The sequence below is a fragment of the Coregonus clupeaformis genome, chromosome 34 (genome assembly GCF_020615455.1).
Source record: "Coregonus clupeaformis isolate EN_2021a chromosome 34, ASM2061545v1, whole genome shotgun sequence".
Lineage (NCBI taxonomy): Eukaryota > Metazoa > Chordata > Actinopteri > Salmoniformes > Salmonidae > Coregonus > Coregonus clupeaformis.
In genome coordinates, this window is record NC_059225.1 from 45,274,169 (window position 1) to 45,346,257 (window position 72,089).

The 72,089-nt window shown below is 42.9% G+C and overlaps 3 protein-coding genes across 4 annotated transcripts in view; 2 read left to right on the forward strand and 1 right to left on the reverse strand.

The window, feature by feature from the left end:
* Window positions 1-4,347: 4,347 nt before the first annotated feature.
* olfm3a (olfactomedin 3a) lies at window positions 4,348-30,209 on the forward strand. The gene is made up of 6 exons (XM_041862246.2): window positions 4,348-4,794; window positions 20,498-20,641; window positions 23,974-24,129; window positions 27,190-27,409; window positions 28,248-28,354; window positions 28,780-30,209. The coding sequence occupies exons 1-6, from the start codon at window positions 4,726-4,728 to the stop codon at window positions 29,455-29,457; spliced, it is 1,374 nt and encodes a 457-aa protein (XP_041718180.1). The 5' UTR covers window positions 4,348-4,725; the 3' UTR covers window positions 29,458-30,209.
* A 28,081-nt stretch (window positions 30,210-58,290) lies between these two features.
* Window positions 58,291-68,553, forward strand: LOC121550100 (very-long-chain enoyl-CoA reductase). Of its 2 annotated transcripts, none has more exons than XM_041862249.2 (12): window positions 58,291-58,614; window positions 63,648-63,698; window positions 63,885-63,936; window positions 64,677-64,721; window positions 65,277-65,380; window positions 65,533-65,648; window positions 66,076-66,181; window positions 66,536-66,608; window positions 66,774-66,817; window positions 66,925-67,074; window positions 67,225-67,270; window positions 67,441-68,553. In XM_041862249.2, the coding sequence occupies exons 1-12, from the start codon at window positions 58,591-58,593 to the stop codon at window positions 67,566-67,568; spliced, it is 939 nt and encodes a 312-aa protein (XP_041718183.1). In that variant the 5' UTR covers window positions 58,291-58,590; the 3' UTR covers window positions 67,569-68,553. The 2 variants fall into 2 exon arrangements, with proteins under 2 accessions (XP_041718183.1, XP_041718184.1); XM_041862250.2 differs by lacking the exon at window positions 58,291-58,614 and adding an exon at window positions 62,935-63,280.
* Window positions 68,120-72,089, reverse strand: part of LOC121550099 (retinal-specific phospholipid-transporting ATPase ABCA4) — a 62,562-nt gene continuing 58,592 nt past the window's right edge. Inside the window, exons 45-48 of the mRNA XM_041862248.1 lie at window positions 70,837-70,971; window positions 70,513-70,709; window positions 70,049-70,298; window positions 68,120-69,406 (exon numbers count right to left, since the gene is read on the reverse strand). Coding sequence (XP_041718182.1) covers window positions 69,284-69,406; window positions 70,049-70,298; window positions 70,513-70,709; window positions 70,837-70,971 — 705 coding nt within the window. The 3' untranslated portion in view covers window positions 68,120-69,283. The remainder of the gene's footprint in view (window positions 69,407-70,048; window positions 70,299-70,512; window positions 70,710-70,836; window positions 70,972-72,089) is intronic.

Here is a 72,089-nt window from a genome sequence, read left to right on the forward strand (position 1 = left end):
AGAATGCAAAAACCTAAGAAAGAAATTGAGAAACCTATTCAACCAAAAACATAGAGACCCAGAAAACCTGAGCCTTCACCATGGTGAATCACTAAAACAATACACAATACACTACGGAAAAAGAAGGAACAGCATGTCAGAAATCAGCTCAATGTAATTGAATCATCCATAGACTCTAACCACTTCTGGGAAAATTGGAAAACACTAAACAAACAACAACACGAAGAGCCATCTATGCAAAACGGAGATGTATGGGTAAACTACTTCTCCAATCTTTTTGGTCCTATAACAAAGAACAAACAGCAAAAAAATATACATGATCAAATGCAAATCTTAGAATCAACTATTAAAGACTACCAGAACCCACTGTATTCTTCAATAACATTGAATGAACTACACGACAAAATACAAACACTCCAACAAAAGAAAAGGCCTGTAGTGTTGATGGTATCCTCAATGAAATGAGAAAATGTACAGACCACAAATTCCAATTGGCTATACTTAAACTCTTTAACATCATCCTTAGCTCTGGCATCTTCCCCAATATTTGGAACCAAGGACTGATCACCCCAATCCACAAAAGTGGAGACAAATTTGACCCCAATAACTACCGTGGGATATGCGTCAACAGCAACCTTGGGAAAATCCTCTGCATTATCATTAACATCAGACTAGTTAATTTCCTCAGTGAAAACAATGTACTGAGCAAATGTCAAATTGGCTTTTTAACAAATGACCGTACAACAGACTACGTATTCACCCTGCACACCCTAATTGACAAACAAACAAAACAAAACAAAGGCAAAGTCTTCTCATGCTTTGTTGATTTCAAAAAAGCTTTTGACTTAATTTGGCATGAGGGTCTGCTATGAAAATTTATGGAAGGTGGGGTTGCGGGAAAAACATACGATATTATAAAATCCATGTACACAAACAACAAGTGTACGTTTAAAATTGGCAAATAACACATACATTTCTTTCCACAGGGCCGTGGGGTGAGACAGGGATGAGGTTTAAGCCCCACCCTCTTCAACATATATGTCAACGAATTGGCGAGGGCACTAGAACAGTCTGCAGCACTCGGCCTCACCCTACTAGAATCTGAAGTCAAATGTCTACTGTTTGCTGATGATCTGGTGCTTCTGTCACCAACCAAGGAGGGCCTACAGCAGCACCTAGATCTTCTGCACAGATTCTGTCAGACCTGGGCCCTGACAGTAAATGTCAGTAAGACAAAAATAATGGTGTTCCAAAAAAGGTCCAGTTGCCAGGACCACAAATACAAATCCAGAAAAGAGCCGTTAAATTCTATAACCACTTAAAATGAAGCGATTCCCAAACATTCCATAACAAAGCCATCACCTACAGAGAGATGAACTTGGAGAAGAGTCCCCTAAGCAAGCTGGTCCTGGGGCGCTGTTCACAAACACAAACAGACCCCACAGAGCCCCAGGACAACAACACAATTAGACCCAACTAAATCATGAGAAAACAAAAAGAGAATTACCTGACACATTGGAAAGGTTTTACAAAAAAACTGAGCAAACTAGAATGCTATTTGGTCCTAAACAGAGAGTACACAGTGGCAGAATACCTGACCACTGTGAATGACCCAAACTTAAGGAAAGCTTTGACTATGTACAGATTCAGTGAGCATAGCCTTGCTATTGAGAAAGGCCGCCATAGGAAGACCTGGCTCTCAAGAGAAGACAGGCTATGTGCACACTGCCCACAAAATGAGGTGGAAACTGAGCTGCACTTCCTAACCTCCTGCCAAATGTATGACAAAATTAGAGACACATATTTCCCTCCAATTACACAGATCCACAAAGAATTTGAAAACAAACCCAATTTTGATAAACTCCCTTATCTACTGGGTGAAATACCAGTGTGCCATCACAGCAGTAAGATTTGTGACCTGTTGCCACAAGAAAAGGGCAACCAGTGAAGAACAAACACCATTGTAAATACACCCACATTTATGTTGATTTATTTCCCATTTGTTCTTTAACTATTTTCACATTGTTACAACACTGTATATAGACATAATATGACATTTGAAATGTCTTTATTCTTTTGGAACTCCTGAGTGTAATGTTTACTGTTAATATTTATTGTTTATTTCACTTTTGTTTACTATCTACTTCACTTGCTTTGGCAATGTTAACATACGTTTCCCATGCCAATAAAGCCCTTAAATTGAAATTGAATTGAATTGAGAGAGAAAGAGAGAGAAAGAGAGAGAAAGAGAGCGAGAAATAGAGAAAGAGAGAGAGAGAGAGAAAGAGAGAAAGAGAGAGAAAGAGAGGAAGATATATATATATATATATATATATATATATAGAGAGAGAGAGAGAGAGAGAGAGAGAGAGAGAGAGAGAGAGAGAGAGAGAGAGAGAGAGAGAGAGAGAGCAGTTAGCAAAGGCAAATAATACTACTTTAGCAAAGCAAATACTGTCAGTTAAATAGGCAATAATGGACCTGTGAATTATTCAATAGATATGTGTGGGTAAATGGCATTACATCTACAACAACACGGAAGGAAAGGCTCATCTAACACACTTATCTCAGAATATGGAGATTGCCCACATGTCCTCAACGCCTCCTCAATATAATGATTTAGTTTGAATCAATTCTCATATTGCCTTCTGAACAAGGGTTCATAATTAATGGACTCATGTCAATGTATTCATTGTAAGTGAGTATGGAAAGGGCATCATTAAAACACTGGTAATAATCAGGAAAAACACAGTTACTATTAAAATTTCTGGTCGATCAATAACTTCTGTTACGGTTATGGTTATAATAGTTAGTATACAGGAAACAAGAAGATGGGCCGTTCGAACAAGATGTGCCTATTATTTAAAGGCTAGGTCATTGTAGTGAGCTGAGTGTCACCATGGTGGTTCATGGTTGTTCATATAGCATTTTCTTTGTAGCATCACCAAGGACATCAGCTACCAATTGTCAATACTATAACAATGCACAAAAATACTCAAGGAGGCCATTCACATTAGGACACATTCTCTATTATAATGTGTAAAAAGGATACATCTTGTTGGTGAACATGAGTCTCTCTCATGTGTGAGAGGGGGACAGAAGCAGAGCGACAGAGAGAGAGAAAAGGGGGAAAGAAGATGGACATTTAGAAAAGGGAAAGATGAAGAGAAAGAGAGGAGAGTGAGAGCAAGAGGTGGGGGATCAAGAGAAAAAGGGAGAGATGAAGAGAAAGAGAGGAGAGTGAGAGCAAGAGGTGGGGGATCAAGAGAAAAGGGGAGAGATGGAGAGAGAGAGAGCTGAGAAGAAAAAAATAATGATCTCCATATATCATACCATCTGCATATGCAACATAAAAAGATGATTGTGTCCTCCTCTCCTCCCATGTAGGCTACAATGCATTGTCTCTCAGTCTGCTACAGAGCGGCAGGAACCCTTTCATCAAGCCAGCTCAGTGCCACATCTCTCTCCTCCAACCACCACTTCTTCTCCAGCAGCAGCAGCTGTAACTGTGGTGGTCACCACTGGCAATCAAGCCCACTGGCATCTCCCAATCAGCCCTCCCTCCCTCTCTCCCGATGCGCGGCTCGCGCCGGCCACATCTCATCTCTCTACCACTGCTCTGACGAATAGATTGATAAATATCACAGGGAGATGGAAGAAGGTAACTGTCTGATGTGTGATATCTCTCCTGCTGCTGCTGTGGTAAACAAACCCCTTCGGCTTCCGCTTCAAACGTCAATGATAACAACACATAATAACACTTAATCTGTTTCAAATGCTACAGTTACACATTTCACCTGCCAAACTAAATATGACTGTTAAAGAAATAAACTGCTTATCCATTATAGCATGAGGTCTGACCATGGTAGGTGTCACCAAGAGGTCATTACACTATCTCTTCTCTCATTCTAGTGCCATCCCACTTCTGGCACCAATGCAGCGAATTTGGGAGGGGTAGCCTGACTGGAATTCAAACCAATATCAGCTTGCTTTCATAGTAGTAAATGGAGGTAAATGTAGTTTGGTATGTGCATGCCTGATTGCATAGTCAATTGATGCACTGCACATTTCCATCTGAAGGTGGCACATTCTGAGAATTGGAAAGCTAGGCTAATAAACTGTAATTGATCACTTTATGCTTCATAAGATCCATGCATTTCAATATCGTTTATACCATCCAATACAGTTTGTTATGCACCTTTATTCATTAACAATCAAAGCACATATGGTCTGTCTACAAGTGGCGTCATGTTTTGGTAATGAAAGCTCCAACACATACTAACCTATCACAGAGGGAGGTGTGTGTTTGTAACTGTTGCCTGTTCTGATATGTTGCCTATTCACCGAGCACTGCGTGGGGAGTGGCAGGTCTTGGCACTGATCAACATCAATACAAATGTCTCCCCAACACCCAGGACACACACCAAATGATGTCATATCTGTTGTGCGACTCCCCTGCAGTCTCGTAGATCTGTCTCGTCCCCTGGCATAAACTTTTCTCTGTGGGGTCACTGGTGTGTGTTGATCAGACCGGCGCGTTCGCTCTGCTTCACACAAGAGTCCTCGGAGCGGTGGGAATGAACGTGGATCTATCCGTCTTGTTCCAGTGGAGCGCTCTGAACCGCGGTGGGCACAGCCTATACAGGCAGCGACGCGGACACAGTCCTGCAACGAGGGCTGTGTTTGAATAAAGCGAGAAAAGTGTAACTGTTCCCGATAGACAGAATGCGTGCTCTGTTTAGTGTCCTGTACCCGGTGATTTCAATCACCGTCTTCGGATTATATCCGTCAATGGTGAGTTTCCCTCCTTATTTCTCGGCATGTCATGCAGTCTTTGCATGTTTCATTGTCTGTGTTTCAGGATCTGCTGTCTTGTGCATTATTTCAAATTTATTGACATAGCATTGTTTAATTGAAGTAAAGAAAATCAATCAAAACAGTTCCAAATGATTTTATGTCCTCAATTATGCATTCTGCGTTTTATGGCATTCGATTTGTTTTGGCTTTGCCTGCAATAACTGGAGAAACTGTGTCTGAAAATATTCAAAATATGTAAACCATTCACAATATGAGTATATCGAGAAAGTATTTGTTTTAGAGTGATTGCGAATTGTGGAATAACTCTCATTTGAGTCTCCTGAAAACAGTAGGCTCAAGCAGTGGATCCCTTTATGATGTTATGCCTCGGAGCACGCACCAGAGACAAACTTTACAGTGATTTAAAAAAAAAGCTTACTGCGGAACTTAAATAAATCTCAACAATTGATACATATATACATGATGTATTCTACTAACACAATCAACGGTCACAGTTTATGTATCTAGCTTTCCTTGAATTCCACAGTAGGCTGCTGTATTGTGTCATCCCTTTCCCAGAGCATTTTGTTAGTAAACGAATACTTGCTTTAATAGTGAATCTGTGTAGTCTATGGAAGCTATATTCTTGTTTTATGTCGCATCTAAACCTTCACACACCATTCCCTATGATGCGTATTCAAGTCTTGGATTTTAGGTAAAAGAGTGACAGGTTGTGTTATCCCCTTCATGGATCATCTCTGTTGAAACTTCGGGCGAATAAGAAACGCGCTTGGACTAGCGGGCACGTGTTTGCGTGGTGCTGTCTGTATGATGATGATAGGTGTGGAACGGTGTGGAGCTGTCCACTATTTCGTTGTTCTGAAACCATTCCCTCAACAATAGCGTGCTGTCTCTTGCTTATGAGTTTTATTTCATGTCGATTCCCGATCTCATTGAACAAATTAAAGACAATTGGTATTCTAATATCAATATTTTCTGCATCTCTAGAGGACCAATTTCATTTTCAACTGAGACACGTCTATATATTAGTCCATACATAAATGTATGTTCCCATTAAACTAGCATTTTATTGATAGCCTAATACAAGTGACAGTTAACTTATCGGTTGGTTAATTAGGCTACTGTATAAACGTTTTCTGAAATATGCACCATGGGCTACGTTTTAATACGCCACCAAATATGGGTCTATAAATTAGTAAAAAACAACATGTCACAATTTACAGTAGGCCTAGTTTAATCATTTGATCGCAATTTTGTGACAGTCAGACCATTCTTAAGCAAACCTCTAGCATTATTAAACAACCCGGTGTAATTTCATGATCTTCACCATCAGATGGCACCCTGCAGTGTACCTAAGTAGATCCCTACACCCACAGAGAATGAAATATAGGCCTAAATATATTCAGTCCCCTGTGATTGTGTGTCAGGCAACTAATTGTAATGTTGCTGAAAAGGGTTGACAGATTCATGATTAAAACGATGCTGGGGAATTTGTGTTTTGATTACAAATTATATTACCCACCTGGAGGACATATCGACAGCGGATGATGAGGCTTCATTGAAGATAGGAAGGGGGCTAAAAGCACGCACACGCAAGCACGTGCATAAACACACACGCACGCACACACACACACGCACTATGTCTGTGTTTCCAATGTTAATTGAGTTATTAGCTGCACAATTCGTTGAGACTAGAATACAGCTTATGTAGGTGTAAGACTGAATGAGATGAACATGTCTCTCTTGGTATATTAAAGCTGTAGATATGATCAAATGATTGTGTTTTGTCTCTTGAATGTATCTCTTAGATATGACATTGGGTTCCTCCATTATACCACATTGTGAGAAAACATTATTTGATGTGAAAATTGAATGTGCAACTAAGAGGGGACAGAGAATGCCAACAGATCATAATATTTTCCACTAAAAATTGATTATCTCCTGTTCCCTTGTAAATATGAAATATTAAGTGTTCAGTTCAGAAGGCTTGGCTTGGGAAATACTTTCATTCAAGCTGAATATGAGATGAGGAGACAGTCGAACAGAGAGGACAGGATACACACACCTTAGGGATGAAAATCCTTGACATGCATCTCTCTCTCTGTCTCTCTATTTCTGCCTCTCTGTCTCTCTATCTCTCTCGCTCTCTTTCTCATGTCTCTCTGTATATGTCTCTCTGTCTCTCTATTTCTGCCTCTCTGTCTCTCTATCTCTCTCGCTCTCTTTCTCATGTCTCTCTGTATATGTCTGTCTGTTTCTGCCTCTGTCTCTCTATCTCTCTCGCTCTCTTTCTCATGTCTCTCTGTATATGTCTCTCTGTCTGTCTGTTTCTGCCTCTCTGTCTCTCTATCTCTCTCGCTCCCCCACTCCCATCTCTCTGTGAGTCAGCACCACAGCTCTCCATTTTCTTCTGAATTAAAGATGACACGCCTAACGATGTGACAACAAAAACAAAACAAACCCACAGCAACACAGTGACAACAGTGTAAACACAACCATTAGTTATAATACATGTCAGTTTTCTCTGGGTCCTTGTCTTCTAAGCTCAGGGGTATTGGATCGGAAATAAATAAAATAGTGCATTATTGTGTTACACTGGGGATGGTATGCACTTAGTATTGTTTACTCTTTATCCATTTCTTAGCCCTCTCTATATTAGAGTTCTAACAGGATGAAAGAGTGACAAACTAGTTGGGAATTTACCCAACATCTTTCACTGTGATGCTTTTTGACGATCTGACAACTGGCCCTAGTCACTGCTGTCTTTGTAGTTTGTGATGATGTGTGGGGTTGTTATTGTTGGAAATAGAAATCAAGCAATGCAGGTGATCAAATAAATACATTTAGTATTCCCTCAGTGTCTCCCACTATAGCTATCCATATTAGTCACACAAGTAAATAGATAAAGACTCCAGTCCATTGACAAATATGTGAAAATGATCCAATTCAAGGAAGTGATATCACTCTCTAAATTAAAATGCCACTTCATTCGACATTAGACTTTCTTTAGATTGCAGCTTTACCTCCGTCTGACCGATTATAGCTCTACGAATAATTCCAGACACAGACACAAACAGTCATCACATTATTACGGACACATGCAGTATGTTCAGACCACTACCGACATAGCTATCTTATATCTCTCTTCTTCTCCACCCCCACTGTCAGACTATCACAGGCGGAGCTATCCCTCTCTTCTCTCCTCTGTCCCTCCTTCCCTTATTAATTACAGTAATTGTGGTCCTGAGGGGTGTTGCAGACAGTCCCCATATCAGACACATATCACTGCACACCACCGAAGGCCTATAATAACAGAGAAGAATGGAATAGAAGTTTGTCTCAGTAGACTTCCACCGTGCAGTATCAGCAAGCAAGCTAATTATGTGGAATGCCTGTCAATAACTATCATTCAATATCAGTTAGAGGTTCTCTTTTGTTTCTTGTTACCATCATCATTAAATGCCACTTAATGTTAGTTTAATGTTTTTGGAAGGTGTACGTAGGTTGAGCTTCTGTATGTGTGCTGTCTAAATGTACTGTACTGTACCTTGAAAATGTATGTATCAAGAAGTACTGCATGTATTATACAAAATCATAATCCATGCAGACAAGGTCAGTACATAGTTCAGCTAGGTAATCGGATAGAAAATGTCTCCACTTACCTGATGCTAATTTGAAGAGTCATAATGTATCACTCTAGAGTGCTAATAGCATTAGTCAATATCAGTCCTTTAATTGATTATTGTTCTTGTAACACATAGATGCAGCAAATCTTGATAATACTTGCTTTCATTTTACATGAACCAGTCCTTATAAACAGAACCACATACTGGATGAATGAATGAATTCATATTTTATTTTCATGTCAAATCACCTTTTTGGCGACCCATCCCTTACAGGATCAATTGACACATTAAACAAACATTACAATGGCGCGTACAATGAGTCCTCCGGTGTACTCTGCACCGCATTCAAATAATAAAAAATATCAACATGATAATAAGTAATGTTAACCAAGCAATAACAATAACCTCCAAGCCTTCAAACTAAGAGATAATGTTTGATCGCTCGCTCATGATCTTCCATTCATTGCGATTATGACAAACACTGTGGCTGGCTGTTTCGTCTAGGTGATCCATTGCAGTACATGCACAGCAGGAGGACAATAGAGAGCGTGAAAGATAATGATTTTGTGTAAAAAGATGATGTCTGTAGAAGAATGTGTGAGACAGTGTGCTGTGGTATTATCTATTCACAGGTAGGGTAAGAGGAGGCAGGGATCTGCCACGCCTATAGGAAATGAATATCTCTTGTACACTCTCTCTCCATATATTCTTATCTCTCTCTCTCTCTCTCTCTCTCTCTCTCTCTCTCGCTGACACACACACCTTCTTCCCCATCAGCACCAACACCAATCAGTCATGAACCAAAGCCTCCCTTCCATCTCTCTTCTCTGTATATCTCTCTTGTTTGCAGCGCTACACTATGTGTTGTTGTTCTGTTTGGAGGTCACCATTTGTCATTTTGAACCTTGGCTGACTTACATGTCTGTCTCTATCTAGTTATGGAGATCTGTGCAGGCACACACATACACACAAACACACACACACACACACACACACACACACACACACACACACACAGCAACTCCGACTTCATCTTATCCACCATTAGAGCAGAAATGTTAACTCGTTTAAGGAGTATGATCATCAATTCCAGGACAGACATGTGCATTCCACTTCAGTTGTTCACGATCTCTCATAGCTTTTATAGAGACAGTTTGATCGATTAAGGTAAATGAATAGTGATGTCCATGAAATTGGAAGTGTGGGCTGTTTTGTTGGCTTGTTTGTTCAACATCCTTTATACTGATAGGCCAGAGCTAGTTTAGACAAGGCTGACATCATTTGTCATACAGCATGTGTGTGTGTGTGTGTGTTTGTGTGTGTGTGTGTGTGTGTGTGTGTGTGTGTGTGTGTGTGTGTGTGTGTGATGCAGACAGTCCCAATATCAGACGTGTGTGTGTGCGTGCGTGTCTGTGTGGTTGTGGATGAATGTGTGTGTGTTTGTGTGTGTGTGTGTGTGTTCAATCATTTATCTCGGTTTCATCCCTGGGTTAGTTTCAGACCACTACAACTCGAACTGAATGGATCTCAACCCCACTATCAACTGTCTGTGTATTTGTTTGTACTGTGGGCGGTTAGGTGTTGAAGTTAGCTCTGCTAAAGGACGTGTCTTGCATGTTAAAGCACCATTCAAACTGTACATCAAAGCAACACGGTTATAGGACAGAGTTCACACAAGTTTTATGCACAGAGGATTACAAAATATGAATAGCAACATTTTGAGAACTGCAGGGCATTTTCTGTCTCACACACACTACAGTACAGTGTACCTCTCCAGCCAATACACAGTACACTCAAAATCGATTATACAATTTTATTTGTCACATGCTTCGTAAACAACAGGTGTGGACTAACAGTGAAATGCTTACTTACGGATCCTTCCCAACAATGTAGAGAGAAGAAAATAGAGAAATAATAATAAAGTAAAACACATAATAATAAAAGTAATAATAGATACACAATGAGTAGCGATAACTTGGCTATATACAAGGGGTACCAGTACTGAGTCCATGTGCAGGGGTACGAGGTAATTGAGGTAGATACACTATATATTCAAAAGTGTGTGGACACCTCTTCAAATGAGTGGATTCGGCTGTTTCAGCCACACCCGTTGCTGACAGGTGTATAAAATCGAGCACACAGCCGTGCAATCTCTATAGACAAACATTGGCAGTAGAATGGCCTTACTGAAGAGCTCATTGCCTTTTAACGTGGCACCGTCATAGGATGCCACCTTTCCAACAAGTCAGTTCGTCAAATTTCTGCCCTGCTAGATCTGAACCGGTCAACTGTAAGTGCTGTTATTGTGAAGTGGAAACGTCTAGGAGCAACAACGGCTCAGCCGCGAAGTGGTAGGCCACACAAGCTCAAAGAACGGGACCGCCGAGTGCTGAAGAGCTTAGCGCATAAATATTGTCTGTCCTCAGTTGCAACACTCACTACCGAGTTACAAACTGCCTCTGGAAGCAACAACTGTTCGTCAGGAGCTTCATGAATTGGGATTCCATGGCCAAGCAGCCGCACACAAGCCTAAGATCACCATGCTCAATGCCAAGCGTCAGCTGTAGTGGTGTAAAGCTCACCGCCATTGGACTCTGGAGCAGTGGAAACGCATTCTCTGGAGTGATGAATCACGCTTCACCATCTGGCAGTCCGACGGACAAATCTGGGTGCACGGCGGATGCCAGGAGAACACTACCTTTTCATGGTTCGGGCTAGGCCCCTTAGTTCCAGTGAAGGGAAATCTTAACACTACAGCATACAATGACATTCTAGACGATTCTGTGCTTCCAAATTTGTGGCAGCAGTTTGGGGAAGGCCCTTTCCTGTTTCAGCATGACAATGCCCCCGTGCACAAAGCGAGGTCCATACAGAAATGGTTTGTCGAGATCGGTGTGGAAGAACTTGACTGGCCTGCACATAGCCCTGACCTCAACCCCATCGAACACCTTTGTGATGAATTGGAACGCTGACTGCGAGCCAGGCCTAATCGTCCAACATCAGTGCCCGACCTCACTAATGCTCTTGTGGCTGAATGGAAGCAAGTCCCTGCAGCAATGTTCCAACATCTAGTGGAAACCCTCCCAAAAGAAGAGTGGAGGCTGTTATAGCAGCAAAGGGGGAACAGGATTTTGGAATGAGATATTCGACGAGCAGGTGTCGACATACTTTTGGTCATGTAATGCATGTACATATAACTAGGAATAAAGTGACAGATAATAAACAGTAACAGCAGCGTATATGATGAGTCAAAAAAGTGCAAAAAGGGTGAATACAGATATTCCGGGCAGCTATTTTGTTAACTATTTAATAGTATTATGGCTTGGGGATACAAGCTGTTCAGGGTCCTGTCCTATTGGTTCCAGACTTTGCATCGGTACCGCTTGCCATGCAGTAGCAGAGATAACAGTCTATGACTTGGGTGGCTGGAGTCTTTTACCATTTTTAGGGCTTTCCTTTGACACCGACTGGTATAGAGGTCCTGGATGGCAGGGAGCTAGGCCCAAGTGATGTACTGGGCCGTCCGTACTACCCTCTGTAGCGCCTTGCGGTTGGATGCCAAGCAGTTGCCATACCAAGAGGTGATTCAGCCAGTCAAGATGCTCTCAATGGTGCAGCTGTATAACTTTTTGAGGATCTGAGTTCTCGTGCCATATCTTTTCAGCCTCCCGAGGAGGAAGAGGCATTGTTGTGCCCTGTTCAACTCTGTGTTGGTGTGTTTGGACCATGATAGATCCTTAGTGATTTGGACACTGAAGAACTTGAAGCTCTCGACCCGCTAAACTACAGCCCCATCGATGTAATTTGAGGCATGCTCGGCCCTCCATTTAACGTTGGCCATGATCAGTTCCTTTGTCTTGCTGACATTGAGGGAAAGGTTGTTGTCCTGGCACCACACTGCCAGGTCTCTGACCTCCTCCCTATAGGCTGTCTCATCGTTGTCAGTGATCAGGCCTACCACTGTTGTGTTGTCGGCAGACTTAATGATGGTGGAGTTGTGCGCGGCCATGCAGTCGTGGGTGAACAGGAAGCACAGGAGTGGAATAAGCACGCACTCCTGAGAGGCCCCCATGTTGAGGGTCAGCATGGCGGATGTGTTGTTATCTACTCCCACCACCTGGGGGTGTCCCGTCAGAAAGTCCAGGATCCAGTTGCAGAGGGAGTTCAGTCCCAGGGTCCTTAGCTTAGTGATGAGCTTGGAGGGCGCTATGGTTTTGAACGCTGAGCTGTAGTCAATGAACAGCATTCTCACGTAGGTGTTCCTTTTGTCCAAGTGGGAAAGGGCAGTGTGGAGTGTGTCGTGATGTGACTAATATTAATATGGTGACTGTTATTTATCGAATCAACTAACTATGTTTAATTGTCACTCGATTAAATGAATCATGTAACAATTAACTCATTAGGAATTTGGGGCACCATGGAAGAAGTTGTTTAACGAGTTACCATCTCCCCGAATTAAACTCTTATAAGATATACATATTATATATCGCTAACAGTCACTTATTAAATAATTACCTCTTATCAGTCTCATTCTGAACATCTCATAATCCTTGAAACTGCAAGAACCCTAACCTTATTGATGAATCAGCAATACACAAACTGGCTTAATTATTTATTTACTAACTAACTAAATAATAACACAGAATAGAAACACACACACAGGTTATTGATTACTAACGTAATACAATGAAAACAGTGTCACGTCTCCTCCCATTACTCCCCTCTGGCGCTCTGATTCGCCGGTCTACTGAGCCACCGGTCTGAGCGCACCACCTCGGCAACACCGGAAATGGAAACCCAACGCACCCTAATCACCTCCAGCGCACCTGCACCTCATCATCTCATCACCACCCCTATATAGCACTGGACTGTTCAGTGTTGTGTTGTGTGTGATTGTTAGTGTCATGTTGAATCAAATTAAATCACATTTTATTTGCCACATGCGCCGAATACAACAGGTGTAGACATTATAGTGAAATGCTTACTTACAAGCCCTTAACCAACAATGCAGTAAAAAAAAAAAAGTGTTAAGTAAAAAATAGATAAGTAAAAGATAAAAGCAAATAACAAAAGATCAGCAGTAAAATAAAATAACAGTAGCGAGGCTATATACAGGGGGGTACCGGTACAGAGTCAATGGGCGGGGGCACCGGCTAGTCAAGGTAATTGAGGTAATATGTACATGTGAGTAGAGTTAAAGGTACTATGCATAAATAATAAACAGAGTAGCAGCAGCGTAAAAGAGGGGGAAGGGGTGGGGTGGGGTGGGGTGGGGTGGGGGGCAGTGCAAATAGTCCGGGTAGCCATGATTAGCTGTTCAGGAGTCTTATGGCTTGGGGGTAGAAGCTGTTAAGAAGCCTTTTGGACCTAGAATTGGCGATGCAGTACTGCTTGCCGTGCGGTAGCAGATAGAACAGTCTATGACTAGGGTGGCTGGAGTCTTTGACAATTTTTAGGGCCTTCCTCTGACACCGCCTTGTATAGAGGTCCTGGATGGCAGGAAGCTTGCCCCTAGTGATGTACTGGGCCGTACGCACTACCCTCTGTAGTGCCTTGCAGTCGGAGGCCGAGCAGTTGCCATACCAGGTGGTGATGCAACCAGTCAGGATGCGCTCGATGGTGTAGCTATATAACTTTTTGAGGATCTGAGGACCCATGCCAAATCTTCTGTCTCCTGAGGGGGAATAGGCTTTGTCGTACCCTCTTCACGACTGTCTCTGTATCTGGCGCATCGGCGTGGGGCATCTCCATTGGACCAAGCCAGGATAGCGCTGGTGATTTCACTACTGAAGGGAAAGGCACTGGATTGGGCCACAGCAGTCTGGGAAGGAGGTGAGGCCGCGACGCTTCCCTACTCCACCTTCCTCACTCGGTTCAGGGCGGTGTTCGATCATCCCATGGAGGGAAAGGACGGGGGTGAGCATCTCCTCCAGCTACAACAGGGAGAGGAGGCCGCGTTCGAGTACGCCCTGAGCTTTCGCACGGTGGCGGCGTTTTCCGACTGGAATGAGCGTGCTCTGCGCACGGCCTTCAGGAGAGGCTTACGGGAGGACATCACGATGGAACTCGCATGTTGGGACGACGAGATGGACCTTGATACCCTCATCCCCACGTCCATTCGTCTTGACGACATGTTGAGAGACCGACAACGTTCCCAACACCACCCGGAGCCTCGACACTCACCCCATCTGAGCTACGGAAGCCGCCCTGCCTCCGAGTCCTCACCCATGGAGGTGGGCAGCACCCCCTACACCACCACAGACCACAGATCTCCTGGTGGCTCCCTATCTAGGCGTTATGACTCCTGCTCCGTGAGTGTCATCACCTGTCACCAAACCATTGTTTTTAGTTCCCCTAACGGTGAATGGTTCTTCCTTCTCTTCGCTTTCCACGGCAATGATAGATTCTGGATCAGCGGGGAACCTTATTGATAGGGAGCTGGTCTCTGAATGGGGGTTGCCCACCGTGCCCCTGCCTTCTCTGCTACACGTCACCTCGCTGGACAATAAACCCCTTGGATCAGGCATCATTACGCACGTCACTCTCCCCATCACCATCACCATTCCCACACTACCGGAGCACCACGAGGAGCTGTCCTTCCACATCGTTACGTCACCCCTTCACCGGATCATCTTGGGTTGCCCTGGCTCAGACGACACAATCCCACCATCAATTGGATCACCAAGAGGATCACAGCCTGGTCCCCCTCATGCCGGAGGACCTGCCTACCGGTGGTTTGTTGTTCCACATCAGTGGAGAGTCCGGAGTCCGCCCTCCAGCCCAACATTCCACATGAGTACGCAGATCTCTCCAATGTCTTCTCTGCCTCCAAGGCTAAGTGTCTCCCTCCTCACAGGCCCTGGGACTGCACCATTGACATGCTGGAGGGTCAACACCCCCCGAAGAGTCGCATTTACTCCCTTTCCATAGTGGAGACTGAGGCCATGGAGAAGTATGTGGCGGAGACCCTGAAACAGGGGTTCATCAGATGCTCTACCTCTCCTGCCTCCGCCAGCTTCTTCTTCGTGGCCAAAAAAGACAGAGGACTGAGGCCATGCATTGACTACCGGGGGCTGAACGCAGTCACCACCAAGTACCGGTACCCCCTCCCTCTGGTTCCGTCGGCCATGGAGCAGCTGCGAGGGGCCTGGTACTTTACCAAGTTGGACCTGAGGAGTGCCTACAACCTGATCCGAATCCGGGAAGGAGACGAGTGGAAGACGGCATTCAGCACTACCTCAGGCCACTAAGAATACTGCGTCATGCCCTACGGCCTCGCCAACGCACCTTCCGTGTTCCAGTCCTTCGTTAATGACGTGTTCTGAGACATGCTGAGTAGAAAGGTGATGGTGTACATCGATGATATCCTGATCTACTTGGCTATGTTCGAGGAGCACGTCGGGGACGTCCAAGCGGTCCTACTCCGCCTCCAACACAGCCTGTTGGTGAAGGGGGAGAAATGCGAATTCCACCAACAGGCCATCTCCTTCCTGGGATACAGGATCAGTCCTCAGGGGGTGTTCATGGAAAGAGCGAAGACGGATGCCGTCAGGTCATGGCCAGTCCCCACCACCATCAAGGGCCTACAGAGCTTCCTGGGCTTCGCAAATTTCTACTGGCGTTTCATCAGGTCCTTCAGCTCCATAGCCGCCCCGCTCACCTCTCTCCTTAAGGGTGGGCCTCAGAAGCTGGCCTGGAACCCTGAGGCTGACGCTGCCTTCAAGAGGCTGAAGGAGAGGTTCACCACAGCGCCCTTCCTAAAACACCCAGATCCAGCTCGTCCTTTCATCCTGGAGGTGGACGCATCTGAGGAGGGCGTGGGTGGGGTCCTCTCCCAGCGGCAAGGTAAGCCAGAGAAAATGTATCCCTGTGCCTTTTTCTCAAAAAAGCTTACCCCCGCAGAGAGGAACTATGGAGTTGGAGACAGGGAGCTGTTGGCGGTGGTCCTTGCTCTGGAAGAATGGAGACACTGGCTGTAGGGCGCAGTCCATCCATTCCGGATTCTCACTGTCCACCGGAATTTGGAGCACATACGGGCAGCGAAATGGATGAACTCTCGTCAAGCCAGGTGGGCCCAATTTCTTACTCGCTTTCAGTTTATTCTGTCCTACCGCCCAGGATCCCAGAATGTGAAAGCCAACACACTCTCCAGGATGCACCATACCAGAGAAAGGAAGGATCTGGGGGGTCCTATCCTTCCTCCGTCTCTCATCGTGGCACCTGTCATTTGGGATGTGGATGAAGACATCCGCCTGGTGGCTCAGGAGGTCCCCGCCTCCGGGGCACGTGTATGTACCCACACGGGTCCATGACCGCCTGCTGATCTGGGCGCACACCACCCTTACGGCAGGGCACTCCGGTGAATGTTAACCTGTTTAAAGGTCTTACTCACATCAGTGATGGAGAGAGTGATCACACAGTCATCTGGAACAGCTGGTGCTCTCACGCGAGCATAAAAGGCATTTAGCTAGTCTGGTAGGCTCGCGTCACTGGGCAGCTCACGGCTGGGTTTCCCTTTTTAATCCGTGATAGTTTGCAAGCCCTGCCACATCCAACGAGCATCAGAGCCGGTGTAGCAGGATTTGATCTTAGTCCTGGATTGAACTTTGCCTGTTTGACGGTTCATCAGAGGAAGTGGCGGGATTTCTTATAGCAGCTCTAGCCTTTAGCTCATTGCGGATGTTGCCTGTAATCCATGGCTTCGATGCACTTATTAATGAAGCCAGTGACTGATGTGGTAAACTCCTCAATGCCATCGGATGAGTCCCAGAACATATTCCAGTCTGTGCTAGTGAAACAGTCCTGTAGCTTAGCATCCGCTTCATCGGACCACTTCTGTATAGAGCCCGTCACTGGTACTTCCTGTTTGAGTTTTTGCTTGTAAGCAGAAATCAGGAGGATAGAGTTACGGTCAGATTTGCCAAATGGAGAGGGAGGGAGAGCTTTGTTTGCGTCTCTCTGTGTGGAGTAAAGGTGATCTAGAGTTTTTTCGCAGGTGACAAGCAGGTAGAAATGAGATGACGGATTGCAGTTTTCCTGCCATAAAATCACCGGCCACTAGGAGCACCACCTCTGGATGAGCATTTTCTTGTTTGCTTATGGCCCTATACAGCTCGTTGTGTGCGATCTTAGTGCCAAAATCGGTTTGTTGTGGGAAAAAGACAGCTACGAAAAATAAATAGTATGGTCAACAGCTTATCATGAGGGATTCTAAGTCAGGTGAGCAGAACCTTGAGACTTCCTTAATATTAGAGATTGCGCACAAGCTGTTGTTAACAAAGAGACACTCACCATCCCCCCTTGAGTTTACTCGAAGCTGCCGTTCTGTCCTTCCGATGCATAGAAAAACCAACTAGAATATTATCCATGTCCTTGTTCAGCCAAGTTTCAGAGAAACATAGGATATAAGTTCTTCAGGTCCCGTTGATAGGATAGTCTCGAACGGCGCTCGTCCAGTTTGTTCTCCAGTGATTGTACATTCGCCAATAGAACAGATGGTAGAGGTGGATTATTTACTCCCCACCGTAGTTTCATCAGGGTACCCCCACATCGCCGTCTCTTTCTCTTCCAAGTGTTGGGGATTAGGGCCTATGGTTCCAGGTCTCTGTAAATTAGATAGAAAAGCATCTGCTACAAGGCTGCATTGGTTTCACACAGAGATACACTCCAAAGGCTGGTCATTAATCATTCTCACAAAATACCATTCAATGGAGCCATCGCCAGTGGACCAGCACTGTTTTACTCCCTGCACAAGCATCTGGAGTTGTGTATTTTTCTCTCCCTTTCTTTCTTTCTTTCTCTTTCTATCTCTCTCTCTCTCTCTCTCTCTCTCTCTCTCTCTCTCGCTCTCGCTCTCTCTCTCTCTCTCTCTCTCTCTCTCTCTCTCTCTCTCTCTCTCTCTCTCTCTTTCTCTTTCTCTTTCTCTTTCTCTTTCTCTTTCTTCTCTCTCTCTCTCTGAAGTGAAACAGCAACAGAAGGATGAGTTTATAGTTCAGCCTTGAATGGGATGGTTGTCTGAGAGTTGCTCTTTTGAAGGAATGGTGAAAAATAAAACACACGGGGCGATGTGATTGGCTATATTCAAGACTCTGGTTACACAGGCAGAATGACCTTGTTTTAATATAGTGGCCTTGTTCAATGCCCAGAGTACCCTTTAAGTACCTCCTTATGTGCATTTTACCAGTAATCCTATGGTCTCATGAGTCTTCTCAAGTACCACCTGGTTGTAAAGCAACAAAATAGGAAAAATGCCAAGGGGCATAAATACATTCGCAAGCCACTGTACCCCTGGTTGGGAACCACTGCTTTAGATCACTAGCTACAGTGAAAGAAAAAAGTATTTTATCCCCTGCTGATTTTGTACGTTTGCCCACTGAAAAAGAAATGATCAGTCTATAATTTGAATGGTAGGTTTATTTGAACAGTGAGAGACAGAATAACAACAACAAAAATCCAGAAAAACGCATGTCAAGAATGTTATAAATTGATTTGCATTTTAATGAGGGAAATAAGTATTTTTACCCCATCTCAATCAGAACGATTTCTGGCTCCCAGGTGTCTTTTATACAGGTAACGAGCTGAGATTAGGAGCACACTCTTAAAGGGAGTGCTCCTAATCTCAGCTTGTTACCTGTATAAAAGACACCTGTCCACAGAAGCAATCAATCAATCAGATTCCAAACTCTCCACCATGGCCAAGACCAAAGAGCTCTCCAAGAATGTCAGGGACAAGATTGTAGACCTACACAAGGCTGGAATGGGCTACAAGACCATCGCCAAGCAGCTTGGTGAGAAGGTGACAACAGTTGGTGCGATTATTCGCAAATGGAAGAAACACAAAATAACTGTCAATCTCCCTCGGCCTGGGGCTCCATGCAAGATCTCACCTCGTGGAGTTGCAATGATCATGAGAACGGTGAGGAATCAGCCCAGAACTACACGGGAGGATGTTGTCAATGATCTCAAGGCAGCTGGGACCATAGTCACCAAGAAAACAATTGGTAACACACTACGCTGTGAAGGACTGAAACCCTGCAGCGCCCGCAAGGTCCCCCTGCTCAAGAAAGCACATATACAGGGCATCTGAAGTTTGCCAATGAACATCTGAATGATTCAGAGGAGAACTGGGTGAAAGTGTTGTGGTCAGATGAGACTAAATTGGAGCTCTTTGGCATCAACTCAACTCACCGTGTTTGGAGGAGGAGGAATGCTGCCAATGACCCCAAGAACACCATTTCCACCGTCAGACATGGAGGTGGAAACATTATGCTTTGGGGGTGTTTTTCTGCTAAGGGGAACGGACAACTTCACCGCATCAAAGGGACGATGGACGGGGCCATGTACTGTCAAGTCTTGGGTGAGAACCTCCTTCCCTCAGCCAGGGCATTGAAAATGGGTCATGGATGGGTATTCCAGCATGACAATGACCCAAAACACACGGCCAAGGCAACAAAGGAGTGGCTCAAGAAGAAGCACATTAAGGTCCTGGAGTGGCCTAGCCAGTCTCCAGACCTTAGTCCCATAGAAAATCTGTGGAGGGAGCTGAAGGTTCAAGTTGCCAAACGTCAGCCTCGAAACCTTAATGACTTGGAGAAGATCTATAAAGAGGAGTGGGACAAAATCCCTCTGGAGATGTGTGCAAACCTGGTGGCCAACTACAAGAAACGTCTGACCTCTGTGATTGCCAGCAAGGGTTTTGCCACCAAGTACTAAGTCATGTTTTGCAGAGGGGACAAATACTTATTTCCCTCATTAAAATGCAAATCAATTTATTACATTTTTGACATGCGTTTTTCTGGATTTTTGTTGTTGTTATTCTGTCTCTCACTGTTCAAATAAACCTACCATTAAAATTATAGACTAATAATTTCTTTGTCTGTTGGCAAACGTACATAATCAGCAGAGGATCAAATACTTTTTTCCCTCACTGTATATGATATTCTAGCTACCAGCTCACATTGAAAAATGTTGTCTGTCGTCTAACGTCATTTACCCACATCAAGGATTCCCTTTACTGATATTTTCCTGTGTGTGTGTGTTGTGTGTGCATGTAGACAATCGGGCCTAAGGAGGGTTGGCAGGTGTACAGCTCGGCCCAGGATGCCGATGGTCGGTGTATCTGCACGGTGGTGGCACCTGAACAGAACCTCTGCTCCAGAGATGCCAAAGGAAGACAGCTCCGCCAGCTACTGGAGAAGGTACCACTCTCACCCACACACAGCAGACACTAATACAAACTACCCCTTAGTCTCTCTATCTCTCTCTCTCTTTCTCATTCTCCCTCCCTCTGTCTCTCTCGCTCTCTCTTTCTCTCGGTCCTCTGCTTTCACCCTTTTGAGCTATTTCCAGGAATCTGCTGACCTTCATCGGATGTGTCGGATGCACACACATCACTTACAATATAATGAACACACAACCCCTACCATAGAATGAACACACAACACCTACCATGGAATTAGCGCACATCAACTACCATAGAATTAACACACAACAACTACCATCGAATTAAAACACAACAACTACCATACAATTAACACACAACAACTACTATACAATTAACCAACTAGCTCTCACAGTCTCACGTCAGAATTAGACCTTCATCCATGTTTCTCAAACGTCAAATTTCGAAGTTGTTGCAAACATCACATTTCGAAGTGTTTAAGGTTAAGTTTAGGCATGAACTCAGAATATTTAAGATTAGGGTTGAGTTCAGGCATTAACTCTGAAATCCTAAGGTTAACTCTCAATGATTCATGTAAGGGTTAGGGTTTGAGATAGGCTTAACCCTTTGACACGTACAAACAAACGGGTGTGATCATTCTATAGTGGTCCTTGCAGCGTATGCTCAAACTGGTGTGATTAGAAATGCTTATTTAGAAAGTCCAGTTTAGAATGACGCAACAGTCAGAGTTTGAGCTGGCCACACTGATTTTTCACAGAAACATTTTGCAGCAATTACAGCTGCAAGTCTCTTGGGGTATGTCTCTATAAGCTTGGCACATCTAGCCACTGGGATTTTTGCCCATTCTTCAAGGCAAAACTGCTCCAGCTCCTTCAAGTTGGATGGGTTCCACTGGTGTACAGCAAACTTGAAGTCATACCACAGATTCTCAATTGGATTGTGGTCTGGGCTTTGACTAGGCCATTCCAAGACATTTAAATGCTTCCCCTTAAACCACTCGAGTGTTGCTTTAGCAGTATGCTTAGGGTCATTGTCCTGCTGGAAGGTGAACCTCCGTCCCAGTCTCAAATCTCTGGAAGACTGAAACAGTTTTTTTTTCTTCAAGCAATGGCTTTTTTCTGGCCACTCTTCCGTAAAGCCCATCTCTGTGGAGTGTACGGCTTAAAGTGGTCCTTTGGACAGATACTCCAATCTCCGCTGTGGAGCTTTGCAGCTCCTTCAGGGTTATCTTTGGTCTCTTTGTTGCCTCTCTGATGAATGCCCTCCTTGCCTGGTCCGTGAGTTTTGGTGGGCGGCCCTCTCTTGGCAGGTTTGTTGTGGTTCCATATTCTTTAAATTTTTTAAATAATGAATTTAATGGTGCTCCGTAGGATGTTCAAAGTTATGGATATTCTTTTATAACCCAACCCCGGATCTGTACTTCTCCACAACTTTGTCCCTGACCTGTTTGGAGAGCTCCTTGGTCTTCATGGTGCCGCTTGCTTGATGGTGCCCCTTGCTTAGTGGTGTTGCAGACTCTGGGGTCTTTCAGAACAGGTGTATATATACTGAGATCATGTGACACTTAGATTGCACACAGGTGGACTTTATTTAACTAATTATGTGACTTCTGAAGGTAACTGGTTGCATCAGATCTTATTTAGGGGCTTCATAGCAAAGGGGGTGAATACATATGCACGCACCACTTTTCCGTTATTTAATTTTGTGCATTCTTTGAAACAAGTTATTTTTTTTCATTTCACTTCACCAATTTTGACTATTTTGTGTATGTCCGTTACATGAAATCCAAATAAAAATAAATTTCAATTACAGGTTGTAATGCAACAAAAATATGAAAAACGCCAAGGGGAATGAATACTTTTGCATGGCACTGTAACTGTCCTGTTGCGTAACAATCACATTTTGGAACAGTGAGTGCATTCTGACATCACGTGCATAAAACAACTCATGCTAGGGGGACCATTAGAGATATTTGGAACTCACGCGTGAAAAGGTTAAAATAAAACATCTCAAAAACAACTTTCTATCGCTGGATTCAAACATGCAACCTTTGGCACCAGAGGCAGATGCTTGCCCATCCGCCACCCCCGTCCTCAATGTCCTAGCAAAACCCAAACCTACTTGAAGGTAACAGCGCTCACTGTTGCCCTGAGTGGCCGGTTTCCACGTCATCTCCCGACATCCTCAGACATGGATGGACGTCGAATACTGACTTGTATCACGGGTGACCTGGCTGCAATTAGCACACAACACCTACCATATAATTAACACACAACACCTAACATAGAATCAACACACAACACCTACCATAGAATCACCTAGAAACAATGTAACAGCACTCGGCAACATCTTAGGAACACTTGTAGTGGAAGGGTTAAAAGTCATAGTACACTGCAAAGGGAGTTTTATCTTTTTACAATGAAAGATCCCTTATAGAAGATACTGTGTATTAAGTGCTGAAACTCAGTATACACAGTTATTTTCTTCACTCTGAGGTGATCTATCATACACATTACTGTACCTCTGCGATGCCAGCGTATAAGTAGAGGGATTTAAGAGAATGTAATTAATACCTGTGTGTATGATGAATGGCTTTGGTTGTTAATCATATGGGAGGAGAAGCTAATCTTATTATTAATATGCAGATGTATGCATAATTTTGTATCTATTATTGTCTGTTAAGGAGGATCATGTTGTTAACTTTTGATTCATGTTTTTCAATGCTTCAACATGGTATAAATATAAGAAAAATAAGGCACAGATGGATCATGTCTTGACTAATTGTATTATTATTTTTTCAACATCCATTTCAGGTGTAGGGCCATATGTTCAAATACAGTTTTCAAACAGGTCTGAATTCCAACTTGTCTTGAGGTGTGTATGTAATTCAGACTTTCACGTACATTAAGCCATGCTTTGTTGTCAATTGGAGAATGGGAATGTTACACCTAAATCAGAGTTACACAAGGATCTGAAGTTAGGAGTCAATTCAGGAGTCAGTGTTGGCCCAGTACTGTTTGAGATGGTTGTATAGATTTCATTTAGCCTGGTCCCGGATATGTTTGTGCTGTCTTTCCAGCTCCTATGGTCATTGACATGCACAACACAAACAGATCTTGGATCAGGCTAGATGTGTTTGTCTTGTTTGCTGTGGTCCAGGTGCAGAACATCTTTCAGATGGTTGTTGTACATGTGTTTGTCTTGTTGGTAAAACTTTACTTCCAATTATGATATGTAACATTCATAAAGCATTCATAAAACCTTTATATGCATGACATGTATGTCTCTGCTAAAAAACCTCTACGTCTCTGTTACAACATATACAGTATTTACCCTACTCTGGTCCAGGTGCAGAACATGTCCCAGTCCATTGAGATGTTGAACCTACGGACTCAGAGGGATTTCCAGTACGTCATGAAGATGGAGAATCAGATGAAAGGGCTCCGGACCAAGTTCAGACAGGTAGAAGATGACAGGAAGACTATTATGGCCAAGAACTTCCAGGTACAGAACATTACAGTACTAGAATACATTGAAGTACAGCACTGGAATACATTGACGTACAGCATATTACAGCAGATTACAGCACTAGAATACATTGAAGTACAGAATATTACAGCTCTAGAATACATTGAAGTACAGAACATTACAGAAATAGCATACATTAAAGTACAGCACATTTTTTATAAACAGGCCCAGGTGTTTTTCCTGACCATATGACCTGACTAGAGATGTTTTATTACGATTTTAAACACTGAGACACACACATAGGGAAATATCTTAGATCAATTAAAAAAGAAATATATTATATATATATATATATATATATATATATATATATATATATATATATATATACTTCTCCACGTACTCCATATTTCACTTTAATTTCATCACCCCTTTTTTTCCTCTACTCCACTTTTCCTTTTCCTTATGGCTCAGCCTGGCATCAGAGCCAGACGAAGCATACTATACGTATTTATAGAGACATCCAAGATGTATGATATGTACTAATGGTCTAGTTACTTTAGACAGAAACGAAATTAGGGAGGTTTGTCGGGGAGGATGGTTGGGCGTATATTGTGACTGTCTAGCAATACAAAGGTTCTGTGTTCGAGTCGCGTAGGGGACAACTGTAACATCATAGCTAACCCTTCCCCTAACCCTTTGTCACGCCCTGGCTCTGGGGACTCTTATATGTTGAGCCAGGGTGTGGATTTTCTATGTTTAGTTTTTCTAGGTTTTTGTTCTAGTTCGTTTTGATCTATGTTGGCCAGGGTGGTTCCCAATCAGAGGCAGCTGTAGCTCGTTGTCTCTGATTGGGGACCATACTTAGGCAGCCTGTTTTGCACTAGTCTTTGTGGGATATTGTTCCGTAAGGTTTGTTTTGTATTAACCTAGGACTTCACGTATCGTTTGGTTTGTTGTTTTGTTCGTGTGGTGTACTACAAATAAAATGTACGCTTATCACGCTGCGCCTTGGTCCGTGTCTTCAGTCGACGATCGTGACACCCTTATTCTAACCTTAACCCATTTCACCTAACCTGCTACTTAAATTATCCTAACCTTTGTCGTTAGTTCTTCTAACTACCAATGTAAATTATCCCCTTAATTCTCCTTTGTTGTTAGCACACAACAAGCAACCTAGTCTCAGAAAAATACATATAATAATATATGTCTTAAAAGATACAGTGAGGGAAAAAAGTATTTGATCCCCTGTTGATTTTGTACATTTGCCCAATGACAAATAAATTATCAGTCTATAATTGTAATGGCAGGTTTATTTGAACAATGAGAGACAGAATAACAACAAAATAATCCAGAAAAACGCATTTCAAAAATGTTATAAATTGATTTGCATTTTAATGAGGGAAATAAGTATTTGACCCACTCTCAATCAGAAAGATTTCTGGCTCCCAGGTGTCTTTTATACAGGTAACGAGCTGAGATTAGGAGCACACTCTTAAAGGGAGTGCTCCTAATCTCAGTTTGTTACCTGTATAAAAGACACCTGTCCACAGAAGCAATCAATCAATCAGATTCCAAACTCTCCACCATGGCCAAGACCAAAGAGCTTTCCAAGGATCTCAGGGACAAGATTGTAGACCTACACAAGGCTGGAATGGGCTACAAGACAGTTGGTGCGATTATTCGCAAATGGAAGAAACACAAAATAACTGTCAATCTCCCTCGGCCTGGGGCTCCATGCAAGATCTCACCTCGTGGAGTTGCAATGATCATGAGAACGGTGAGGAATCAGCCCAGAACTACACGGGAGGATGTTGTCAATGATCTCAAGGCAGCTGGGACCATAGTCACCAAGAAAACAATTGGTAACACACTATGCCGTGAAGGACTGAAACCCTGCAGCACCCGCAAGGTCCCCCTGCTCAAGAAAGTACATATACAGGGCCGTCTGAAGTTTGCCAATGAACATCTGAATGATTCAGAGGAGAACTGGGTGAAAGTGTTGTGGTCAGATGAGACCAAAATCGAGCTATTTGGCATCAACTCAACTCGCCGTGTTTGGAGGAGGAGGAATGCTGCCTATGACCCCAAGAACACCATCCCCACCGTCAAACGGGGAGGTGGAAACATTATGCTTTGGGGGTGTTTTTCTGCTAAGGGGACAGGACAACTTCACCGCATCAAAGGGACGATGGACGGGGCCATGTACCGTCAAATCTTGGGTGAGAACCTCCTTCCCTCAGCCAGGGCATTGAAAATGGGTCATGGATGGGTATTCCAGCATGACAATGACCCAAAACACACGGCCAAGTCAACAAAGGAGTGGCTCAAGAAGAAGCACATTAAGGTCCTGGAGTGGCCTAGCCAGCCTCCAGACCTTAATCCCATAGAAAATCTGTGGAGGGAGCTGAAGGTTCGAGTTGCCAAACGTCAGCCTCGAAACCTTAATGACTTGGAGAAGATCTGCAAAGAGGAGTGGAACAAAATCCCTCCTGAGATGTGTGCAAACCTGGTGGCCAACTACAATAAACGTCTGACCTCTGTGATTGCCAACAAGGGTTTTGCCACCAAGTACTAAATTATATTTTGCAGTGGGGTCAAATACTTATTTATCTCATTAAATTGCAAATCAATTTATAACATTTTTGACATGCGTTTTTCTGGATTTTTTTGTTGTTATTCTGTCTCTCACTGTTCAAATAAACCTACCATTAAAATTATAGACTGAGCATGTCTTTGTCAGTGGGCAAACGTACAAAATCAGCAGGGGATCAAATACTTTTTTCCCTCACTGTATATAAGTTACATCATCCAATTTGTATGCTATTGTACGACTGGGTAAGACGTACGATATTTTAAGTCCTTTAATTTCTATCTTAATGTAACATAATGTAATGAAATACAGTATATCACACTAAATGGACCGAACAAATGTACGTACCAAATCCCATGAATTTCCTTTAGACAAGGTTGTATGGCTTCCTATCACCTCTCAGAAGGTGTGTTAAGCGTGTCTTAAGTGGTTTCTGTCTCCCCTATGGGATTTCTCTTAATCCAGGCCATTCTGTCTTTGTCCTGTGCCTGTCTCTGCTCAAGGAGCTTAAGGAGAAGATGGATGAGCTGCAGCCTCTGATCCCTGTTTTGGAGCAGTACAAGACAGACGCCCAGCTCATCTCCTCCTTTAAAGAGGAGATCAGAAACCTGTCCATGGTGCTCACAGCCATCCAGGAGGAGATGGGGGCATATGACTATGACGAGCTCTACCAGAGAGTCCTGAGACTGGACAGCAGGCTACGCAACTGCATGGGAAAACTCAGTGAGTAGAACCAGACCAATATCAACTGCATGGGCAAACTCCGTGAGTAGAACCAGACCAATATCAACTGTATGGGCAAACTCAGTGAGTAGAACCAGACCAATATCAACTGCATGGGCAAACTCAGTGAGTAGAACCAGATCAATATCAACTGCATGGGCAAACTCAGTGAATGATCCATTGTGTATTTTTGGCTCACTCTACAATAACTGTATATGGAGAAAATCAAGAATTCCTCACATGAACAGTGTTGTATTCCACTGGGTATGGAGACTCTGAAGAGACAAACTCAGGATAAGATCTTTGTATGAGATCAGTTTTACTTGCCATATATATTCTACTATATTACTCTACCTGATCTTAATGGGAAAAGGGATGAAAGGATCTGATTTATAAAAGGTAATGGCATAATGGAGATGAAAGATTGAGTATCTTGATATACACATAATATTAATCACCATTTCTTTCATCTGTGAATTAGTTGGAACCTCAAATACATTACTATGCATGTGCGTTTGCATACGGTATTATGTGTGTGTGTTTGCATATATCTGCAATATCTGCAAAACCATGTGGGATACCACAAGCAGTACTGTAAAGCCCAGTATTAGTAAACAGCTTTCGCATGTAGTCAATACCTACTGCCAATTGATTGAGTCCGATATGATTGCCTTAGGCATTAGACTCGAGTGTACGTGTTTCTGCCAGCCTGGTTTTAATATGCACAGTGTTGTTGAGTAAACTCTCCGGTGGCACAGGCATGAAATTGGCTTGAGAAATCTAGTTAGAAGAAGAGGAAGAAACAGTACATCTTATCGCTGCATTTCTTTATTAACAGCATGCGGGAAATTAATGAAAATCACTGGACCTGTAACAATAAAGACATCTGGCACCCGGTTTGGGGCATGGATGACTGATCCACAGGCCTCTCAGAGAAACAACAGGGTGAGTTATGGGATGGGAGTGGAGGAGGTGGAAGGTGGCTGGGCGTCTATGTTGGTGATAGCTCTTTCTCTGTGTGTGTGTCTGGTGACTACATCTCTGTTTTGTTTTCAGAGTATAGGGCAGGATTTATAACAATAATTTAATATTGTCATGACCAAACATCATGGTGTTGATTTTCAAATAAGGCTGTTTCTGAGATGGGGATATTTAATTGCTTCTCTGATGCAGAGTATAATTTCCTTTGATTTATAAGGCATGTGAAGTGGTTCATATGTTATATTCATAAGGGAGATGGAGGAAAAGGTGACCTTTTCGTAAAGATATTTTTGCATGTTTGTTGCATGTTTATTCAGTCTGTGTTCAGTGTGATAGACATCAGTTTGTGGTTTCCACTAATTCCTCCTATTCATCTTTCTTTGACATAGGTCTGGTACATGGACAGCTACACCAACAGTAAGATCGTACGTGAGTACAAGACCATGGAAGACTTTGTGGCTAATGTGGTGTCTCGAACCTACAACCTCCCATTTAAATGGGAGGGAACCGGTCATGTGGTGTACAATGGATCCCTCTACTACAACAAGTACCAGAGTAACATCATCGTGAAGTACAGTTTTGAGACGGGTCGGGTGCTGGCTCAGCGGGCTCTGGAGTACGCCGGCTTCCACAATACCTACCCCTACTCGTGGGGCGGATACTCCGACATCGATGTCATGGCCGACGAACTGGGCATGTGGGTGGTGTACGCAACCAATCAGAACGCAGGAAATATCGTCATCGCCCAGATGGACCAGGACACCCTGGAAGTCCAGAAGACGTGGAACACAGAATACTCCAAACGGAATGCGGGGGAATCCTTTATGATCTGCGGAACACTCTATATCACCAACTCTCACCTGACGGGTGCTAAGGTCTACTACTCATACTCCACCAAGACCTCCAGCTATGAGTACACAGACATCCCTTTCCACAATCAGTACTTTCACATGTCCATGTTGGATTATAACGCCAGGGAGAGGGCGCTCTATGCCTGGAACAATGGACACCAGGTGCTGTTCAATGTCACTCTGTTCCACGTCATCAAAACCGAAGACGACTCCTAGAAGACAAATGAGAACAAATGTCAGATGTCCTCATATGGACACCATACAAATTAGAAAAACAACTCTCAAAAAGAAAACACCATCGTTTGTCATATACAAGGGACCTTGTGCTAACTACCTTGTTCATGTTTTTTTTTTTTCCCTAAAGTGAACTATGCTGTCTTTACATTGCCATTACTTGAATAAATCGCCTTTTTTTGTATTTTCTGGGCCAGAACACTTGTGACTTGAACACGGACAGAATGGCATTCCATTTCCATTCTTCCTTTTTTAACTTCTTACATCGCTGCTGAAAAGACAACTTTATTGTATGGCCTTATTTACTGCTGTCTTATGGTTCTGTATAAGCCGAAGGCTCTCGATTGCTTTTGTGCATGAATGTCTGACATTTTGTCTGATGTAATTTATGATGATATATTAGCTATGTTTCTGTTCCAGACATGTCCTTTAGTTCTCACAGTGTTTGTGGTGACGTCTATTTAAAGTATTTAAACCGGGGAGGTTGAAGGTCATCCTCTCCAGACCATGAATGTAGAGGTAATTTATAACAAAGCAAAATGGACAGTCTTATAAACTTATTAAAAATATTACAGTAGCAATTTCATGTGGAGTTAAGTCCATATTTTTTTATAAAATACTGTATCATAAAAGCGTATCCGTTTTTATTTGTACATGTTTAATAAGGCAATACATACTCTTATAGTAAAAACTGAAATGAACCAATCCAGCACCAAATAAATCCAATGCTTTTATCTTGGCCTGATGATGCTGCATTTTGATATCTATTGTGCCTGTAACATTTTTGAGAGAAGTCTGACCAAAAATATAACTGAAAAAGGAAAATATCACAGTAAAACATCAAAATCTCCATGCCAAGATAAAAAATAGCTAAACTGAAAGGAATCATATTATGAAGGCCCCATTTATGAATGATGATGATGGTGGGGATGAAGGTGATGGCTTGCGAATATTGACATTTTTATGTCTCCATTTCTGATGGGTTGAGTGCTATCCTTTGGCATTCCAATCAGGAAGTTCAGGAACAGGCAGAAAAGAGGTGGGATGATTCAGCACGTTCACTCCATCCCCTCAGTCACTAGTACCCACCCCCCACTCCCCCCAGTCCCCACCCTCTGCATCCACTCATATACTGTAGCTTGGATTCTGTCACCAATACTGATGGACACACACCATTTCTGACAAAAATCACAAATCTGTCTGGTTTTACAGTTTTACAGTAGTAGGCTTACTACTTGAGACGGACTAGATAATTTACCACCTCTCTCCCTCCCCCTGCCCAAACAGTAAAGTGCCAACCACAATCATGAATCCTTATCGATTCCCCATCTAGAGTCCTCGGCTACAAGTGTCACCCAGTGTGAGCATCTCTCCTCCCCGCTGTCCCCGCTCCCACCGCACTCAACGAAAAAAGAAAAAATCCCCACACATCAGCAGGGCTGTATTAAATCAGAAATAGCTCTTCCAGAAAAGTAGATTAGCATTGATTTTCCCACCTATTCCCCTCTTCATGTGTCTATGCCTGGTTCAGCGGGAGGAGGGAGGGAGGGAGGGAGGGAGGGAGGGAGGGGACGGCGGGAGGGAGGGAGGGAGGGAGGGAGGGAGGGAGGGAGGGAGGGAGGGAGGGAGGGAGGGACGGACGGACGGACGGAGGGAGGGAGGGAGGGAGGGAGGGAGGGAGGGAGGAAGGGGGAGGGAGGGAGGGAGGGAGGAAGGGGGGGGGAGAGAGAGAGAGAGAGAGAGGGAGGGAGGGAGAGAGGGATAGAGGGAGGGAGGGAGCGCTATCGTTCACAGCATTAGGATCGTAACCTCAAACGCTGTCAGTTTGACTGCCATGGCTCTATCTGTGCTCATCAAGATACTCAGTAAAAAACTTGGACCGCTTCGCTGGGTGCTATACCTAGCGGGATCATTGAGTCTTCACTGTTCTCTCTCAGAAAATAGAGAGCAATCTATTGCATCTAAAGTTTGTCATTCTGTATGGGGTTGGATAGAAGCCTAAATGACCTATACCATAAATAAAAGCCATTGTCTGCATTGAGGCAAATACTTCAGCTACAAACCCACACAGTCACTAAATGGCACTCTGTTCCGCAATCAATTCTGTAATGATAGAACTCTTCCACTTGGGGAGAGTTAACATTAATCTTTGATTAGTTGGATCACATACTGCTTTTCATCTGATTTTCGTAAATGAAGTTGAATAGATGCTGCTTGGCAGATCTCCACTGTAAGATGTACTGATAGACACTTTGCATATCCTCAGGTTACCTACATGACAGACAAAAGACTTTGAAGCACTGGATAAAAATGACAGAGAGAGGTAGACATCAAAATAAGATCTCCTCTAGCTGCCTCTCCTGTATCAACAACCCTCATCACGATTCCTGAGGCTACATAAATACTGTAGATGTAGGTCTATCTGGCATCTTGTTGATGTATGCTGCCTGGCGTATACTCAAGTTGTTGACCACAGGGCAGGAATGGACACTGGATCTAATCCCGTATAGCCTCTCAATGGACAAACTTGGACTCGTCAGTATGAAGATTGCATGGTTACTGTATCTTATGACTTTCTTTTTTTCTCTCTACATGGACAAACAGTAGTATTCTAAAGTGGGTCCTTCATTATGATTATGTAGTCCCACTTCTAAGCCTGATTGGACACACTTCCCGCCAGGATGATGCAGGGTGTGAGGAGAGTGTTGTGGAGAATATCAATTTGTATTTATCCGTTCATTCCCCCCCCCCCACCCCGGATTTGGAGGTGCCTTTGCAGACTGGGACTTCGCCTGCTCACTTGCTGTTCCATTTCAGCTAAATTAATAGTTCCCAAGAAAAAATTAATTTTGTTCACCGGCGGTAATGACTACGTGATATCTGTCAATAGTCATACAGTCGTCATAATTCATCTTCAGAAGTTCTTATTCCACATCAGTGAGAGGGAGCAAAAGTCCTGATTCCACATCAGTGAGAGGGAGCAGAAGTCCTGATTCCACATCAGTGAGAGGGAGTAGAAGTCCTGATTCCACATCAGTGAGAGGGAGCAGAAGTCCTGATTCCACATCAGTGAGAGGGAACAGAAGTCCTGATTCCACATCAGTGAGAGGGAACAGAAGTCCTGATTCCACATCAGTGAGAGGGAGCAGAGGTCCTGATTCCACATCAGTGAGAGGGAGCAGAAGTCCTGATTCCACATCAGTGAGAGGGAACAGAAGTCCTGATTCCACATCAGTGAGAGGGAACAGAAGTCCTGATTCCACATCAGTGAGAGGGAGTAGAAGTCCTGATTCCACATCAGTGAGAGGGAGCAGAAGTCCTGATTCCACATCAGTGAGAGGGAGTAGAAGTCCTGATTCCACATCAGTGAGAGGGAACAGAAGTCCTGATTCCACATCAGTGAGAGGGAACAGAAGTCCTGATTCCACATCAGTGAGAGGGAGCAGAGGTCCTGATTCCACATCAGTGAGAGGGAGCAGAAGTCCTGATTCCATATCAGTGAGAGGGAACATAAGTCCTGATTCCACATCAGTGAGAGGGAACAGAAGTCCTGATTCCACATCAGTGAGAGGGAGTAGAAGTCCTGATTCCACATCAGTGAGAGGGAACAGAAGTCCTGATTCCACATTAGTGAGAGGGAACAGAAGTCCTGATTCCATATCAGTGAGAGGGAGCCCAAGGAGTAGCTCCAGACACTTCACAAGTTATCTACCACAATCTCTCCAAAAAAGTTTGATGATAGATATAGTAGCTTGAATGACTCTTTCTGAAAACCCCCAGGAATTTTTTCCACTTTGCTTCATTCTTTTCAGTATAGTGTGCCCCACATTCACTAGCTTCGGGACCTCACCTCACAAATTGCTTCAAAAGTAGGGGTGCTAATGCTATTGGGGGAATAGAGTGATTTTATGAGCCTGTCATTTTCTTGAAAGGATGGAGGATATAGTGTGCCGGCCAAACAGCTGGTGGTGCTGAGGTCTGCTTTAATGACAAACCCTGATCTAAAGAGAATCAAAACGAAAGGAAGAATCTAAAGATTTCTTTGATAAAGGATAATCACATTCTGAATCCTCTCCTCATCCCCAAACCCCTAATGTAATACACATTTTATTACTGGAACCCAGCACTGAGACACTGTGAGAGACGCCCACGAGTTTTCCCCCCTTTTCAAACTGAAACGCCATTAACAGTCTGGGTGCAGTAGTCTAAATCCTCTCTTTTTTTATCCAAAATGCCTTCCCTTTCCCCTCTGTAATAACCTGGGAGTTTCAGAGCTACAGAGAACAGCAGGGAAAATTACCCTCGCGGAGAGAAATGACCTGAATAGATGGAGGGTCTTTGTACTGTGTAATTACCATGTCATTTGGTGGAGTTGTGTCTCTGCTCAGACTTGACAGGCTGCTGGCATAATTGAGACGGGATATGAATACTGTCCACCTCTGACAGAAAGACGAGAGAAGAGCTGTTGGGAAGGAGAGGGAACAGAGAGGAGTAATGACATATCTCACTACATATAGACAGGACATGAGTTACATATCATCACACTTCAGCCCCAGGTTGAATCCTTAAAATATAAACAACATAAATATGTAATAGATTCATGACAAGTGTGTGGGTGAGTGTGTGTTGTATTGTGTGGCTGCGTGCGTGCGTGTGTGTGCGTGCGTGCACAGTCTTCGCACGTTTGTGCTGTGCATATGAGCATGCATACATGTGTGTTATTGTTTTTGCTGTGTTGACTTCACCATTAGCAGGTGAGAGAAACAAAGAGTTATCTGAAATACCCTTTTAGCCGAGGGCACAATCCAACAGCCATTATAAAAGTAATTGTTGATGGACCTAAAGCTGATTCCCACTCATTAATTTTGAACAAAAACAAGAGAAGCAGAGATGCAGAAACGCAGTACAATTTCATGATTATTCTCCTGTCACCCCATGTTCCGTAGCTGTAGTGTTCAGGCAATTGCAGCAATTCAATCACACCAGCTAACCAAAGCCACAATCATTCAAAACTAAATCAACAGCAAGGCTGCATTTCATTTCATGTTGAAAAGCGGTTTGAAAATCCACCTCTGATTACCATATCAATCATAGGACCCTGTTAGTTTTCTTTCTACTATCTAGCCTAAATTCGCTTGGGTTTGTGTTAATGGTATTGTATTCTTTGTGACGCCTCCCTTTCAACCTAGTCTTGGTTAGGGGGTGGACTACTGTCTGCTGTACATACCAAGTTATGTTCTTTACTGACATGTGAAGGAAAATACGTCTTCGGAAATGGAGAAAGCTCCGTTTTAGTTCAGCAACCTACAGTGGGGAGAACAAGTATTTGATACACTGCCGATTTTGCAGGTTTTCCTACTTACAAAGCATGTAGAGGTCTGTAATTTTTATCATAGGTACACTTCAACTGTGAGAGACGGAATATAAAACAAAAATCCAGAAAAACACATTGTATGATTTTTAAGTAATTAATTTGCATTTTATTGCATGACATAAGTATTTGATACATCAGAAAAGCATAATTTAATATTTGGTACAGAAACCTTTGTTTGCAATTACAGAGATCATACGTTTCCTGTAGGTCTTGACCAGGTTTGCACACACTGCAGCAGGGATTTTGGCCCACTCCTCCATACAGACCTTCTCCAGATCCTTCAGGTTTCGGGGCTGTCGCTGGGCAATACGGACTTTCAGCTCCCTCCAAAGATTATCTATTGGGTTCAGGTCTGGAGACTAGCTAGGCCACTCCAGGACCTTGAGATGCTTCTTACGGAGCCACTCCTTAGTTGCCCTGGCTGTGTGTTTCAGGTCATTGTCATGCTGGAAGACCCAGCCACGACCCATCTTCAATGCTCTTACTGAGGGAAGGAGGTTGTTGGCCAAAATCTTGTGATACATGGCCCCATCCATCCTCCCCTCAATACGGTGCAGTCGTCCTGTCCCCTTTGCAGAAAAGCATCCCCAAAGAATGATGTTTCCACCTCCATGCTTCACGGTTGGGATGGTGTTCTTGGGGTTGTACTCATCCTTCTTCTTCCTCCAAACACGGCGAGTGGAGTTTAGACCAAAAAGCTCTATTTTTGTCTCATCAGACCACATGACCTTCTCCCATTCCTCCTCTGGATCATCCAGATGGACATTGGCAAACTTCAGACGGGCCTGGACATGCGCTGGCTTGAGCAGGGGGACCTTGCGTGCGCTGCAGGATTTTAATCCATGACGGCGTAGTGTGTTACTAATGGTTTTCTTTGAGACTGTGGTCCCAGCTCTCTTCAGGTCATTGACCAGGTCCTGCAGTGTAGTTCTGGGCTGATCCCTCACCTTCCTCATGATCATTGATGCCCCACGAGGTGAGATCTTGCATGGAGCCCCAGACCGAGGGTGATTGACCGTCATCTTGAACGTCTTCCATTTTCTAATAATTGCGCCAACAGTTGTTGCCTTCTCACCAAGCTGCTTGCCTATTGTCATGTAGCCCATCCCAGCCTTGTGCAGGTCTACAATTTTATCCCTGATGTCCTTACACAGTTCTCTGGTCTTGGCCATTGTGGAGAGGTTGGAGTCTGTTTGTTTGAGTGTGTGGACAGGTGTCTTTTATACAGGTAACGAGTTCAAACAGGTGCAGTTAATACAGGTAATGAGTGGAGAACAGGAGGGCTTCTTAAAGAAAAACTAGCAGGTCTGTGAGAGCCGGAATTCTTACTGGTTGGTAGGTGATCAAATACTTATGTTATGCAATAAAATGCAAATTAATTACTTAAAAATCATACAATGTGATTTTCTAAAAATTACAGACCTCTACATGCTTTGTAAGTAGGAAAACCTGCAAAATCGTCAGTGTATCAAATACTTGTTCTCCCCACTGTATATGATATGATGAAAGAACTGAGCTACCACTGTGGGGAAAAAAGACTCTAACAAGAAGTTTCGCAAGCAATAACAACAATTCTAATGGCCTATTAGTATTGTTATTAGTAGTACTGTAGTACAGCATTATATCTTAGAGGCCATTATCCATTATATCTTAGAGGCCATTTTCAGTCTGCCTGTTAGTGAAGCAGTGCCTTGCCCTTGAGTGTGTGGTAGAGATACTATGTGATGAATGTGTGTCCTGTCAGTACGACAGCCAGGTGATGAGATTTACATCATTAGAGAGCCAGAGGGGAGAATGAATTAACCCAACACACACTGACTGGTCATAAATCCCTGTCTTTACAGGCCATCTACACGCCAATCACTCTAAAAATACACAGAAACAGAGACACCTATACCCAGGAGAGTCTTTTCATTTCAGAGGGACGCTGTTAATCATGTAGGTTTATGGTTTAAAACAGTTATAAGCAGACCCAATAAAGTAGTCACCAATATTGTGAGGGGAAATAACAATATAATCTATTCTACCATGGAGTTGAGAGTTTCAGTTCAAATTGACACAGCACATTAAAACGCATCTCAATTCCCATTATAACAACAGGCCAACGCTGGCTAATTCATCCCATTTAGATGCATTAGATTTACGAGCCTCTCTATTAAATAGAGTTTTATTAAGTATTTTTTTTCTGCTTTGTATGGCTGTGGAGGGGTTGCTGGTAAGCACCTGGCACCAGTTCAGCTATAGGCTGACGTAAGAGAGGCTGGATGCATAGAAATATAATTACTAGAATGGAACATTCCCATTCAAGTCAAACTGCCGTGGTCCGAAGGGCTTTAATATAACCATTCTAGATAGTATAATTCTATGCATCTAGCCTCTCTTTCACTCTGAAATGTAATTACTGGAAATAGAATTACTATAATTACCATAGTAATAGTAATTAATAGAATTACTAGAACAGACATTACCATGCAAGTCAAATTGCCATGGTCTGAGAGGGCTGTTCTAGTAATTATATTTCTATGGCTGGATGGATGCTGGAGGAGGTCCAGCAGGCAGCGTCCAACGTTGATGATGTCAGGACGATTTCAGCCAGAGGGAAAATCAATGGCTGGTCATTTGAGGTCACTGGTGTCTGTTAAACAAATTTGGCTTCTACTAGCCACATATCTGCCTCTGTCTTGCTGTACATTGTACAACAGTGTTAGCTGCTACTTTCAACTTGTTTTAACTTTAAATTTGACTTTCTCCGAACGTACGTTTCCACTTAGTTTATTGGAGGAGAGAAATTCAGATTTTACTATAATTAATCACAATATTACTACAAGGCCATGGCTAACCACATTTAGGAGTTGTTCTTCTTACCGTTATAAAGTTGACCACATATGGGCTTTTCTTACCTGTATTTTCCTTACCTCTCAACTGCCTCTTGATGAAGATGTACTGTAGTATAGAATAGTATCCTGATAATGTAACTTACCAGCAGGTTATAAAAGTATGTCCATGTAGATAAGCCTGCTGTGTAAGTTCCTTAACCTTGTGGCCATGGCTTTATCAGCAGAGTAATAACAGCAGGGAGACAGAGTAATAACAGCAGGGAGACAGAGTAATAACAGCAGGGAGACAAAGTAATACCATTAATAATGAAATCTGACTCAATATATTCTGCCGCTCCTCTTGGCATTCAACACACACTCTCCGTATGTGACACATTTTGGAATAAATTAATCATTCCAGCTGTTATTTACATTCCATATATCAGAGTTGTTTAAATTAAATTGTTCTCATAAATCTCAGTTTTAATATTGGATCCTGTCCAGTTCGGGACAGAGGCATATTTGATAACCATCTCGTCCTCTCTCTCCCTTTAACCTCACCCCTCCTCCCTCTCCTCTCTTCCTTCACCTCACACCTGTTCTCATCTCTTCATCCACCTCACCCCGCCATAACTTCAGCTTGCTGTCTGGAGGATAGCTAGCCACACTTTTGTCTTCTTTGTTTTGGTTGGCATTGCTCTAATACTCTAATTCGGCCAACATTGTATACTTGTATGCAATAGTGGCTATTTCGTTCATGAGAGGCTCTCAGGCCAACGCTGGCTTATTCATCCCATTTAGATGCATTACATTTACGAGCCTCTCTATTAAATAGAGTTTTATGAAGTATTTTTTTTCTGCTTTGTATGGCTGTGGAGGGGTTGCTGGTAAGCACCTGGCACCAGTTCAGCTATAGGCTGACGTAAGAGAGGCTGGATGCATAGAAATATAATTACTAGAACGGAACATTCCCATTCAAGTCAAACTGCCGTGGTCCGAAGGGCTTTAATATAACCATTCTAGATAGTATAATTCTATGCATCTAGCCTCTCTTACGTCATATATACTCTAATTCGGCCAACATTGTATCCTTGTATGCAATAGCGGCTATTTCGTTCATGAGAGGCTCTCTTTACAAATGCCTCCGTTGATAATGTTGGAAACTTAACACATCTAAATAACCTCAGACGGAAACACTATAAATGTAAATTGGGCCAGATGCAAATATGTTCTCTACCCTCCCGTCACCATTTAAATAAAAAAAGCGTACTCTGTCTTTTTCTTAATTGGAAAAGAGATCATGGCTTGTGCTGCTTCTATTAAATTGGTTGGAATCAAAAGAAAGGCTGGGGTGGTGGTGGTGGTGGAGAACATGAAAGAGACTCCCAAAGCAGAGAGCACCTTTATTTCTTCTTCTTCTGCTGCTGCTGGAGATGTAGAGACCCTGTTTCCTGCTCTAGACAGGTAGACTTAGGATGCAGCGGCCATCCATTCAACGTTATATTGTGAGCATTATGAAATATACTGGAATTATATTGTGGAGTGGAGTTCCTAAGGGAACAATCTGCATCTTCATCTGCATCTAGTTTAAGCAGCAAGTAAACCTTGTTCTTAATATGTGCAATTAAAACGTCTTAAAATGTTTAACAATCCTTTCATCCTTATGAGGGATAAAGAGTTGAAGACGATAATTGGATCCTCTTATGATGATTTCATTGTCTCTTTGATTTTCAAGTTGCCCATTCTGTTTTCACTAGGTTTATTTGCTGCATTTGATATAATTTTGTACACAGACCACATCACACAACTGACTCAGACGATGTGAAATGACTAACAAAGCCAACGGCAGGCCGATGATGTGTTCTGATAAGAGGTGCACCTCACAGGCATATCACTGCTTGCCAATACCGCTCCTCCACTGGGCTGAATCTTTCCAAGACCTGGAGGTCTGGCGTGGACCTCCAGCTAGCCTCCAGCTATCCCATGTCACCACAGCACAGACAGGTAATTAGAGACAACAGCCTCTTTTCGGTCTGTGGATGTCAGAGGCAGGAAGAGCTGTGGCTGAGTGAAGCCAAGACTGAGGAAGGGAGGGATGGTTGGGAGGGAGGGAGGGTTGGGAGGGAGGGAGGGAGGTAGGAAGGAAGGAGGAAGGAAGGAAGGAAGGAAGGAAGGAAGGAAGGAAGGAAGGAAGGAAGGAAGGAAGGAAGGAAGGAAGGAAGGAAGGAAGGAAGGAAGGAAGGAAGGAAGGAAGGAAGGAAGGATGGTTGGGAGGGAGGGAGGGAGGGTTGGGAGGGAGGGAGGGTTGGGAGGGTTGGGAGGGAGGGAGGGAGGGAGGGAGGGTTGGGAGGGATGGGAGGGAGGGTTGGGAGGGTTGGGAGGGAGGGAGGGAGGGTTGGGAGGGATGGGAGGGAGGGTTGGGAGGGAGGGAGGGTTGGGAGGGATGGGAGGGAGGGAGGGAGGGAGGGAGGGCGAGAAGGAAGGAGGGACAGCTAGCCTGCCCGTCTTTCCAAACACCATTTCATCCTCCTTCATTTGGCAATTATTTATTAAAGTGCAGCTGCTCTTGAGAATGTCACTTGGGGTAAAGCTTTGGTGACTGGAGCGTGTGCATGTGTGCGTAATAATAATAATAATTTGTCCTATTTCACATGTGGAAATGTTTTTTTTATTTGCATATCCCAACTCTCCCTGAGACACCCTCGGAGAGTGGGAACTTTTTTTTGTTGGGTGGGCCGGTCAACATTGACACACACAAAATATCTTTATATACAAATAAAAAAATGAAAAAGGTTACATTTGCGCAATTTCTCTGTTATACTCATATATACTGAGCCTTTGGCTCGTCAGATGAGCTGGCCCGGTTTTCTGATAGGCTGAGCTGAGATCACGCAAACTCAGACTCAAAGTCAAACATAGCATCAGCAAAGAGACCCGCGATCATGGATTGTAACAAAAAAAAAAAAGAAAGGGTGCCTATAAACGTAGAAAGAACACATTCTACATTGTCACCTCACGCAAAACTTTTTTAAAGTGGCTAAAACCATGATTTGGTGAAACACTGCAATACCTTCATGATTCCTGTAATGAAAGTGTCTTCCCTGTGCCCGTGCCCTTGCTGGGGCCTGCTGCTGCAATGAGCGAGCCACTCTCCTCTCCCCACATGCGATCAACAGAAAAATGCTTTCTGATCGTATAACATTTCAAAAGGCAATTGAGGGAAAAACACAGCTTTGGAAGCTTCGTCCTCTAGTCCCTGTCAAAGAGAGGATGTTCTCATCTTTCTGTAGGTATAATTTGTATTTCTCAACTCTTATTATTGATCTCAATAGCAAGTATTTTACAACCAAGATATTTGATATGGCTTTGATATATGGAGCGGCGCATGTGTGAAATGTGCACTGGCCATTGCGAGGGTATAGGCCTTCTGGTCTCATGGGTAGTAGCATACAACTAGTCAATGTGTTTTGCGTTCCACTTCCTCAGTTGTTGAACCCCAAATGAATTTGCCTATGATATTAGTTAGTGCACATAAAGATGTATGTAATTAATCTCGATTGAACAGAAAATACATTTAGGAAATTCTGGAGTCTATAGTCTAATTATCAAACCAAAATCCATGACAATTAATCATGCAGTCATGCTTTTACGTGTTAGATTAAACAACTTATTTCTTGAATACGTCAGTAGTTTATTTATTATACTTCTTAATAAAGCACAATGAATTAGTTTATAAGATGATTTTGGTCCGACCAAATCATGGGCTGGTGCCACCAACTGTAAAAGTTAGTTGCAGTGGCACCATTGACACCAGGGGAAAATGTTAGTCTGGAGCCCTGTAATAGGAAGGCCAATGTCACAGGAAGGCCAAAAAGATCATCAAGGACATCAACCACCCGAGCCACGGCCTGTTCACCCCGCTATCATCAAGAAGGCGAGGTCAGTGCAGGTGAATCAAATCTGGGACCGAGAGACTGAAAAACAGCTTCTATAACCATCACTAGCCGGCCTCTACTCAGTACCCTGCCCTGAAGTTAGTCACTAGCTGGCTATCAACCGGTTACTCAACCCTGCACCTTAGAGGCTGCTGCCCTATTTACTGTACATAGACATGGAATCACTGGTCACTTTAATAATGTTTACATACTGTTCTACTCATTTAATATGTTTATACTGTATTCTAGCCAATACCATCCTATTCAACTATTGCTGTATATACAGTGGGGAGAACAAGTATTTGATACACTGCCGATTTTGCAGGTTTTCCTACTTACAAAGCATGTAGAGGTCTGTAATTTTTTATCATAGGTACACTTCAACTGTGAGAGACGGAATCTAAAAATCCAGAAAATCACATTGTATGATTTTTAAGTAATTAATTTGCATTTTATTGCATGACATAAGTATTTGATACATCAGAAAAGCAGAACTTAATATTTGGTACAGAAACCTTTATTTGCAATTACAGAGATCATACGTTTCCTGTAGGTCTTGACCAGGTTTGCACACACTGCAGCAGGGATTTTGGCCCACTCCTCCATACAGACCTTCTCCAGATTCTTCAGGTTTCGGGGCTGTTGCTGGGCAATACGGACTTTCAGCTCCCTCCAAAGATTTTCTATTGGGTTCAGGTCTGGAGACTGGCTAGGCCACTCCAGGACCTTGAGATGCTCTTACGGAGCCACTCCTTAGTTGCCCTGGCTGTGTGTTTCGGGTCGTTGTCATGCTGGAAGACCCTGCCACGACCCATCTTCAATGCTCTTACTGAGGGCAGGAGGTTGTTGGCCAAGATCTCGTGATACATGGCCCTATCCATCCTCCCCTCAATACGGTGCAGTCGTCCTGTCCCCTTTGCAGAAAAGCATCCCCAAAGAATGATGTTTCCACCTCCATGCTTCACAGTTGAGATGGTGTTCTTGGGGTTGTACTCATCCTTCTTCTTCCTCCAAACACGGCGAGTGGAGTTTAGACCAAAAAGCTCTATTTTTGTCTCATCAGACCACATGACCTTCTCCCATTCCTCCTCTGGATCATCCAGATGGACATTGGCAAACTTCAGATGGGCCTGGACATGCGCTGGCTTGAGCAGGAGGACCTTGCGTGCGCTGCAGGATTTTAATCCATGACGGCGTAGTGTGTTACTAATGGTTTTCTTTGAGACTGTGGTCCCAGCTCTCTTCAGGTCATTGACCAGGTCCTGCAGTGTAGTTCTGGGCTGATCCCTCACCTTCCTCATGATCATTGATGCCCCACAAGGTGAGATCTTGCATGGAGCCCCAGACCGAGGGTGATTGACCGTTATCTTGAACTTCTTCCATTTTCTAATAATTGCGCCAACAGTTGTTGCCTTCTCACCAAGCTGCTTGCCTATTGTCCTGTAGCCCATCCCAGCCTTGTGCAGGTCTACAATTTTATCCCTGATGTCCTTACACAGCTCTCTGGTCTTGGCCATTGTGGAGAGGTTGGAGTCTGTTTGATTGAGTGTGTGGACAGGTGTCTTTTATACAGGTAACGAGTTCAAACAGGTGCAGTTAATACAGGTAATGAGTGGAGAACAGGAGGGCTTCTTAAAGAAAAACTAACAGGTCGTGAGAGCCAGAATTCTTACTGGTTGGTAGGTGATCAAATACTTATGTCATGCAATAAAATGCAAATTAATTACTTAAAAATCATACAATGTGATTTTCTGGATTTTTGTTTTAGATTCTGTCTCTCACAGTTGAAGTGTACCTATGATACAAATTACAGACCTCTACATGCTTTGTAAGTAGGAAAACCTGCAAAATCGGCAGTGTATCAAATACTTGTTCTCCCCACTGTATACTATTCTATCCTACGTATTGTACAGATATAATAAATATTCTATCCACATACTGTCCATAATGTCTATAATGTCTATACATCTGATCACATATATATATTTGCTCGTCCTAATATCTATATATTCATTTACTTTTAGATCTGTGTGTATTGTTGTGAATTGTTAGATATTACTGCACTGATGGAGCTAGGAACACAAGCATTTTGCTACACCCACAATAACATCTGATAAATATGTGTATGCGACCAATAACATTTGATTTGATTTGATTAAGTAATTAACACTTAGGGTAGGTATTGATTCAGGGGAACACATATGACAGGAACTAATTTGCAATATAGCATAAGTCGTTAGCTTGGCTTAGTTGGCGGAGCGCGCAGTGATGTGGGCTCTTGTGGATAAAATGTCATGGCCGGATTCTTGTCCCAGTCCGTCCCTGAGCGTCATAGAGTAAAACGTTAAGTCAATTAAAGCAGGTAAACTGCAGCAGCAGTAAACAAGTAAATGTATCCCAACACACAGAGAGAGACTTCTCCTCAGGCCATTTATTTGAGAATCTGGGCCCGTAATCATGTTTGCTCTCTACCACATCCATTAGCCCAATATAATTACTCTCTATCAGTCTGTGACTATGCAGCTGCTGGTTCAATATGACTGAAATACATTAACTCATCTGTGGATCGGCATCCGAAATGGCAGCCTATTCCCTGTATAGTGCACTACTTTTGACCAGAACCCTATGGGCCCTGATCAGAGAACTTTAGGCCCTGGTCTGAACCCTATGGGCCCTGATCAAAAGTAGTGCACTATGTAGGGAATAGGTTGCCAGTTGGGAAGCAGCCAGGGTCTGTGTAGTTAAAAGCAGAATGCCTTGTCTTCAATAAGACAACTTCTGAGGAAGGAATGAGGATTTCTTGGTTGCCATGACATTTAGGGAACAGAGTCAACGAGGGAGGGAGAGGGGTAAAGATGGAGGAACATCATTATTGTCCTTGTTTGCTCCGGCTCCTTATCTTCCGCCAACAGACTCGGCGGTACGTGTGTGTGTGTGTGTGTGTGTGTGTGTGTGTGTGTGTGTGAACGCACGTGCTGCCGAGTGTGTGCAAGTGTGTGTTCACATGCACACTAAGTATAACAACAAAAACTCTTCAATTTCACTTCATTACATTGTGCCCTACAGCAAATAAACAGTTCAACAATACAGGTTCACTTAATTCAATTACCATCAAATCAATTTCCCAACACAGGTAAATTATAAAGGACAATTAATATGATCCCACTGTCACATCAAGCTCTATAGGACTTAATCATCATTAGTAAAGGGAGTCACTATATAGAATTAAGAAGTGGTGTTAATCTCATGGTAATTAATTTCCTCTCGAAGCATAGTAAATTAAATCAATTTAGCCAAAGTTAGACGACCATTAATGGTGAGTAGGTAAAAAACAACAACATGTGAGTGAATATCACCATAAACAACAAGGTTCAGCGGTTTTGATTACAAAGCTAGATGCAATTAAATGAAGCCACCCTGGTCCCCCCATCAACAAGAGACATGAGAACAGAATTTATAGATACTCCTAAATTATCTATTATCTTCATGTGTGCTTGGGAGCTACTTGATCATGTTTTGGTTTTATTTCAAAAGGGCCAGCCTCTTGTCTCATAGCATATAAATCACCTACTGCACCGGTCCATCCATGAAACAAACGCTAGCTAAATATGATTACACAGATCAGAGACCTCGCGTCATCACAGACTGAACGGCTCTACAGTGAGGGAAAAAAGTTTTTGATCCCCTGCTGATCCCCTGCTGATCTCACCTCGTGGAGTTGCAATGATCATGAGAACGGTGAGGAATCAGCCCAGAACTACGCGGGAGGATCGTGTCAATGATCTCAAGGCAGCTGGGACCATAGTCACCAAGAAAACAATTGGTAACACACTACGCCGTGAAGGACTGAAATCCTGCAGCGCCCGCAAGGTCCCCCTGCTCAAAAAAGCACATATACAGGCCCGTCTGAAGTTTGCCAATGAACATCTGAATGATTCAGAGGAGAACTGGTTGAAAGTGTTGTGGTCAGATGAGACCAAAATCGAGGGCTTTGGCATCAACTCAACTCGCCGTGTTTGGAGGAGGAGGAATGCTGCCTATGACCCCAAGAACACCATCCCCACCGTCAAACGGGGAGGTGGAAACATTATGCTTTGGGGGTGTTTTTCTGCTAAGGGGACAGGACAACTTCACTGCATCAAAGGGACGATGGACGGGGCCATGTACCGTCAAATCTTGGGTGAGAACTTCCTTCCCTCAGCCAGGGAATTGAAAATGGGTCGTGGATGGGTATTCCAGCATGACAATGACCCAAAACACACGGCCAAGGCAACAAAGGAGTGGCTCAAGAAGAAGCACATTAAGGTCCTGGAGTGGCCTAGCCAGTCTCCAGACCTTAATCCCATAGAAAATCTGTGGAGGGAGCTGAAGGTTCGAGTTGCCAAACGTCAGGCTCGTAACCTTAATGACTTGGAGAAGATCTGCAAAGAGGAGTGGGACAAAATCCCTCCTGAAATGTGTGCAAACCTGGTGGCCAACTACAAGAAACGTCTGACCTCTGTGATTGCCAACAAGGGTTTTGCCACCAAGTACTAAGTCATGTTTTGCAGACTTAAAATGCAAATCAATTTATAACATTTTTGACATGCGTTTTTCTGGATTTTTTTGTTGTTATTCTGTCTCTCACTGTTCAAATAAACCTACCATTAAAATTATAGACTGATCATGTTTTTGTCAGTGGGCAAACGTACAAAATCAGCAGGGGATCAAATACTTTTTTCCCTCACTGTATTTCTGAGCTACGTTTTCAGTCACAGCATAGGAAAGCAGGTTTGCAGAGGAGATGTCTACAGTATATATGAGCAAATGATCGAACATGTCCCTGATTTGCCATCTATATTTCAAAAGTGTTCATACATCAAAGAGAAAAATACCATTCATTTGCAAGTCCCTTGGCAGCCAGTCAGTCGGTGTTTCACCTAGCCTACTTATTAGTGGTTTGCAACAAAGAAAAATTGATGGAAACTAATGGCTGATCTCCTGGTGACTCTTACCAAGCGATAACAATCCCTTCTGGGGCACACAGAGGCCGTTTGGCCCACGGCGAGGAGGAGATAGGTCTGCCTTATGAATAGCAGAGTGATCCTCCTCTCCTCTCTCTCTGGGGGTAGGGGATAATGTTGATTTGAGAATAAGGGTTAATCTAGACCACAAGGAGGAGGAAAGGTCACAGGTTCCTCACCAAACATGAATAGATGCGGAAAAGTGATTGGCAAACAAGAGGTTCATTGATTTGGCGCTGGATTGAGCGAATCACAACAACCATTGCTTCATTTATATGTCAGCATGTTATTAGTACGCTCATGTGTGGCTTATGTGACTTATAAGCAACAATACAAAATTAAAATAAATGATCACTGTGACCAACGACTATGCAAGACCCCTCAGCTTTAGACACATGCATGCATACAAGTTTGGGGTCACACTTCAGTTTCAAATTCTTTCTAAGCGTCCATTCCATGGCTATTCTCTTTGTTAAAGGACTGTCTTTTTCCTCCTCAAGCCGCCAGTCTTTAATATTCACAGCCACTTGCTGTCAAGGAGATGAGTGTTGAATACAGTGACAGGGCGTCAGCAACAAGAGCCAGGCTGATAAACTCCCTATCCCCACAGAGATATGATTGCCCTTTCATCTGCTGATGCAAAAAACCCTACACAGTGTGTCACTGCTTTGAGCTAGCTGCTCCGCTCGCTGAATAAACCATGGAAGATTCTAGTTGAGCCTGCGTGGAGGCTTTTTCTGTCATCACCGGGGACGTCCTCCTAGAATCAAACACCCCCACTAGCACTGAACTGCCCCAGGCTATTATATATATGTGACTTTAATTGTTACAAACAGGGGAGAAGTTGCAATGCTGAGGACAGCAATCGTGTGAGTGGAATTAGATCCAGAATGTACCTGTGTACTGTGAAGGCTACAAGTACAGTGGGGAAAAAAAGTATTTAGTCAGCCACCAATTGTGCAAGTTCTCCCACTTAAAAAGATGAGAGAGGCCTGTAATTTTCATCATAGATACACGTCAACTATGACAGACAAATTGAGGAAAAAAAATCCAGAAAATCACATTGTAGGATTTTTAATGAATTTATTTGCAAATCATGGTGGAAAATAAGTATTTGGTCACCTACAAACAAGCAAGATTTCTGGCTCTCACAGACCTGTAACTTCTTCTTTAAGAGGCTCCTCTGTCCTCCACTCGTTACCTGTATTAATGTCACCTGTTTGAACTTGTTATCCGTATAAAAGACACCTGTCCACAACCTCAAACAGTCACACTCCAAACTCCACTATGGCCAAGACCAAAGAGCTGTCAAAGGACACCAGAAACAAAATTGTAGACCTGCACCAGGCTGGGAAGACTGAATCTGCAATAGGTAAGCAGCTTGGTTTGAAGAAATCAACTGTGGGAGCAATTATTAGGAAATGGAAGACATACAAGACCACTGATAATCTCCCTCGATCTGGGGCTCCACGCAAGAGCTCACCCCGTGGGGTCAAAATGATCACAAGAACGGTGAGCAAAAATCCCAGAACCACATGGGGGGACCTAGTGAATGACCTGCAGAGAGCTGGGACCAAAGTAACAAAGCCTACCATTAGTAACACACTACGCCGCCAAGGACTCAAATCCTGCAGTCCCCCTGCTTAAGCCAGTACATGTCCAGGCCCGTCTGAAGTTTGCTAGAGTGCCTTTGGATGATCCGGAAGAGGATTGGGAGAATGTCATATGGTCAGATGAAACCAAAATAGAACTTTTTGGTAAAAACTCAACTCGTCGTGTTTGGAGGACAAAGAATGCTGAGTTGCATCCAAAGAACACCATACCTACTGTGAAGCATGGGGGGTGGAAACATCATGCTTTGGGGCTGTTTTTTCTGCAAAGGGACCAGGACGACTGATCCGTGTAAAGGAAAGCATGAATGGGGCCATGTATTGTGAGATTTTGAGTGAAAACCTCCTTCCATCAGCAAGGGCATTGAAGATGAAACGTGGCTGGGTCTTTCAGCATGACAATGATCCCAAACACACCGCCCGGGCAACGAAGGAGTGGCTTCGTAAGAAGCATTTCAAGGTCCTGGAGTGGCCTAGCCAGTCTCCAGATCTCAACCCCATAGAAAATCTTTGGAGGGAGTTGAAAGTCCGTGTTGCCCAGCGACAGCCCCCAAAACATCACTGCTCTAGAGGAGATCTGCATGGAGGAATGGGCCAAAATACCAGCAACAGTGTGTGAAAACCTTGTGAAGACTTACAGAAAACGTTTGACCTGTGTCATTGCCAACAAAGGGTATATAACAAAGTATTGAGAAACTTTTGTTATTGACCAAATACTTATTTTCCACCATAATTTGCAAATAAATTCATTAAAAATCCTACAATGTGATTTTCTGGATTTTTTTCCCTCATTTTGTCTGTCATAGTTGACGTGTACCTATGATGAAAATTACAGGCCTCTCTCATCTTTTTAAGTGGGAGAACTTGCACAATTGGTGGCTGACTAAATACTTTTTTTCCCCACTGTATATCCAGCGTTTGAACCAGCCATGGGGTTGGGGTTGGTTAGCGATTAGCATGCTAGCCTGTGTGATCTGAGGGCAGATCAAATTTCAAAGAAATAAGTTACCAGAACATTCTTAATTACTCAGCAGAACCATGTAGAGTTTCAACCCGTCAGTATGTAAAGGGAAGTTCAATGGCCTGAAGCTTTTCTCTATGAAACAGAGAAGAGAGCGTGCAATAGGTAAACAGAGACAGAGGAATAGTTAAATGTGATTTATAAAGGTACTGTGGTGGAGGTGTAATTGGGAGAAACATAATTTGAGAAATGGATGATGTAATTCATGGCAATCTTAAGAGCATTTAAGCGTTAAGAAGAGAAGTGGTGTAAAGTTCATCGGAATACTTTTCCAACAGAAATAACTTTTTGAGGTTTATATAGAATGACTGTTCTGGGGAAAGGATTTAGAGGCAATAAAGGAAAGCAATAAAATGGATAGATGGGGAATAAAGTAGACTAGACTGAGTCTTAGTTGTTCCACAAGTAGCTATCCCCCCATATGCATTTGTTCTGTTGCAAAATGGCTGCCATGCATGCATCACCCATATGCTGCCCTGACAAAAGAGGTTCCTAACATCAAGTGTCTTTCCAGGTTAAATAAAGATTGAATACAATTAAAGTGTTGGTAGATGGGCTGTTTGTCCATTTAATGTCAAGCACTTTGAGAGATAACCCACTGGGCACAGACATCAATTCAACGTCTGTTCCACGTTGGTTCAAAATAATTTCATTGATTCAACCAGTGCTATATAAAGGCCATCCATCATGAGAAATACCACTTCTACTACTCAGTAGATCGGCATGGACAAAAACCCAATAACCTGGCCTCTGGAAGTGGAGTCTGACCGGGTAATGTAGTGTATGAGGGTGAATCAGACGGCCGTTACTGAGAAATAGTTTCCACCTCAGTTTATGTTTTTCTTACAGTTTAGATCGCAATAAACTGTAAGAAAAACATAAACTGGGGTGAAACTCTTTCTCTGTAATAGCTGTCTGATTCACCCTCATATAAACTACATTCCTTTTCTGAAAAGGAAATATAATAACACTTACCTAGTTGACAAAGGTCCTTTCAGGCCGTAGTTTTCCAGAAATATTGATGTTCTTGGATTTAGACCACTTCACTTTCTGTTCATTTTCTTCAAGTCATTTCAGGAAACACTGAAATTGCACTATGCCTCGCTTTCTTTTTCTGCTGTCGGGGTGAAAGCTGTCCAATCGAGTGCCCTGGTCGCCCATGAATTCGCGAGCATCAGTCCATTATCATTGATTAAGAAATTAAGTTAATGAGTTTATTGTATTGGTGGCAAGGCGGAGGCTGAGTAAAGACAATTGTTTTTATTGCAATATCAGCTATTTCCTTTCATGTTGCTCTCAGTGACATTACCATGAGGCCGCAATTAAGGCTAAGATTCTATCAGACCCGCACTAGCCGACATCCACATAGCGGTTGTTTTGGCGGTGTAAGATGTGGTTCTGCGTTGTCAAATCCACAAGTGGCTCCTTGCATTAACTTATCGCGGACACTGCCATTGGATGCAACGAAACCACACCCGACTTTATATCCGAGCAATCGGGTGCAGCCGCTTTAGAAGTTCATACAGCCACGTTACAAGTAAAAACATTTGAATAAGTGATGTTCTATTGTCTACACCTCAATTAGACTTAGGCTATAAATCCCCCATCCAAATGCACATCTAAACATCATTATTTCTATTATCGATAGAACCTACACTTTTTATCATAGTTAGGGGTAATAAGAAAGAGGAGCAGCTCACAAATGTATCAGCTCACACCTCCAACACTGCGGGTTAATGCTAAATTTGATTGAATGGAGGCCTTACTTCCAGTAGAAACCCTACATGAAAATGTTGGCCTTCAGTGTTGGCCAGCCAGCAGTCACCACCGTAAGGAATTCCTGGAAAATAAAAACAAACTCGTTCCCTCTAATACACTGACCTGGTTTCCCCCGCTTTAATTCAATTAGCAATCTTCCCATTTCTGTCAACCCGAGAGAGTTCTGCCATCCTTCCTGATAATAGAGCTATTCTTTTCTTTTCCTAAGGCTTGCTTTATTTGGTTTCAGTCAGTGAGCTGTGTGGTAAAGGTCCTTCGATGAATGACTTGGTAGAGAGAGTTAGTGCAGAATTAGATTGAACAACATATTGCCTCTGAAATGTTAGCAAACTTTTACATATAAGCCTCACTGGAATGCTTGTTTGAATGTGAATGTGTCTTCCTCTCCACATGGCCTGACACCCTCTAACTTCCTTCATACTGTACACAGAGACATAAAAATGGTGTCCACAAGTTCATCTGACCCTGGGGAAGTAGATAAAGGGCCTTATTGCCAAAATCTCCAAGTAACCCTTAAAGTTATGGTTATGGATCCTAATCGTAATCCTAACCTTAGCTTCATGTCCACATCCCAACTAGCGTTAGGGTAAAGGTCAGGGTTAGGGTTGTGATGATGGTTAGTGTTGAGCCGGGATGTAGACATGAAGCTAAGGTTTGGGTTGAGACAGTCTAACCAAGAGTTCATCTCCAGGTGCTTTATATTTGACCCAACCAAAGCTCACCTTTCCATCCGACTGGTGACCACCCACCCTCTGCTTGTGTTCAGCCTGTTAGGTTATTAAAACTTTCCCACCTGGACAAGAGAAATACCTATGTAAGAATGCTGTCCATTGACTACAGGTCAGCCTTCAACATCCTAGTGCCCTCCAAGCTCATCATTAAGCTCAGGGCCCTGGGTCTGAACCCCTCCCTGTGCAACTGGGTCCTGGACTTCCTGACAGGCTGACCCCAGGTTGTGAAGGTAGGCAACAACACCTCCGCCACACTGATCCTCAACACGGGGGCCCCACAGGGGTGCGTGCTCAGCCCCCTCATGTACTCCCTGTTCACCCATGATTGTGTGGCCACGCACGACTCCAACTCAATCATCAAGTTTGACGACACAACAGAGGTAGGCCTGATTACCAACAATGACAAGAGCCTACAGGGAGGAGGTGAGAGCCCTGGCGGAGTGTTTCCAGGAAAATAACATCTCCCTCAATGTCAACAAAATGAAGGAGCTGATCATGGACTACAGGAGACAACAGAGAGACTACTGTTTCATGAGCTGGAATAAAATATCCCAGGAATTGTCCATACGCACAAAAAGCTTATTTCTCTCAAATTTTGTGCACAAATTTATTTACATCCCTGTTAGTGAGCATTTCTCCTTTGCCAAGATAATCCATCCACCTGACAGGTGTGGCATATCAAGATGCTGATTAAACAGAATTATCATTACACAGGTGCCCCTTGTGCTGGGGACAATAAAAGGCCACTCTAAAATGTGCAGTTTTGTCACACAACACAATGCCACAGATGTCTCAAGTTTTGAGGGAGCGGCAATTGGCATGCTGACTGCAGAAATATACACCAAAGCTGTTGCCAGAGAATGTAATGTTAATTTCTCTACCATAAACCGCCTCCAACATCGTTTTAGAGAATTTGGCAGTATGTCCAACCGGCCTCACAACCGCAGACCATGTGTATGGCGTCGTGTGGGCGAGCGGTTTGCTGATGTCAACGTTGTGAACAGTGTCTCATGGTGGCATTGGGGTTATGGTATGGGCAGGCATAAACTACAGACAACGAACACAATTGCATTTTATCGATGGCAATTTGAATGCACAGAAATGTGGTAACGAGATCCTGAGGCCCATTTGAGTCCCATTTTTTTAAAGGTATCTGTGACCAACAGAAGCATATCTGTATTCCCAGTCATGTGAAATCCATAGATTGAGGCCTAGTGAATTTATTTTAATTGACTGATTTACTCATATGAACTGTAACTCAGTAAAATCTTTGAAATTGTTGCATGTTTTTTTTTCAGTATATTTGACTTTTGACCCTTTAGGTTTCTTCCTCAATACAGTATACAGAATGTCTATATCTCCCCCTGCTGGCAAGAAATCATACTAATCCATGTACCAGCTGAGTTGGCAGGTTTAAAACTGAATGGAGCCGATAAGTGACAATGAAAAAGCATTGAATTATGGTAAGGGAAACACTTTTAATTTTAAAGCAATACCTTTGCAGATTGGCGTGATTCATGTTGTTATCATGCTGGTAAATTTGTTTTCGAGTCTTAACAAATCCTTTCAACCTGTAAATGGTGAATGCCTCCCGGCAAAATGCAATATATGATTGAAGAGCTCTGTAGGGTTTCCATTGCACACACACACACACACACACACACACACACACACACACACACACACACACACACACACACACACACACACACACACACACACACACACACACACACACACACACACACACACACACAAGCACGCACACACACATCCTCTAATGTGAGAAGGGCATTGTCCACTTATAAGGATGCCTTCTCACACCTCTGTTCTATCTCTGGGGAACACTATAACACACTTGTGTGCTCCACCAGTAGAACAAATATAATATTCTTCCAACATACGTTCAGAACGCTTACCCAGCTCTCTGACCTAGTCAAAGAAGACATCCTGCAGGCAACATGACATTCTGCTCCCTCTGCAGTGTCGATTGTATTTAGCGATAGCCTCAGGTTCCCTTCATCTAAATTCCCCAACTTCAACACTTCCAAGCCTGCTCCTGCTCATTGATAATCCTGGCCATGGAGGGAGAACTCAGGTCTGACAGACTGCTACCCCCTGACACGCGGAGAGGACTGAGGATGATACCGGCTGATAGGAAAGACAATAACTACCTCGTTGACCTTGAAGAGTGTGTCTATTACCATGACGCCCAGCGCCTCTCAAACTTCTGATCATGAGAGGCAGTTGCCATGGTGAGGCTCGGATCGCTTTGTAATATAAACTCCAGGGTGACCTTCCCTAATGGGCGACGACCTTCTATCGCTGTGTTTAAACGCCATTGATTTATCCTGGCCCCCTAACGCTATTGAGATTCACATGCAAATGGGTTCTATTAATTTGGCTAAAATTAAAAGGTCTTCTAAGTTGGGCTAAATTGAAAGGGTCTCTATTGAAGGGTTCTACTTTCAGATTGGAGAGAGATAGAGAGTGTGTGTGTGAGAGAGAGACTCTTACTCACGTATTAGTAATCATCCCAAGTGTCACCTCTTCTTCTCTCCTCTGTCTGATTTAATGGGGACAGATTCAACATGTGCATGGACCTGTGTGTCCTGCTGAGAACAAGGAGAATTACTTAAACATTCATTACTCTTTCTTTACCCATGCAGATAACTTCTAGTACCATCAAAGTGGAGCATAAACTTTGAGTGGCTGAATCAAATGATATTATTTTACCAAATATAGTGAAGTGCTGATTAATATACAAGAAAAGTTTTCAACAAGCAACAGATCTAGCCTAATAGCCTGTGAATGCAAATCACATCTCATAATGCTGTATAACGCCCTGATAAACGTGTATTTATGTATCATTGTTCATCTATGCTAAGATGAGTGCATATGAAACTGATGATATAGCGGTGTGAAAAGCAGAATGTCCACACATTATTATACTGTAGTTCTACTGAGATCCACTGGCCTCTCTCTCCAGTAGAGGGAAGTCTACTCCTATGTGGAATGTGCCTGGTGCCTGCAGCTCAGCCTTAAAGATGGAATCCGCAGTAGGGGGAAACAGCGCCACTGGCCACCAGTAGGGGGAAACAGCGCCACTGGCCACCCCAACACCGTTGTACCCTTGATACTGTTTTTGTTGCCGAGCTGAAGAGCGTCGCTCAGCACTGTAAAAAAAATGTGCAGTACATATTGTGCTGTTCTATCCCGCGTGCAACGATGTCCGATGGGAAAAAACGATGTTTGTTGTTTGAAGTAACTTCTTTGTCGTTGTAATATTGCAAATGGACGAGGCTGTTTCAACATTAAGGATTCCAGCTTCAAGCTCTCAATTCAATTTCAATTATTGGCATGGGAAACACAGTAGATAATAAACAAAACTGAATTAAACAATACAAAATGAACAGTAAACATTACACTCACAAAAGTTCCAAAAGAATAAAGACATTTCAAGTGTCATATTATGTATATATACAGTGTGGTAATGATGTGCAAATAGTTAAAGTACAAAAAGGAAAATAAATAAACATAAATATAGGTTGTATTTACAGTGGTGGTTCTTCACTGGTTTCTCTTTTCTTGTGGCAACAGGTCACAAATCTTGCTGCTGTGATTGCTCACTGTGGTATTTCACCCAATAGATATGGGGATTTATCCAAATTCTTTGTGGCTCTGTGTAATCTGATGGTAGTATGTGTCTCTAATATGGTCATACATTTGGCAGGAAGTTAGGATGTGCAGCTCAGTTTCCACCTCATTTTGTGGACAGTGCATTTTGTGGGTAGTCTTCTCTTGAGAGCCAGGACTGCCTAGGGTGGCCTTTCTCAATAGCAAGGCTATGCTCACCGAGTCTGTACATAGTCAAAGATTTCCTTAATTTTGGGTCAGTCACAGTGGTCAGGTATTCTGCCACTGTGTACTCTCTGTTTAGGGCCAAATAGCATTCTAGTTTGCTCTGTTTTTTTGTAAAACCTTTCCAATGTGTCAAGTAATTCTCTTTTTGTTTTCTCATGATTTGGTTGGGTCTAATTGTGTTGTTGTCCTGGGGCTCTGTGGGCTCTGTTTGTGTTTGTGAACAGAGCCCCAGGACCAGCTTGCTTAGGGGACTCTTCTCCAGGTTCATCTCTCTGTAGGTGATGGCTTTGCTATGGAAGGTTTGGGAATCGCTTCCTTTTAGGTGGTTGTAGAATTTAACGGCTCTTTTCTGGATTTTGATCATTAGCGGGTATCGGCCTAATTCTGCTCTGCATACATTATTTAGTGTTTTACGTTGTACACTGAGGATATTTTTGCAGAATTTTGTATGCAGAGTCTCAATTTGGTGTTTGTCCCATTTTGTGAATTCTTGGTTGGTGAGCGGACCCCAGACCTCACAACCATAAAGGGCAATGGGTTCTATAACTGATTCAAGTATTTTTAGCCAGATCCTAATTGGTATGTTGAATTTTATGTTCCTTTTGATGGCATAGAAGGCCCTTATTGCCTTGTCTCTCGTTCACAGCTTTGTGGAAGTTACCTGTGGCACTGATGTTTAGGCCGAGGTATGTATAGTTTTTTGTGTGCTCTAGGGTGTCTAGATGGAATTTGTTTTTGTGGTCCTGGCAACTGGACCTTTTTTGGAACACCATTATTTTTGTCTTACTGAGATTTACTGTCAGGGCCCAGGTCTGACTTAATCTGTGCAGAAGATCTAGGTGCTGCTTTAGGCCCTCCTTGGTTGGGGAAAGAAGCACCAGACCATCAGCAAACAGTAGACATTTGACTTCAGATTCCAGTAGGGTGAGGCCGGGCGCTGCAGACTGTTCTCTCTCTCTCTCTCTCTCTCTCTCTCTCTCTCTCTCTCTCTCTCTCTCTCTCTCTCTCTCTCTCTCTCTCTCTCTCTCTCGCTCTCTCAGTGTTCTCTTCCCTATGCCCTTGAGCATTCACCCCAGCCCATGGCAGATCTGAGGTGACTGGATGGCGGAGGCATTGTGATGATGGTTATACTGAGACCTCCCATCCTCTCCCCTCCAACAGGCTAAGTGCAGTCTCTGCCACATTACTTACACCTGTCCCATTGTCTTAGTTCCGGGAAGAAGAAGCATTAAATGCATCCATAGCCTCTTATCTTTCTGTGACATGGGTGGCTCTCATCAGGCCAAGCTCCCATCAGAGAAGGAAAATAAGTAGTGTGCTGCACTGACAGTGACTGAGGGTGGTGCCAGAAAGTCACTAGAGAGAGAGAGAGAGAGAGAGAGAGAGAGAGAGAGAGAGAGAGAGAGAGAGAGAGAGAGAGAGAGAGAGAGAGAGAGAGAGAGAGAGAGCGAGAGAGAGATAAAGAGATCTTCAAAACAACTTTCCCCCTAACCTACACAGGTTTGTTTTAGATTGAATTATCAAAATGTTAAAGCTTCATACCATAACTTCATAACATCGTAAATAACACAGCTACAGAGTTCATTACTATGAGAACCACAGCCTAAGCACATGACATCAGGCCCCCTGATCACCACCTGTCTGTCTTGGCATTTCATGCGTTTGGTTGGCCCTGGCACAGAGGCTGCTAACAAGACATACAGAATAAACCCCCCTCTAGCCTAGCGTGTACCCCAACCCACTACCTAATAATAACTGGTCTGCTGGGGTGGACTGGAGGAGAAACCACAGTGCAAGAGAGAGTAGAGGAAGAGGACTGAAACCTAAAGCATGGGAAAGAATGTGAAGCTATAAACGCCTCGAAGAAGGGGCCCACATGGCCGGTCGGTCGACCCTAGTGTTGCGCAATAACCCCTTTATATATAGAAAGAACCCGAGAAGAGGGAAACACAGAGTATTAGTATCTCAGTGACCTGCTATCAGAACACTGCTCTGATTGGTTAGACACAGAAATATTGCTATTGTAATTGATTATTTGGCAAACACTGGGGTTTAGTGGGAACAATAGGTTGTGGGGTTAGGGTGAAACAGTCATGCACAGTGCAAGAGTTCACATAATGTACTGTGCTGGGGCTTTATAATTGCTATCTATTTATATCCAACGGATATTCAATTAGAGAGCTGGTAGATTGTGCACCATTACCTTCCAGAAAAGTATGCACAAGAAGAATATAAGAATCTATGTTAAATGTACTGCTTAGTCAATGTAGGAACAAGTGACCAAGTGCATCCTTCCAGTGCCAGGCATAGACCAGATGTTTCCTTCTGGTCCACTTGGATTATCTTCTGCTGACACAGCTAAACAAAAAGGGGCACAGGGGGGCTAGCTACACCATAACGCTCTCCTTAGACAGGTTGCATCAAGGGTGCTGTGGTGGAAGGAGTTGTAAATGTTCTTGTAGGATTCTGCAGGGTTCCTCTCTCTGCACCATGTTTGCCTGCCTGCCTCTCTCTCTCTCTCTCTCTCTCTCTCTCTCTCTCTCTCTCTCTCTCTCTCTCTCTCTCTCTCTCTCTCTCTCTCTCTCTCTCTCTCTCTCTCTCTCTCTCTCTCTCTCTCTCTCTACTCACAGCTGGCCAAGCAACAGTAATATGCAGCCCAGATACATTCCTTACCATAACTTGGAGAAGCCGTTTTCTATTTTTGCCAGCCTGGACCCTGCCAAGGGCTTCCCTGGCATAGAGTAGAAGAGAGGGATGAGAGGGAGAGAAATTGAGGGTGTTGTGTTTCTGAAGTGCCTGTGGTGCTACACTCAGATGAACAGATGAGCAGTGAGGGCAGGGAGTGAGAGAATGAGAGATGAAGGGAGGGAAGGAGGGAAAGAGGGAGAGGAGGGAGAGAAGGGGGTCAGTGCTGGGAAGGGAAGGAGCTGCTCCTTCTGAGTGTGTGAGGTGTGAGAAGGACATACTGTATAAACCTACAATATGAGCAGAACCACCTTCTTTGAGGTAAGACTGGCTTTTGAATGTATACTTGAACATATAGGGGTCCTCAACAGTTTGAAATCCTATTTTAAGTTATGTGTTTTAAACACATTTATGTCATAGTGCTGTGGTGGCATGTGGAAATTAGTTACCTTTATAAAGTTGAATATTAATTTCCATTATCATGACTACACTAAGTCTGTGTTACGCATAATAGGAGCGTTATTGTATTTGTTGTGTTTTGAGAGTCCCCTAGAACAGTATAGTGTTGACAGACTACAGCAGAAGTTTGAAACCTCTTATAAGAGGCATCAGCCGAATTGAGCATTATTTATGTGAACACTAATGACAAGAACGGAAGTCTGGGTCAGGAATGGGTTAAGAAAAGTAATGACCGTTAGAATGATACTGGGTCACATCAGTCCAAACAGAGTGAGAGTGGTCAATTATAGAAAAGTGTGTCGATGCGTGAATACATTTGAGAAACAATGCTAGTTAGCAATGCTGCATTAATTATCACTTGAATTGTGTCTCATTGTATTTCATTGGCAATCAATCTAACAAATGATTGCTCTGTCTGGGTAAAAAGAAATGCTTCTCACATTTAGCTCTTTGGATAATCTTCTATCACACTTGACGGCATCTTCTTATTCTAATTGCGATAACCTTTGCAATAAAATGGACAGCAAAGCAGTCTGACTTTAATATTCGGAGAAATCCTCCTTGGTCTTTGGTCTCATTATAACTCTGTGAATTTTCATTATGACTATGTGAAACGCTTCAGTTTCCTCCAACAGCTTTGCACGGGGCCCCTGAGCCATGGGGTGACCGTTCATGTCACATCTAATCTAATCAATAATTATGTCATTAGCTTTAGCTTTCACTGACTTGGTGGTACAGCATATTGCTGCTGCCATGCTAGCTGTGCTAACTCTAATAGCATGTCTGCTAGGCTAGCTAATTCTCTCTCTGTGGTCTAATCATAAACAAGCACATGTGTAATTGAGTACTAGAGCAACCAGTCTGTCATCCGCCCGATTTATTGCCTCCCACTGGCATGTTCTCAGAGCTAGTCAGAGTTACAGGGAAGCCACATGCCAAATTAAAACACATTCCCATTGCTGTGGTCTAGTCTAGAGATAAACAACATTAGGGAGAGAAACCTCAGGTATCCGTCTCGTAAGATATTAATTCAAATAAAGAACATGAGGTGAAAGGCAACTCCAAGACAGCAAACTAGCATTAGTTTACTTGATACTTGTTTATGTCATTAGTGATAACAGGCTATTATTAGCGTTAGCCATGCTAATATTTTTAGATGCCTCTTCGGTTTCATTTACTTATATTTATCACCTGGCACATGTATGATGAATAACTTTTATGTACTTATTTTAGTTTGAGGGTAATTGTTTGGTTATTAAATGTATCTACTGTAATTATGTATTGATATTTTTTCTTTCTTTATGCGGTGCAGCGGAACATCAGAAGAACTGTAATTATATTATATATTTGTTTAACAATGTGTCAAATAATCCCGTAAGGGATGGGTCGCTAATAGACAATTTGACACTTATTTTTTTTTTATTAATGAATTCCTTCATTCATTTATCACTTCCAGTGTTTTAGCTAAAACACTAGCTCCAACACCCTCAAGTATCCGTCTCGTAAGATAATTATAAAATAAAGACCACAATGGTGAAAGCCAACCCCAAGACAGCAGACTAGCATTAATGAATGTATACTTAGTTTATGTCTGGGCGGCAGGTAGCTTAGTGGTCAAGAGCTTTGTGCCATTAACTGAAAGGTCGCTGGTTCTAATCCCCGAGCCAACTAGGTGAAAAATCTGTCGATGTGCCCTTGAGCAAGGCACTTAACCCTAGTTGCTCTGGATAAGAGCGTCTGCTAAATGACAAAAATGTCATGTTAGTGTTGTGCTGATAGGCTAATATTAGCATTAGCCATGCTAATATTTCTAGATGTCTTTTTTGTTTCATTTACTTAAATGTATCTATTAATAATAAGCCATTTAGCAGACGCTTTTATCCAAAGCGACTTACAGTCATGCGTGCATACATTTTTTTTTGTGTATGGGTGGTCCCGGGGATCGAACCCACTACCTTGGCGTTACAAGCGCCGTGCTCTACCAGCTGAGCTACAGAGATCCACTATTATATTTACTTATTTTTGTTTAGGGATTATTGTTTGGTTATATGTGTCTACTGCTATTATGTATTAATAATTGTTATTTCTTTATGCGGTGCAGCGGAACATCGGAAGAATCACTGTAATGTATATTGCATTTGTTTAACAATAGCTACGTTTCCATCCATTTGTCGAAACAAATATTCGCACAAGAAAATTTGCATTTTAGCGGTAGCGGTCTGTTTCTGTCAAACTGGCTTGTTCCATCAAAACCTGTATGTAATAGCGTAGTGTGCATAAAAAGCACCTTGTCATATAACTTTTCAATTGCCGAATAAAAAACAGAAGTTCTATGTTTTCCATCCCATTAAAAACTCTGTCTATGGTTTTGGCACAAAAAGTATTGCAATAAACAGCTACATTTGTACCAAAAACATTTAATGTGCCCACTCTGGTCTTGGCACATGCGCTCTACCCACTGGGGACTATTCAGCGTTGGTTCAACGTAATTTCATTGAAATGACTTGGAAACAATCAACCAGTGTGTGTCCAGTGGGGAGCTAAACGCTTGCAGACTGGCTACATGATGAGATTATGGATAAGAGTCAGATCATTTTTAGTTGTCAACGATCATCATGTCACTAGCATATTAAGACCCTCAATATTTATTGGAAAGGAGCATCAAGCTCATCAACGTGCACTTTCATCACCCTGTGAAGTTCATCATAACTTATTTCATCTGTAGCCTAATAAACTGCATGCTTTGACTAAAATGTAAATGTATTCATCCCTCCCGGTGTTTTAGCTAGAATGCTAAAACATCTTTAGCTAAAACACTAGCTCCAGCACTCAGAGACATCAGTGGATCTGTCAGCCATTACTTAGAGTGTGTTGCTGGGAAGGCCTTGTCCATCACTCATCATTACTAGTGTATTTACAGCAGGTGGAGGGGGGGCTAAGGCAGATTTAAGGCAGGCTGTCAATAGGGAGAGCACGGAAATCAACTGCTCCTGATTTACAACAACAGTCATTGTCTGGCCAGGGGAGTGGTTTGACAGCTTTTAAAGAGAGAATAGACACATCTCAATCATCTAGTATCTTTGCGTGAGCGGACTTGGGTAGGCAAGGCAAAGTGAATACATGTACAGTATGTGCTACGCCATTTACTATTGCCTTCAATTCAATTGTCATTCCCTTATGGTCAGTTATGATATGGTTTGACATTACAACTATTATGTGTAGTTTGTAGATCAGCAATTTCAGGACTTTTATATTTACAGGGTTGTCTTTCTCTCATCTCTGGTTTGACACCAGCGGGACTTTGCTCTCTCTCTCTCTCTCTCTCTCTCTCTCTCTCTCTCTCTCTCTCTCTCTCTCTCTCTCTCTCTCTCTCTCTCTCTCTCTCTCTCTCTCTCTCTCTCTCTCTCTCTCTGCTCCATCAGCAGAACCTTGTGTCCCCCTGAGAGCGGAGAGACATCTATGATAATTGGATTGACAAGGGCACCGCGACACTGAGTACAAACTGTTTTACACGGCACCACGCTGATGACACCCCCGACACTCCTCTCCTCGCACACCATCAGCTAGACAAACACCCCTGTATTGCAGTTATGGTAGCTCTCTAATGCAATAGCACATCATAACATCAAAACATCACATCACAGGCAAGCAGGGGTGAGGATGGAATTGACTCATTGTCCATCCTTGGTGGGCCTCTCTCTCTCTCTACCCCCCCTCTCTCTACCCCCCACCCCCCTCTCTCTACCCCCCACCCCCTCGCTCTCTCTCTCTCTCTCTCTCTCTCTCTCTCTCTCTCCTCTCTCTCTCTCTCTCTCTCTGTCTCCCTCTCTCTCTCTCTCTCTCTCTCTCTCTCTCTCTCTCTCTCTCTCTCTCTCTCTCTCTCTCTCTCTCTCTCTCTCTCTCTCTCTCTCTCTCTGTCTCCCTCTCTCTCTCTCTCTCCCCCTCTCTCTGTGCTTTTCTTTAGCTGTGCATTCAGCAAAACTTTAGTTATCCATTAGAAGGTTATTACACTATCCAGTAAAAGAGCAATTTAGATACGACAGCTCTGCTGAGCTCCACACTATGGATAGCCCACCGAGTGCTTTCAGGGCAGATTGCAGCCGCCCGTCGACGGGCCTCTCTGTGGATATACGGTAGATCACCACCTGACAAAGGCTAATTTAGATTAAAAAGATCTGCCTTCACTGCAACCTCCGCCAGACTCGACGCATCCTTCTTGACTTGGACTAGTTCGCAAAGTCACCCCTCTTGAAAAGGAAGGATGCTCTTTTCGACCTCCACCTTTGGTTTTTGAGGTCATGTGATAATATAGGTAGCCAGGCTGTGACTGAAGGGTGCTCTTGGGTGAGATTATCGATATTGGCTTGAGTGGAACTATCTTGTGGTGTCAGGGGACAGTTGGTAAGATGTTGACTCAAAGACAGTTTGACTGGATGAAGAATTAGATGCAAGCTGTCCTCTCAACTTCAGTTTGGACAAATCAAGCCTGAAAACGTCATCTCTGTGGCTTTCCATGACAATGGTGAAGGTATGATTGAATACTCACTATGCTAAGAGAGACAGAAGCCTGGTATAGGCTGTGTATTACTTGAAGAAGCCACTAAGAAAGCTGCATTGAACCTACTTCTTCTTCTTCTTGAGAGTGAGGCTGACTAAGGTCAGGGTGTTACTGCTGGGAAGTGTTGATGAGACAGCGGAGTCAGCGGACAGGGAACGATGCTACCAACAGATAATCACACTGACACTTCCTGATTTACTGACACTTATCCTGAACTTTTCGATCTGCCAGTCCTCCTGTAGGCATTGTGTAACGTCCAGAAGTTGTACATGCTGCTTACTGGCTACTGGCTACTGTATACTGTTTGATGTCACCCACCAGGTTTTCTCTCCCACAGGTGGAGGTTCTGGATGGCAGGACCAGGCAACAGCTGTGTTTTCTAGATAAGGTAGGCTACAGCCCACGCCCTGGCTATTAGTCCTGACAAAATATTCAGAATATTCAGAAGTCTATGACAAGTGCATGAATTATAGTTCAAATAGCATGAGCTTGAACATCTAGGTTATCATGGAAGTATTTTAATATGTTGGTGTTACTTATACTCATTTCACTGATAATGTATCTCTATTTCCAGGTGGAGCCCCATGCTACAATAGGAGAAATCAAGAGTCTTTTTCACAAGTCATGTATGTGTTTGTTGTCTGCCTTCATCAAATCAATCAAATCAAATGTTATTTGTCACATGCGCCAAATACAACAGGTGTAGACCTTACCGTGAAATGCTTACTTACAAGCCCTTAACCAACAATGCAGTTCAAGAAATAGAGTTAAAAAAAGATTTACTAAATAAACGAAAGTATATATTTTTATAAAAGGTAACACATGAAAATAACAATAACGAGGCTATATACAGGGGGTACCGGTACCGAGTCAATGTGGTACAGGTTAGTCAAGGTAATTTGTACATGTAGGTAGGGGGGGATCAATGTAAATAGTCCTGGTGGCCATTTTATTAATTGTTCATCGGTCTTATGGCTTGGGGGTAGAAGCTGTTAAGGAGCCTTTTAGACCTAGACTTGGCGCTCCGGTACCGCTTGCCGTGCGGTAGCAGAGAGAACAGTCTATGACTTGGGTGAACTTGCAAACTTGCTAGTCTGCGTTTGTTTACTTATAATCTAGTCTAGAAGTTATATGGTCCATGTGTGTAGCCAGACTGACCAGATGCTATGTCTAGTGAGTCTGGAACTGTCGGAGGCAATGAGAGCAATACAGCTGAAGTCTACTCCATTGTGATTAATTACTACTAGGCCTGAAGCCAAACTAAACTGTGTGTGTGTGTTTGTTTGTGTGTTTGTGTGTGTGTGTGTTTCTGTGTTTCTGTGTGTTTCTGTGTGTGTGTGTGCGCGTGTATGTGCGTGTGTCTCAGATCAACAGTTGTATCCAGCTCGACAGGACCTCAAGCTCGACCCCAGTAAGTGAATACTGTATGTGTTTAGATAACTAGTACTATCAATCTAAACTGAGTGCTGCTGGAGTGTTGAGTTAGTTTTATATCCTCATTTGTTTTTAAACATTTGATTGCATTGGATATTTAATACAATACAATCTACAAAGTTAAAAGCTGGAACAAAAGCTAGATAGCTAATAAATTCTCTGTTGTCCCTGTTGTCAGGGTGTGACGTGATGATTAGGTTGTAAACTAGCATGTACACTCTTAATATAGCTTGTTACTGAAGAGAAAAGGTCTACCGTTATGCAATCTCATTTAGCAGAAAACACTGTAGCTAAATGGGTCAATATCTACCCTGTTGAGCTTACACTAAAATTACTTTCAATTATTTCTCCACGTAACAGGTTAGGAGTAAGGTCACCTAGCTGAGCTTGTAGGACAAGAGAACATGAAACATGAATTGGTTCTAATAGAGAAATATTCTTAGAATCCATGTCCTTGGTCTGTGTGAAAAGGAGCAGGACAACCAATCTCTGCATTTTATTTTCACAAGGTCTTGTTTATAATATTTTTCAGAAGGAAAATCACTGAGGGATGACGATGTATTACAAAACCTACCAGTTGGGACCACAGCAACCATGTATTTTAGGGACCTGGGTCCACAGGTCGGGTGGACAATGGTAAGAGGCTGTGACATACAATAGATTCAAACTGTAGTCCCCCATCAGACTCTTATTAACTTTGGCATGAGCCTCTTCTTTCAAGTTTCATGTTTATTTGACATGTGTAATGTCATCTTGGACATCTTACAACCCTTTTCTTCTATTGGCAGGTGTTTTTAGCGGAGTACATTGGTCCCCTGTTTATCTACCTCCTGTTCTATTTCCGAGTTCCGTATATCTACTCACACCAGGATGCCTTCACCTCCAGCCCCTACTCAGTGGTCACGTAAGTCAGGCACTAATACACCCAATAATATACTGATCAGTTACAACTAACATCCAAATCCAACATTTGTCTTTCTTTCTCTTTCTTTGACTTCATCCCCCCTCCCCCTCTTCCTCTCTCTCTTCCCACCTGACTATCTTCCTCTCGCTCTTCCCACCTGACTATCTTCCTCTCTCTCTTCCCACCTGACTATCTTCCTCTCTCTCTTCCCACCTGACTATCTTCCTCTCTCTTCCCACCTGACTATCTTTCTCTCTCTCTTCCCACCTGACTATCTTCCTCTCTCTCTTCCCACCTGACTATCTTCCTCTCTCTCTTCCCACCTGACTATCTTCCTCTCTCTCTTCCCACCTGACTATCTTCCTCTCTCTCTTCCCACCTGACTATCTTCCTCTCTCTTTGTCTCTCTCTCTCTTCTCTCCTTCAGACTAGCCTGTGCCTGTCACACCTGCCACTACATCAAGAGGTTGATTGAGACTATCTTTGTGCACCGGTTCTCCCATGGTACCATGCCTCTCAGGACTATAGTCAGGGTACGGACCACATACTCCAGAACACCGTTTCACTTTGACTTGAGCTACTTTACTTTAAGGTCATGTAATTTATAGTACTACTATCATACTTTGCAGTGCTCCTTTACATTAGGGTCATGTAATTTACAGTATAATGTCAATTCCAACTACTTCTCCTCAAATTCTCAATACAAAACATACAGTGCTGTTCTGTCTTTGTCCTATCAAAGGTGTCTTATACACTGCAGCAGTATCATTCTCTGATTAGAGCATAGAAATGCAATTATACATATTTTACAATAATAATATATGAGTTTGATTAGAAACTGCCAAATTGGCAGTATGCTTACTTGTGTTTCCCTCTCTTTCTGTCAGAACTGTGTATATTACTGGGTCTTCTCAGCATGGTTAGCGTTCTACATCAACCATCCACTGTACACACCACCATGTAAGTCCTCTATCATTCAGACCTACCACTCAGTGCCTCAACAAGACTTACAGTCCCTCCTTAGCTCCATAAATAGGTACACCACATCACAATAATAAGAATATCACATCTCTCAAGGGCTCACCAAAACATCTAAACTAACCAATGGCTTATGTCTCTCCACAGCGTATGGGGATATGCAAGTGAACTATGCACTGGCCATATTTGTGGTATGTATTGCTGACAGAAACCCAAAGAGGTCGTAAACATGAGACATCATTATTACAGATGACTTGGACGTGTGTGAACCCGATATGTGTTTGTGTTTTGACTGCAGCTCTGTGAGTTAGGGAATTTCTCCATTCACGTGGCCCTGAATAACCTCAAGGCAGAAGGTGGGCCCAAGTGCAAAAAGTTCCCTCACCCGACGAAGAACCCATTCACATGGCTGTTCTTCTTCGTGTCCTGCCCCAATTATACCTACGAGGTCAGGCTGAAGACTATGATAATGTTTTGTGACTATATAGCAGAGGTTTATGGAATTATCAATGTTTGCCAGTCAGGAAGAGTCACACACGTCTGTTAATAATACAGAATATCAACGGAGTAACAAAATATCTGTATTTCTTATCATTAGGTAGGAGCCTGGGCGAGTTTCTCTGTCATGACCCAGTGTCTACCAGGTCAGTTGATTCACATCATATTTTATACATTTTATACATTCAAGTTTATTTCCCATATCTAATGAATACACTGGCCATTTTACTCACCCAAGCATTTTATATACACTACTTGTTTGTGTGTTGCCACTAAGGTACAATACATGCTCTATTATTTCTCTGTCCCTCCACAGTGGCCTTGTTCACCTTCTTAGCGTTCATTCAGATGACTATCTGGGCCAAAGGGAAGCATAAAACCTACGTCAGGGAGTTTATGGACTACCCCAATCTGCGTATGCCAATAATCCCGCTCCTCCTCTGACCACACTACAAAGGTTTACCATTCTGACTGTAGAAGTATTGGGGGCTTCAGCCTGCTTGAAAGGTTGTGGTGATTAGTGGGTCACTGTGTTTCACACAAAGCAAGAAGACCCACTGCTCCTTCATCTATAGCCATGGCAATGGTCTGTTATCTTTTCAACAACCACTATGCAAGGATAGACTATGCCATTGGCTTGGAAAGAGAAGCAAACTAACAGTGTTAAGGATTCATAGACATGGAGTATTGTTGATGTGTGGATTCACTTTTTATGAATATACTGTCTAATAGTGAATTCACAGAAAGGAATATGTCATCTCAACAATACTGTTGATTAACTGCTTATGAGAATGTTCCCATTAATAATGTTTAGTTAAATGATTGAAACACATCTATATTGATGAGTTATTAGTATTAGTCATGTTACTGACCATGATGATTGACTGTTACAATGCAGCTTTAGACAGTGGAAATCATCAGAAACTATGAAGTTATGAATATATGATTGAAGTTATATATAATCTACCATATTATTTAGTTATAAGTTATTGTGCATTTGCTAGAGGAAATGTGTGTATGTAACTTGATATGATATACCTGTTTAGGAAGTCTTCAGGAACAATATTTATTATGGCTGACGTGTAACGGGGCTATTTTCAGTATTTGCAGAGTAAGTAGAGTAGGGAAAGCGGAGTGTGTTAACTGAGAAGTGTTCTAGAGCCAGGAAAATGGAAAATAAAACTTTAGCAGATGTTCTAAGTTTTAAAGCAGATTTTTTCCCCCCTCTACAATGAAGCTGTACATGTTTGAATGTAACGAGCAACCTGATGATTTTAACTTTGTGAGACGATTGAGGATAATTCACTGATTTATTACTTTATATATTGTTCAATATAACTACAATCTGACAAATTCTCAGGAGTTACTAGATGTAAAAGGTACTGTTACATACTGTACAAATTACAGCCAAACTTGTATAAAGTGTACATAACAAATAAATCATGTTGATCATTTAAAATATACAAGTCTTCTATCATGTCAATTCATCTAAAAGGAGTCATGCATATTTCACAAAGAATCAGTCGATGTTTACAGAAAATATTTATTTGAAATTATTATTATCGCAGAGACAATTTAATGTTATTTTTTATGTATAATCTCTGATTAGCAAACTAATAATTGATCTGCCATTTACATAGAACTTCAAAATTGTATACACACAAGGAAGCGCAATGTTTGAACAGTATATATAGGCTTACAAAATCACATCATCATTTCAATATGAATTCAATAGCAGCAAATGCATTTTTACAGTCAAAGTCTCTATTGCACTAGTAGATTTTCATTTATCAAAACCAAAGGCCAAACAAAACAGATCATCTTCCTTGGCATTATAAGAGCATATGAAGCGAATACAGGCATTGTTTTTGGTAACAGTTCAATGTTACAATTTTCTTGCAGAAATGTAGCGCTGCAACTGCTGGGAATGTTTCCTCTTTCAATCAGTCTCTCACCAGTCACCAGTAGTGTCACCAACTAGTCAACCTCCCTCCACTATCCTCCACTTAGTCTTCTGGGAGCGTTCAATTCTCCAGACAACTCTTCCTGTCTGGGTTTCTGGTGTGTGTGTGTGTATGTTTACGCGTGCATGTGTGTAGGTGTGTGCGTGTGTTTTACGTGTGTGTGTGTGTCTGTGTGCGTGTGTGGGGAGGGACGTTTCATTTCCCCAGACAACTTAGGGGTGTGACCTTAATTTCTTTTCTCCGTGCCCCAGCGGCCCTCGGGTGCAGCACCATGCCATCATCCTCTCCTGACTGCTGCTTCGCAAAGTTCACAAACACCTGGAGAGAGGAGAGAGATACACCAGGGAATAAACATAGTCAAGAGCCAAAATGGACACTTATTAACCTTGGATAAAAATTACAAGAGAACACTGGATACCTGGGGGGATACACATACCAGAGAATAAACATCTTACATTCACAGAATTAAGATCCAAAAAGTCAGCCTTTTATCCTTTGAAGTCCTGCAAGATGGTATGAGGAAAAATGACACTGGATAGAAGATGGCTGATGTGTAAGAATGTGGATATGGGTGACGCAGGAGTCTATTTGACACATGGGTGACACAATTTGACTTGAGCAAGGGTGTCAGAATACGATGGTTTCAATTCCATCTATATTTACTTTGCTTATCAATAGATGCAAATATTGAGAGGTCCTGTATTTGTTACATAAAATGCTAACAATGGAGGTATTTCCCACTTCTGAACTCGTTATAGTTTTTAGAACTCGTTAAGTCCATAGATTTCTTAGGTGTTTCTTACTGAACTTAGATCAATAAAGAACATAGAATATATTTCCTGGCTGCTGTCCTTTCATCTCTGGTTAGTAATTATCTCATGAGCCTTACTCAAAGTCTCTGTCTCGCTAGCTAGACCTTCAACAACAAAGTTGAGCGAGAAAGACTAGGTGAGTGTTTACCTGATCTAGTGTTGTCTGGGAGACGGAGTAGTCCTCTATATTGAGGCAGTCCTTGTTGGCCAGGACCAGCTGGAAGATCCTAGCCAAGGAGGAAGAGGCGATTTCATACTGCAGAGTGTTGTAGTGTTTCTCCCTCTGGACACAGCCAGGGAAGGTGCTCTCCATGAAGGCCTCGGCTGGGTTCAGGTCTGGGGGACAACCTGATGTGGAGGCCTGGATCTTCATGGTGACCACATAACCATCACCAAACCTACAAACACACAGTCCAATACAATCCAGGGCTGGTTAGACTCATAGTAGATAATTGGGTAAAGATGAAGAAGGTACATGCAGGGAAATAGTATTTTATTTTACAGTTTGTACTGTAACATTAAGGCAGTAGCTTTAACTTTGTGGGTTTCAGATCTATTCACTAAACTATTCAGTAGTAACTATATCTGAAGGAAATGTGAGAAATAACCTACTTGTATTTGAGGTGCTGGATGGTACCAAGACACTGGAAGGTTCCATTGACCATAATAGCCAGACGGGTACACAGAGCCTCACACTCCTCCATACTGTGTGAGGTGAGGACCACTGCTCGGCCATCCTGGATTACACTCATTATGGAGTTCCACAGGAAACGACGTGAGTGGGGGTCCATGCCAGTGGTGGGCTCGTCCTGGATAGTAACACACATAGAAACATCTTCAGATACACACTAACAAGCAGAATACAGAACAATTTCTTATTTCCCCTTAACCCCCTAACTGAAGAAACATGGATGACTCCAGTAATGGTGAGCTCACCAGCAGGACCAGTGGAGGACAGCCGATCATGGCGATGGCCGTGGATAGTTTTCTCTTGTTGCCGCCGCTGTAGGTCCCGGCTGTGTGGCCAGCATATTCAGCCAGACCCAGCTTCTGAATGGCCCAGTCTGCCACCTGAGACAGGATAGGGACACATTACTGCCACCTCTACCTGGCTAAATAAATAAATAATAATAATATAATAATAACAATAATAATTTGGTGGGTGCGTATATTGTGTTTTTATTGCTTATCCCAACTCTCCTTGAGACACCCTTGGAGAGTGGGTTCACGGCCAGGGTCAATAAAGGGTAAATAAACAAGTGGGTTTGTGAAATACATTAATACACTGTGGTGGATATACAGTTGAAGTCGGAAGTTTACATACACATTAGCCAAATACATTTAAACTCAGTTTTTCACAATTCCTGACATTTAATCCTAGTAAAAATTCCCTGTCTTAGGTCAGTTATGATCACCACTTTATTTTAAGAATGTGAAATGTCAGAAGTTTTTTTTTAAACTATTATATATATATTTTTTTAGGGGGTAGATAAGCTTTAATATTGCAGATAGATTGTAACTTCCATCAATGTAATTGTCTGCATCACTTCCAATCCCCCATATGTTTTTTTTTTCTCGCATATATATATACAGTGGGGAGAACAAGTATTTGATACACTGCCGATTTTGCAGGTTTTCCTACTTACAAAGCATGTAGAGGTCTGTACTTTTTATTATAGGTACACTTCAACTGTGAGAGACGGAATCTAAAACAAAAATCCAGAAAATCACATTGTATGATTTTTAAGTAATACATTTGCATTTTATTGAACTGTATAAAAGACACCTGTCCACACACTCAATCAAACAGCCTCCAACCTCTCCACAATGGCCAAGACCAGAGAGCTGTGTAAGGACATCAGGGATAAAATTGTAGACCTGCACAAGGCTGGGGTGGGCTATAGGACAATAGGCAAGCAGCTTGGTGAGAAGGCAACAACTGTTGGCGCAATTATTAGAAAATGGAAGAAGTTCAAGATGACGGTCAATCACCCTCAGTCTGGGGCTCCATGCAAGATGTCACCTCGTGGGGCATCAATGATCATGAGGAAGGTGAGGGATCAGCCCAGAACTACACGGCAGGACCTGGTCATTGACCTGAAGAGAGCTGGGACCACAGTCTCAAAGAAAACCATTAGTAACACACTACGCCATCATGGATTAAAATCCTGCAGCGCACGCAAGGTCCC

Excerpts from the sequence above, each read along its gene's own strand:
- olfm3a (XM_041862246.2), top strand. The coding sequence starts at position 4,726 with ATGCGTGCTCTGTTTAGTGTCCTGTACCCGGTGATTTCAATCACCGTC. Across the intron at positions 4,795-20,497 it reads TCGGATTATATCCGTCAATG|ACAATCGGGCCTAAGGAGGG; the intron begins GTGAGTTTCCCT and ends GTGTGCATGTAG. Across the intron at positions 20,642-23,973 it reads TCCGCCAGCTACTGGAGAAG|GTGCAGAACATGTCCCAGTC; the intron begins GTACCACTCTCA and ends ACTCTGGTCCAG.
- LOC121550100 (XM_041862249.2), top strand. The coding sequence starts at position 58,591 with ATGAGCAGAACCACCTTCTTTGAG. Across the intron at positions 63,699-63,884 it reads AGCTGTGTTTTCTAGATAAG|GTGGAGCCCCATGCTACAAT; the intron begins GTAGGCTACAGC and ends CTCTATTTCCAG. Across the intron at positions 66,182-66,535 it reads CTCTCAGGACTATAGTCAGG|AACTGTGTATATTACTGGGT; the intron begins GTACGGACCACA and ends TCTTTCTGTCAG.